This window comes from Haliotis cracherodii, unplaced genomic scaffold (genome assembly GCF_022045235.1).
Source record: "Haliotis cracherodii isolate W230 unplaced genomic scaffold, xgHalCrac1.p SCAF_2, whole genome shotgun sequence".
NCBI classification, from domain to species: domain Eukaryota; kingdom Metazoa; phylum Mollusca; class Gastropoda; order Lepetellida; family Haliotidae; genus Haliotis; species Haliotis cracherodii.
This window is the reverse complement of record NW_027266275.1, coordinates 53,823,412-53,895,500: the sequence shown is the minus strand read 5'-3', so window position 1 is coordinate 53,895,500 and position 72,089 is coordinate 53,823,412. Positions and strand designations below refer to the sequence as shown.

General features: G+C 41.3%; 2 protein-coding genes across 2 annotated transcripts in view; one reads left to right on the top strand and one right to left on the bottom strand.

Moving 5' to 3' along the window:
* Positions 1-32,826, top strand: part of LOC139468228 (polycystin family receptor for egg jelly-like) — a 39,220-nt gene extending 6,394 nt beyond the window's left edge. The window contains exons 8-29 of the mRNA XM_071250058.1: positions 1-89; positions 589-3,430; positions 4,080-4,426; positions 5,069-5,337; positions 7,430-7,594; positions 8,091-8,198; positions 10,800-10,925; positions 11,354-11,456; positions 11,790-11,938; positions 12,476-12,721; positions 14,557-15,046; positions 18,998-19,161; positions 20,332-20,565; positions 21,930-22,103; positions 22,648-22,808; positions 23,164-24,025; positions 25,465-25,600; positions 26,069-26,298; positions 27,639-27,813; positions 28,594-29,277; positions 30,241-30,792; positions 31,322-32,826. The exon at positions 1-89 is cut by the window's left edge and continues 52 nt beyond it. Coding sequence (XP_071106159.1) covers positions 1-89; positions 589-3,430; positions 4,080-4,426; positions 5,069-5,337; positions 7,430-7,594; positions 8,091-8,198; positions 10,800-10,925; positions 11,354-11,456; positions 11,790-11,938; positions 12,476-12,721; positions 14,557-15,046; positions 18,998-19,161; positions 20,332-20,565; positions 21,930-22,103; positions 22,648-22,808; positions 23,164-24,025; positions 25,465-25,600; positions 26,069-26,298; positions 27,639-27,813; positions 28,594-29,277; positions 30,241-30,792; positions 31,322-31,560 — 8,545 coding nt within the window. The 3' untranslated portion in view covers positions 31,561-32,826. The remainder of the gene's footprint in view (positions 90-588; positions 3,431-4,079; positions 4,427-5,068; positions 5,338-7,429; positions 7,595-8,090; positions 8,199-10,799; positions 10,926-11,353; positions 11,457-11,789; positions 11,939-12,475; positions 12,722-14,556; positions 15,047-18,997; positions 19,162-20,331; positions 20,566-21,929; positions 22,104-22,647; positions 22,809-23,163; positions 24,026-25,464; positions 25,601-26,068; positions 26,299-27,638; positions 27,814-28,593; positions 29,278-30,240; positions 30,793-31,321) is intronic.
* A 1,916-nt stretch (positions 32,827-34,742) lies between these two features.
* LOC139468229 (uncharacterized) lies at positions 34,743-71,328 on the bottom strand. The gene is made up of 23 exons (XM_071250059.1): positions 71,231-71,328; positions 68,412-69,008; positions 59,308-62,174; positions 58,396-58,431; positions 57,885-58,016; positions 57,355-57,445; positions 54,267-54,859; positions 53,108-53,279; positions 51,806-51,909; positions 51,017-51,161; positions 50,308-50,652; positions 49,809-49,927; positions 49,235-49,465; positions 48,170-48,340; positions 47,370-47,530; positions 46,143-46,843; positions 44,953-45,092; positions 44,368-44,509; positions 42,197-42,435; positions 39,684-39,861; positions 38,670-39,100; positions 36,945-37,203; positions 34,743-36,510 (listed from the first exon to the last, which is right to left on the bottom strand). Exons 1-23 carry the CDS (start codon positions 71,289-71,291, stop codon positions 35,990-35,992), a joined length of 8,436 nt encoding a protein of 2,811 aa, XP_071106160.1. The 5' UTR covers positions 71,292-71,328; the 3' UTR covers positions 34,743-35,989.
* Between the last annotated feature and the right edge of the window lie 761 nt (positions 71,329-72,089).

Genomic DNA, 72,089 nt, shown 5'->3' with positions numbered 1-72,089 from the left:
GTGCCTTAACGACATTGGAACCTACAACTGCACGTGTAAGCCTGAGTTCCTGGATTACTCCGTCGACAGGCCTGGGCGTAGCTGTCTCGGTACGACTTTACAGTGATGATTCTGTCGCTATATTTGTAGATATGGGTGTATGCATGCCAACGCCTCTTCATGCCACGGATTACCGTAAAGGTGAAAATTAACCCCCGTTGGGACTCTGGGTTAGACCTGGTCTCCGGCAACCCATGCTGGTCGTAAGAGACATTTTGAAGTGTTATATGACGAAAGTTGCTTTATCCAACGAATTCAACTTTTCTATTTGTACCTTACAAGGTGTTTCACCTTCCCCATATCCTGGGTCACAGTCCAGCTCCGTTAATGCGGACGGTACTGTTCCCTATGCAATCGTCTGTATTATCGATCATCTGGATTAACGAATCAGAAGTTAAATCTTTTGAATGTATAGTCCTAAACGTAATGGTCCTGAAAACTGGGTGTCTGGATTAGTTCAATGTGTATGATACAGATTTAATTAATCTTTAAAGAATGTAAAGAAACTTCCCACATATATTATATACAATTGTACGTTTCTACCAACAGCTATCGACGAGAGCAACCAGGATAAGATCCAGGGCGTAACCCTTGCGGCAGATAAACAATACTACCAGACTAGAGAAGCCGTTGTAGTCACTATCTGGCTTCAGAGGGGGTCGCATGTCACCTACACGCTAACATACGGTGATGGCGGATTCGAGAGCAAGAGTGACCCTCAGCTCCTAGCATTCTTAAACCCTTACAACTTCAGCCACTCCTACATCCTCGCCAACACGTACAACTGGACGGTGACGTCAGCCAACGACGTCAGTTCCATCAGCTCCACAGTTCAGATCATTGTTGAAGAAGATGTACGTCAACTCAAGATTGACATTCAAATTGGCGCTACAGAATTTGAAAGAGATTTCATTCTGTCGGTTGAAAATGACAGTTTGATATTGGAATATATTCTCTGCGTGATGGATTATGGAGATGGGACGATGAAGACAACCACAATCCAGATCCTTTCCAAAACGAAAACCTTCAAATATACCCACGCCTATCAACTTGGAGATTTCATAGTTTCGGTGAATTGCTCAAACCACGTGTCATCTTCAGTGACCTCAATTTCTTTCTTCGTTGAAGAAACGATAAGCGATGTAAATATAACGACCAACAAACATATTTTACTTCCTGGAGAGGCGTTCATTCTGTCCATAAGTGTAGGAAAGGGGTCAAATCTAACTCTTGTGCTTGATTTCGGGGACAACAGGGCCAAGACGCTCCAACTCGGAAACATTATGCCGGGGTCATCCAACCAATTCATTACCCAGTCATATCCGAAATCAGGGTTCTTCACGCCCAAGGTCACAGCGAGTAACAGAGCGTCGCAAATCGAACAATCACTAAACGAGTCCATCGCAGTCCAGAACAAGGTGAAGGATCTGAGTATTGAAACTCAGAGTCCTGTAGGAGTTCCTCCTGGCGAGATAGACATCATCATCAAATACCCATCAGATTCGTCACCTCCGTCCTTCGTCACTTGTATAACAGACTTTCTGAACGTCACAAATGAAGAATACTCTGTGGACTCTATCAATGTAAGTGCCCCCCTGTCCTTCACAGTGTTGTGGACGAGTCTCTATGATGTTGGACGTGTGCCATTCTCTGTGAATTGTTCCAACTTGTTGAGTTTTCAGGTCCTACAGTCTGAGGTGTTAGTTCAGCTTGCCCTCACTGGTGTTGCTGCCAGTACAAGCAGTCTCTTCATACCAATCGGTGGCACGGTGGAATTTATGCTGTACGTGGAATCGGGGAGTCATGTCAACTATGTATTCAATTTCGGTGGTGGTAACCCGGTGTCTGGTATATTCCAGGAATTGATTGTGTCTAAGAAATCTGTTAAAAGGTTAACAGCCTATAATTATGAAGGGTTTTATGATGCAAATGTAACGGTGTTTAACGATGTGTCAACAAACGTGACGGAATTCAGAATCGGTGTTCTGGAAGAAGTCAAAGGGTTACAAGTGACTGCATTTTATCGAAAACTGGACACATCTGATGTTCTTACTACGGGACATGGATCAAGCGTTGATGTCTTCCCTCTTGAAAGGCCAGTGATATTCAATACAACAGTGCGGTCTGGAAATGGCATCACATACATCTGGGACTTCGGGGATGGGATAATAGAGAGGACTGATTCTAGAATACATAGCCACACCTATACGACTCCTGGTACATATGTCATATGCGTGAATGCCACCAATGCCCTGTTCTACGACGCCGTCAAGCTGAGCGTCACCACACAACAGACCATCCTGTTCAACACATTAGTAAACGACGGCCCTTCTGACGCTTATAAAAATATCACATTCACAGTGAATCTCGCGAGGCCGGGAACAGAGTCATGCTTTGTATTCGATATGGGGGATTTCACCACTCCAGTCCTTTATGGCGAGAGTCCCTGTTCAACAAACCCTGCATATAACGGATACACATACTCCGACTGGGCACCTTCTACCACTCTACAACACACGCACGCGTACACCACTAATGAGACGTTCTACGTTACATTCAACGGGACGAACATTGTGTCCGAAGCTACAGTCTACACAACGGCTGTTATAAGTGGTGTGAGCTGCCACTACCCTATAGTACACATTGTAGGGGGAGGGCAGCAGATAGACGAGCCTGTCACCAGACTCCGTTCTGATTGGATGGTATTCGAGAGCAGAGTGGACCTCGACTGTGAGATAACTAACGAAGCTGAGTATAACTGGACTATCCTCAGAATAACAACTGGAGACAACTTCCTGGATTTCATCTTCGACCCGTATCCAGCCGAGTCAGTGTCTGCGGGGCTGTTCAAGATCTTATTTCGGCCAAGGGCTTTTGAACCTGGGGATTACAAAATAAGTTTGAATGTTTCAATGGCGGGGATTTCCGGTTTGTCCCATTCGGATTTCACATTTGTACGAATCCTCCAGACTGACATTGTGGCTCGTATAAAAGGTGGAGCAGGACGAGCAGTTGGTTATGACACAACCCTTGAACTGAACGCAATAGAAGAAAGCTATGACCCAGATGCGGATGATGATTCGTCCAAGGTTAACTTCACGTATGTCTGGTGGTGTAGGAAGGAGGGGGAGTCGTTGGAGGATGCTGTTGACGGTGTCATCAAGATTCCCCAGAATATATCTGGTATATTCCCGAACGTATCCATTGGGTGTTTTGGCACCGGCATCGGTAAGCTTCCGTTGACAGATGGGTACATCTCTTTCAACACACGACAGTTTGAGTTTGGCACCACGAACATTTTCCGAGTTGATATCACAGCAGGTGATAGAAATGCCAGTTTTGAACAGGCCATTACAATCGTTGAGGGCGACCCAAGAGAGTTTCCACTGACGTAAGTATTTATTTATTATCAATATTGACGCATTAATTTCAGTCATAGGCCGAGATATAGTATAGCGGTTAAAGCATTCGCCCGTCGTGCGGAAGGTCTGGGTTCAATTCCCCGAATGGGTACAATGAGTGAGGCCCATATCTGGTGCCCCCCTCCGTTATAGTGCCGGAGTATTGCTGGTGGTAACGTGAAACCATACTCACTCGCTCACTCTTTTTCAACCGTTATAATGAATTATTCTTAAGTATGGTTCGAATATATATGTCTTGTCGTTATTCACTAAATCTAAAGGCACATTCTGTGAAGTGAAAATATTCTCTGATAGAGGTCGTAGTGAAAGTAGTTTATCACCATCATTGTGGAGGTTGAGACGACTTGTCCATTACTGTACACTCAAGTGTCCTTAAAAGTTGTCAAGCATGGCAAGAGTATAGGCAATACCATACTAAAGAGGATGTCGTTGAAATACTTGCATTAACAGCTCACCATCATGCGGACACTCTCAGAGGCAGACCAAGCGTCTTGCTGCATCCCTTCACATGTTACACATACACTGTTGTATGGTGAAGATTATAATAATTGAATTGAAATCCATATGTCTTGTATCGCTGTACAAAAGATGTTAAACTTCATAATGATTACCTTGCAGTTGTGTTGTGAATTGCAAGTCCAAGGTCAACCCATCTGGCGAGTTCAGCTTGACCAGCCAGTGCTTGAAGTGTCACCCACTGGACACGATCTATAACAACTGGACGCTACTGCTATACAACGATACCCTCGGTGGCTACTTGGCTGTGGACGAACTAGACTCCATGGTCTCTACTGGGACGCACTCTTCCAGTGTCGAGTTCCTCGCTCGGAGTCTCATCGACGGCATGAAGTACCAACTCAGACTTGACGCCAACCTCCACGGCTACGCCCCCAGCTTTACAGAATACGACTTCATCACCAACGAGCCACCATACGGGGGAACATGTACGATCGTTTCCGGGGAGGGTAAGCACATTGATTTGATTGATTTAAGACCTGTTTTGCTTTGGCAGAGAATCTAGTTGTTTTAACGATAAAATTCAAACTGTGGATACATATTTCATCGGTATCAGTGGATGTTGTTTGGGGGCAGCAATCCGCCATGTACCAGCATTATACGGGTGACCTGTAAATAATCGAAACAGGGCTCGGTAACTCAGTGGTTGATAACATGAGCAAAGATTAATGGCGTTGGGATCCGATTACACACAATCTATAAGGTAACATATTGTGAAAACCCGATCCTCATTTTAGTCTGCTAAAAGGGTGTGAAGTGAGAATATTTTGTCCCGCAGGGGCATCGGTAGAACTTCCATACACAATGCAAGATTGAAACACATTTGGGATTTAACGAGAACGGGGTTAGACTGTGAGAAAGGGCAGGGGATGTTATGGCACCAAAGCTATGTCTGGCTGTCCTGTTGTGTGATAATATTTCTAACAGCATACAGCCGCAATTGATTTCATGGCTAAGTGGGTTTTTATTTTAGGTTCTAAATGTTAAGAACATTCTTGTTATTCAATCCACTGATGTCGCTTCAGGATTGTTACAATTAGCCGCCACATATCGGTACACTGGCATTGAACAAGCAACCTTCCTTATTTCAGCATACTCACTAGGGCTGAAGTTGATTATCCAGTGTCAAGGATGGATCAACCCAGGGGAGGAGGAAGCCATGGGGGCAGGGCTACTGTACCGCTTCCTGGTGTACGCCCGGGGGAGGGGCGACGTGCAGCTGCTGTACTACGGCACAGATCCCTACACCCCCGAGTCTCAGATCCCCATAGGAGAGGAGTCCCATGATTACATGTTTGACATCGTTGTCAGGGTGGCCAACCCCATCGGAGAGTTTGTGGAGTTCAAATTGGAGACACAGGTGCAGTGTTTAGTATTATTATTGTACTTGGTGCAACAGATGCAGTACTTAGTTTTATTATCGTACTTTGTGCAACAGATGCAGTACTAAGTATTATTATCGTATCTGTTGCAACAGATGCAGTACTAAGTATAATTATCGTATCTGGTGCAGCAGATGCAATACAAAGTTTTATTATCTTATCTGGTTCAACAGATCCAGTACTAAGTATTATTATCCTATCTGGTGCAACAGATGCAGTATTTAGTTTTATTATCGTATCTGTTGCAACAGATGCAGTACTAAGTATTATTATCGTATCAGGTACACCAGACGCAGTACTAAGTATTATTATCGTATCAGGTACACCAGAAGCAGTACTTAGTATTATTGTCTTATCTGGTCCAACAGATGCAATACAAAGTATTATTATCGTATCTGGTGCAACAGATGCAATACAAAGTATTATCATCGTATCTTGTGCAACAGATGCAGTACTTGGTTTTATTATCGTGTCTGGTGCAACAAATGCAGTACTAAGTATTATTATCGTATCTGGTGCACCAGACGCAGTACTGAGCATTATTATCGTACTTGATGCAATAGACGCAGTACTAAGTATTATTATCGTTTCTGGTGCAACAGACGCAGTACTTAGTATGATTATCATACTTTATGCATGTTCTGACGATACTAACGCTGCTACACTGTTGTGCGGCTTTGCACTACGAGACTTGGCTAACGGTTCAGTGGTACAGTCACACGTCATGCGATAGATAGGGTGAACATAGGGTGAATACCAGGCGTGTTATAAACAACGTAGATAATATATGTATATGCCCCAACTCGTCCTTTGTAGAAACTAGGTTATAGTGCTTTTATGTTCATACATATTGTCAATATTCGATTTGTATGAATGTATAACCATTGTTTGGTGAATATATTCCGAGATATTTAACAAAGCAAAATACTAGTTGATAGTAGTTGGCAGAGTGAATAAATGTACTGTCAAGACTGTTGGTTGTAATGTTGTACTGTTGTTTGTAATGATGTACTGTTGTTTGTAATGCTGTACTGTTGTTTGTAATACTGTACTGTTGGTTGTAATGCTGTACTGTTGGTTGTAATACTGTATTGTTGGTTGTAATACTGTACTGTTGTTTGTAATGCTGTACTGTTGTTTGTAATGCTGTACTGTTGTTTGTAATGCTGTACTGTTGTTTGTAATACTGTACTGTTGGTTGTAATGCTGTACTGTTGGTTGTAATACTGTACTGTTGTTTGTAATGCTGTACTGTTGTTTGTAATGCTGTACTGTTGTTTGTAATGCTGTACTGTTGTTTGTAATGCTGAACTGTTGTTTGTAATACTGTACTGTTGTTTGTAATACTGTGCTGTTGTTTGTAATACTGTACTGTTGTTTGTAATACTGTACTGTTGGTTGTAATAATGTGCTGTTGTTTGTAATACTGTACTGTTGGTTGTAATGCTGTACTGTTGTTTGTAATACTGTACTGTTGTTTGTAATACTGTACTGTTGGTTGTAATACTGTGCTGTTGTTTGTAATACTGTACTGTTGTTTGTAATACTGTACTGTTGGTTGTAATAATGTGCTGTTGTTTGTAATACTGTACTGTTGGTTGTAATGCTGTACTGTTGTTTGTAATACTGTACTGTTGTTTGTAATGCTGTACTGTTGTTTGTAATACTGTACTGTTGGTTGTAATACTGTACTGTTGTTTGTAATACTGTACTGTTGGTTGTAATACTGTGCTGTTGTTTGTAATACTGTACTGTTGGTTGTAATACTGTACTGTTGGTTGTAATACTGTGCTGTTGGTTGTAATACTATACTGTTGGTTGTAATACTGTACTGTTGGTTGTAATACTGTACTGTTGGTTGTGATACTAAGAATGTCACATTGATTTGAACAGATTACACAGCAGGTGCTTTGATAGAATGTTAGATTCAGTTCAAATTATCAATTAAAAGGGCTAATTACATGTCGAAAGCATGCGTCATGTCCTCGGGTGAAATCACAATTTGTTAGTTGCCTCCTAGTGATGTAACATTGTCCTGCACGCACATCCGCATCATCTCGCCTGTTCCAGGTAAAGCCCCCCGAGGTGAAGGAGAACGTGGAGACGTACCTGAACCTAACATCCGGGTCCTCCAGCACGCTGTCGTCACTGCTGTCCACAGGCCGCGAGCAGGAGGCCAAACAGTTGATTGTAGCAGTTGCCTCCCTTATCAACGAAGATAGCGCCAATGCAGAGGTAAGGCACTGCAAAGGGGTATACCATTTTGGGATGTTACTGATAACCTCAACGGTTGACTGTGGTTAATCGACTTTAAATGCTAAAAGTTTCAAGATAAAGGGAATTTTCTTGGAAGAGTGTTTTGTAAATCTCTATGGTTTTCATAGGAACATAGTTATCTGCCCTTGATTTGCACGCCCTAAGGGATTGAATTTTAGGCGAATTCTCAAATCAGATGTGAGATATGCATATGCAAGTACATAATCAAATGTGGGTTTATTATAAACTATCCTAACTAATCAACTGTATTAGGATACAATCAAATGCAAGGGTATCCCGAACTGTTAAAATCGTAGATATATCTTCAATTGGTAGTTTATCATCAATATGTCCTTAGTTGAAGAAACATCAACTATTTGAATATTAAATTTATCGACAGCTGTTTACTGCATCTCATTATTAGATGCGTATATTTGGTTGTGCAATATGCATAAGGATGACGTTTTTTCTTCAGGCGTCCATCTCGACAGGTGATACCACAACTGTGGTTCCGGGAGCGTCTCCAACGGAAACAACTGCAGTAGAGGATGAGCGAAGGGAACAAAAACAGAAGAGAGTTGAGGTGAAGGTCACGGAAACAATGACACGTAGAATTCAGACTTTCCAAATATCAGTTACTTAGCATAGCAAATTTACATTTTCCACGTTCCCAAACGCACGTGAACACGCTGAATCAGGTGAAAACCGACTTTCTTTCAATTCTGAAAAAGTATAAACTCATGTTTCGTAAGCCATAAAAACTGCGGGTTAATCCGTTTGCAATGGCATAAAAGCATCCCTATTAAAGTATGTGCTTTTTCTCTCCAACCCCCTGTAAATTACCCTCCTGCTTGAAAATAAATAATGTTTATTCATTTCTTAAATACCCACCGTTGTGTTATTATGAGACTGTAAAGAAAAACAATACCAATTTTCACAATAAGACATAATTTTGAAAAACAGGTCAGACAATTTCCACTCTCTAAAGAGTAACTTAACACTGCTATTCTTAAAAGGACAATGTCCTAAAGAACCATTAACCTGTGTAAGCATATAGAGCTCGGAAACAAATTTGAATTCTTATCTTTTATATATTTACACGAGAGGAGTACCTGTGCCAGTTTGGGTTGAGTAATCTTATAGATTCTGCCTCCGGGTACTAGTTTATTGATAACTATATCGATATTGAATTTATTATCTTCATAAATCAGTTAATCACTGTTATGATAGAAAATGGAGGAATATCTTTGCTCTCATGTATGCATATGTTGTTTCTGCTGTGTCAGACACTACAAATCATCTTCAAAAAAATATAAATGCACTTGATCACTTCTGTGAAGTCACAGGTATGAAAGTAAATTTAGATAAAACAACAATAATGGCTTTTAGGAATGGCGGGCCTCACCTTCAGTCTGAAAATTGTAATTTATTAAGGAAAAGAAATTGAAGTTGAAGAAGTAAGTTTTCACAGAAATTTAGGTGATATATTCACTCCAAAATTATCATGGATCGGAACTCAAAGTTGTTTAGCCAAACAATCAAATAAAGCTCTCGTGTCAAGAAACAGGTACCTGAAAAAAGTAGGTCAGATCTCATGTCGTGATATCTCATGGATATGTTTAAAATATTTGATACAATGGTTACCCCAAGATATGGGGGACTAAATAACGTAAGTTTATTGAAACAGCTCACTCTAAATTCTGTAAAAAAATATCTTAATCTCAGTAAAAACACAAATAACAGTATGTGGCAGTACACTTACTCGTGTAGAGCAATTAAATATTGGTGCAGGGCGTCATTTAGATACAGAGAGACTTCCACTTCAGTTATATGTGATGTTAAAATCCTTGCATGATGTGGAAGAATAACATGGGCATCAATATTTAAAATACTTTATTTGAGTATGGTTTTGGTACTGTTTGGATAACACACAATATTGGTGATTCAAATCTTTTCCTTTTTAAATTCAAACAAACTCAAAACCACTATTAATGAATCACCAAAATGAAAACATTGCAAAGAGTATAAATCCTTATTAACCCCTGAATTATATCTTTCAAATCCACTTAATAAAATTATTTACAAATTTCAGATGCAATAATTTTAGACTTACAGTTGAAATAGGTAGACATCTAAATATGTCCTATGAAAACAGACTCTGTATCTTCTGCAATTCCCTCGATAGATCCTTTATTGAAGATGAATATCATGTTGTCATTATATGCCCAAGATATCATACTGTCAGAAATCAATACCTAGCCCAATAATTAACACATTGCTCAAATTATTTAACATTCTTATCATTAATGTCAACAACAGATAAAATTATTATAATATCTTTGGAAAGTTTTTGCTGAAAGTTATAAGTATAAGAGAAGAACTTTTGGGTTTTTTAACCAAAGTATTTGACTGTTTTCATTTATAAAACATGACGTGTCATAATCATAGTCATACCTTGTCTTGATAACAACATTCTTTTCTGTAAATACGGACCATGTTTGATATAGGCACGGTTGACTTCGTTACTTTGTTGGAGTATGGGAATACCGAGGTTCTCAGCATCTTAATAGTATGCTTACTGTAAGAGTTGACCAGATGTAACGGAGTTGGTTGATTGCTCATAAAATCAATCATTTTGGATTGTCTTGTCCAGATTGGATTATACACAAGACGTCGTCAAATAGCGGAGTGAAGAAGTAAGCAACAAACACACACTGAGAACTTAGAAACAGCAACTGAACAGAAAGTTTACCTGAGGTGATTTCTCATGGAGGAGTCCTCAGATTTCCTATGATCGTAATAAGATTGTTGGATGGAACGTTTTGAATTTGAAAGTTACTCAATTTTATTTTACCTAAAGATAGTAAGAACTCAATTTAGTTACAAATCGATTCAATCAAGTCGGAATTAAAGGCTGCCGCCGAGCGCTCTGGGGTGAACGGCTGGGGTGAAGACTTTGAGAAAAATACAGTGCGCTACAATGTATACTCGCACAAAATAATACTAAATTGTACTAAGGACTTGTGCAGAAATGTTGACGTATTTAGACCACGTGTTATTTTAATTCCTCTAGCCTCTCGGTAGAACTCGATGACTATCTTCAACCAGATTTTACAACCTAGAATTTGAGATAATGAACTGTCAGAAGAGGAAACGTAAATTATGTCATGCTTTTTATGTCCAGCTGCGGACGGAGGTCGTGAAGTCCCTGGCGACCACAGACGCCTTGACCCTCGACTCTCTACAGCAGACGGCCATGGCATTTAGGGTGATAACCCATCAGACGACGGAGCTGTCGGAGGAAGCTCAGGTTAGTGGGCGGGGTGGGCAGGAGGCGTGGAAGAAGGGGAGGCGTGGCAGTTGGCGGGTCTGTTCCTGTTTCAAATATGAATAAGTTAATAATATTATACGAAATATTCCTCTTCATTGGTGTGTTGAGAACGTATTAAACACTCTGAACTGAAAGTTTTAATCCAATTTGTGTTTATGCTTTAACAAATCAGTGCGTGCGTTCGATAAGGTTATACACGAAGCAAACCTTGCTATACCGAACTAATCCCATCATGGGTGTTGAGAGAAGATATCCCAACATGAACAAATGCAAGGGAGCTTTGAAAGGGCCATTCATCTTCCCGTTGAGGTTTGTCTAATTTACTCGTCTCTATCCACAAGCAACATAGTTTAGATCACAATGAAAGGCACCTCGTATAGTACGAGACGTTTTGTCTTTTCATTCAGGACATGACTGTGGCGACGATGTCAACGATGGCGAACACATTCCAGGTGATGGTTGAGGAGGAGAGACCGCAGTCGGTGGAGCAGGAGCTAAAGGCTGCGGAAGGTATACCCTTGTCATCCTGGATTGAAAAAAAGTGAAAGAAAAAAACAAACAATATTTTGAAAATGAAGAGATATTTTGTGGGTAAAAACTTTATTTATAACAGTTTTATTGAGGTTTCCTTGAAACAAATCATGTCTCTAACAAAATGCCCCCGCCACCCAGGATATCAGAATATTAAATGGTCCCTAAGAAATAGTTTGTGAAGGAGACGCCATCTTGATATATTTTGCACTGGATAATCTGGGATGTCGTTAAGGACCAACAGCAGTATATGACCAACACTTTCAATATTGACAAGATGATGGTCTGCATTTTCATGTCATTTTTCAACAGACATTGTCGCTGCCCTTGGGAACATCATCTTGGCAGCCCGCACTGAAGCGACCGGAAGTGCCTCCAATGACACTTCACCAACAGATCCATCACCAACACAAGGGTCCTCGACAACAGCTTGGCAAGCTGATTCTGAGTCCCAGGCAAAGGTCAAACACGTGTTCATCTTTTGTAGACCGTTATGACTTGACACCAATCTATGTTAGAGGTTTTCCTAGTATATCGCTATCATGGTCCAGTGTTGTTTTTATTCTAATTTGATGAATTAACACAAAATGAACTTATTGTGCAATCTCTAAAGTCATTGTCTGCAAGGAGAGCAGAGCATTAATTCAGTCGACTTTCTTGGACCTTTACGATTACCTCTGGGGTAAGGATGTGTGTGTTCTTGCGAGTCAGTTTTGAACCGTATTTCATTGCTGTCATTGTCAGCTTAACGTGGGAGAAAGTCAAAAGGGACGATGGTCGTAGTTGTCACTTTGGTGAAACCAGAGAGTATGGGAATATGGGAATTGTGCTGATAAAGCAATGTAATATGGCGAAACGGGAACACAAACCCAATGTCAATGGTTCCTGGCACGGCTAAGGAACGCAACTCCGTACAGCAAGTTGCGGCACCTTAGACCGCAGTGCTATCTTTGTCCGATCAATTCCGAAGCATCCTCATCTTCATTCTGTTTTTACAGGCTCGGGAAATCACTAAACTGGCCCTGGAAGTAGCAGATTCAGTGGTGAAGACAATTCTGAAGAAACGCGTCCCCGGAGCGCCACCTGTTGTCATGAAGAATCAAATGTTTACTGTTGTTGCAGAGAGGAAGGAGACGTCGAAGTTAGGTAACTCTGTTTTGTCTGCAGACGAAGGGTCATTCAAGTTGCCATCTTCCAGGGATATAGTGACGGAGAATGTCACAAGCCACATCATAGACACCAAGGTGAGTCAAGAATGAGTGAGTGTTTTGTTTGTTATTTAACGCCGCACTCAGCAATATTCCAGCTATATGACGGCGGTCTGTAAATAATCGAGTCTGCTCCAGACAATCCATTGATTGATATCATGAGCATCAGTCCACGCAATTTGGATACGATGACATGTATCAACCAAGTCACCGAGCCTGACCACCCGATCCCGTTAGTCGCCTCTTACGACAAGCACATAGTCGCTATTTACGGCAAGCATGGGATGCTGAAGACCTATTATACCCCGGGTCTTCACGAATCAATGTGTGAGTGAGTATGGTTTTCAGCCGCTTTAAGCAATATTCCAGCAATATCACGGCGGGGGACGGAACCTAGGTACACCTTCTATACATGTATACGAACTAGACAATTATGTAGATTATGTATTTGTGGGACCATTGTGTGATACAATGTTTATGCATAACGCTATATTTGAGATATAAGGTCAAATAAAAGCCCTATTTATGATCAACACAATACCCTCAATGATCAAACGCTTAATTATATTTTTACCATGATAATTATGTGCCAAGTGACACATGTACGTTTGTAAATACAAGGTTCTATTTTTTATGAACAAAAACCTCAACTTTCGCAATAACGTCTTTGGTGCTGCAGATGTTAAAAGAATGAGATATCAACAAATAAATATATCAACGAACCAATATATTATACAAATAATACACTTAAAAACCGGAACACTTTATAATGTAGCAACGTAGTGCCACAGAGAGTATATCACTTCTTGAAGAGCCAAGTGGTTGTTCAGTTCTTGTGTGATGAATTACACCAATTATGCCTCTTTATTTAATTTGGTAGGGACCTAAAATACTGAGAAAATGGAAGGGGGCAGGGTTTGTTTTTGTTTTTTTTGCTTTTTTTGGAAGGGGGGTATTTCGGAATAGAAATATACATCTATGAATTCATCTATTCACAGACTAATATAATCTGCTTAAACAGAAAATGCCATATGTTATTTTAAATAAAGACCAACATCCTTTATAACAGTAACATTCTCTCAAATTTCTGTCGTAATGGATACCAATGAAGATAAATAGGAAATAAACTATCCCTGCTTTTCTTGTACTATAGGCAAATGATATTCATCTCCTAATTCTAATATATTAATATTATCACAATTAATTCAGGTTAATATATAAACTGTTTGCTAAAAGGAGAGTGGTTAAAGCGTTTGCTTGTCTTCTAGGTCATCTTCCCGAGGCAAGAGAGTTAACTGACTATAAAAGTCCAGTTTCCACCCTTGCCGAACTAGGCTGGTATTATGGAGTTACATTTTGGCTGGACTAACGAGTCTGTGCATTGTCCAATCAAAATCGTGCACCGAAATAGAAATCCGGTTCGTAAACTGTCGTGCAGATTTCGGTCGATTGCAGGATTTGCAAAGCATGTTCACCGCTAACTCGTTGTCAGCAGAAATTTTCCAAATCTTTTCATGTTTGTAATCACGATGTAAGACCCGTTATATCACAATATAGATCTTGATTATCGATCAGATCGTCCTGGCCGGGCGCCACCATTTTGTGTGAAGCCACTGGTGGCGCTACAATCGAGCCAAGTAATTCCAGCCTTGTTCGGCAAGGGTGGGAACTGGACTTTTAAAGTCAGTTAACTCTCTTGCCTCGGGAAGATGCTTCTAGGTTGGATTTCACCACTAAGGTACGACGTGTGGACCCGATTCTAGCTTCCCGCGCCATGACACAGCGGTAATATTCGAAAACCCTTATGTGTTATGTGTATAGCAAACCCAATGTTATGTGTATAACAACCTTTCCCGATATTCCCGTTCCAGTTCGTCACCTCCCAGTTAAATCCATACGTGTGGGATAACAGCGCCGACAGTGTCAACTCCCCCATCCTCACCATGAATCTTTACGACTCCGGCGGCGATGAAGTGAAAGTCAATAAGCTAGACGCTGACATAATAATCGACATAGGCGCGACAGGTAACGGCAGTAACAAAGTGGCCGTACATCCGGTCCTCACCGGAAACGAGTCCATGGTTTACCATACATGGAGTGTGTCCGGAAATGACAGCGAGACGCTCAGGATAACGGTGATCCCCGATATGGCCAACGTCACCCTTGAGTTGTACATTAGAAATGGAACATTCCCCACAGAGAGTGAGTTTGACCTCTACTACCAGCTCCCCCGTGACATCAACGCTTCCGGGTTTGACGACCCTGCCCTTGAAGAAGAGTTACGCTACACCATTTTAATCACTGGGGAAGAACAGGCAACCTTGGGTAATGGAACCTTTCACATTGGAATCAAAGAACAAGGTAAACATTACAGTTTTTTCATCAAGAAGAAAACAATGGACAAAACATGAATACATATTGATTATATTTTACATATTAAATTTGGATATTAATTTACATGTTACGGGTCTCAGTCAGAAAAAACAAATGATCATATAATGGGTAGTGTCGTGAATACTGTGAACCGATCCGATACACATGGTATAATCAATCAATCAATCTATCAATCAATCAGTATTCACACATACTGAAACACTGTATTCTGCACATATAAGGGCAAAGGTATTATTTACGCAAATGATCAAATCTGGACATATAAAGAAAAAACTGATATTGATTTTCAATTTCGTGTGTGTGGCAAAGTTTACATACCCTCAATTCTTTTGGCACTTTTGTGTATTTCCTTCTTCAATCTGAAGGCTATGAGAAGAATATCTTATTCGTGAAAAGGATTTTCGAAATTTAGGGAGAAGTTATTTCAAGACATACTCTTCAGTTTTAAACTGGGACTTAAACATTACAAGTTATCAGATTTTGGTGATAATAGAAGTATCTCGTTCCATTTCTGAATAAGCGTATCCATAAGTCTTTGAGTGAACATTTGAAAAAGTTGATAAGGATATTCTACGTTTGACTTTGACATGCACCCCCCCCCCCCCCCCCCCCCCCCCCCAAGCCTAGTTCTGGAACGATTTTCTTAATAAACGATACACAGTTTACATTTCCGCGACACTCATACATCACCATCATGTCATAATACTGTTTTAAATATCACGTTGGCACACATGGTATCACGTTTCTTTTATATGCAAATACGCGGGTCATCCAGCAGGAACTACTTCTAGTCAGCTCTATCCACCCATGCATTGGCTACCTGCAAAAGAAATAATACCACAATGACGTTATTAAAATCATTATATTATTATTCCTATGCGATTTCTAAAGTTTGATCCAGTTACATATTCACATATAACTCCTGGGCCAATAATGAACTCGACTAGTGTACATGGAAATATGAATATATAAACATACAAAAATATATGCAAGATACGATGATTAGGTATTGCTTTCAGTTCTAAGACATAAAACCTGTTTGAAATTTTTTGCACAATTAATAAGTACAAGCTTATCATTACTGTAAAATAGCTTTTCGTATTCATCAGTTACTGTAGATAAACCATTTGTTGGTAAGTATCTACCTCTGTATATAATATATGCACTACAGTCACGGGAAAATGCAATTCATCTTCGGCACTATTGCTGTTACACTTTCCACATAATCTGTTTATACTTTCACCATCTTTACATCTAACATAAAGGCAGCACATGCAACCTCAGCAGGCACACATTCTTTCTTTATTCTTTATCACTTACAGTCAATACATAAAATTCAATACCAATAACCATTATATGCATTACTGCTGAAACATTCGAGACGAATTTGTCCATGACAACCGTGTAGAGACGAGGACTCCTAGATAGTTGTAATAACTGGATGCTTTCATTTGTTTTCCATCCATGAACCATTTTTCATAACTCCGTAGAAAAGCGCCGTTCCGAAACACTAGTATCTCCGTTTTGTCCATGTCAACCTGCAATCCCCATGTTGTACAGTAGTTATGTACAACGTCTATTTTCCTCCGATCACAGAATAGTCAAATACACATGGGTCATCTGTATAGTATTACGATAATAATAGTAATTCTACAAAATCAGCTCCAACAAATACACCCTTCAAATCGGCGTTCCTGCAGCATAATTTGAAACTCAGAGATAAATATTATGAAAAAAGAGGGGCGTAGTACACATCATTGCTTGACTCCACTTAAGACACTTGAAGTAGTCCCCGATAGATGTGTTGATTGCTCTAACTGCAGACATCATCTTAGAGTACATATTCATCACATTAACTAATCGTCCATGAATATCACTTTTCATCAATGCATTTCAACATCCACAAAGAGGCAATAAAAGCGACCACCACTCTTTGTTAAGTAATTCTGCAGTTAGCACTGCACTGTGAATATACAGTCAGCTGAACAGTTTTACATCCTGCTTGAGCTACTGGGATCTTCTCATATATATTTGCAAAAAGATGAATACGTTCATTATTAATTGAACAGAATAATTTTCCAAAAATTACCCATAAGTGAAATACCTCTATGATTGTTAACACATGTTATATTGCCTTTCTCGTGAAGTGGCACAATTTGGCCCAGTCTGCTTGGAAATGTCCTGTTGACATGCTACTGTTAAACATGGAAGAGAGGTAGATATTAGTAAGTGACGCGGCAAGTTTCTTTATTATCCTTCAAGTCTTTAATGGCAGCTGCAAACTCCTGGTCCGAAATGTCTTTGTTTAGTAAATTATTAATGTCATCATCGGAACATTCATCACATAGTAATTAATCATAATTATTAATCGTATTGTGAGCCTGTTCAATAAGGCCATTATCCAGGGGAATATTCAAGGTTACTTTAACGTATTCCGTCCACATAGATAATCGACAGAAGTCGTGTAATGTGGCTAGTTAACTTGTTAATTTTCTTCCGAAATAATGTGCCATTCTTTCAATTATCATCCAGGTCTTTAACAGTTGATTCTTCATATTCTTTCTTCTTTTCTCTACACAAACATCTGTAATACTTCCTCAATAAACTATATTCAGACAGTAAAGCTTTATCTCCAAACAGTCTCAAGTTATTCAATACCTGGAGTTTGATAATTATTAAAGCTACTTACCTGACCGTATATGTATACAGATTGTATATGCTTGGTCAAGGTTATCACCGCATCAACGTTTGTCATCACCTCTCGACAAACTTCATCTAAAGTAATTTGCCTTAGCGATAAAGAAAACTACGTTCACTACGTTTATAACGAACAACGAACTGACGGATATAACGCACTATTTTTGGTCCCGTCCATTTGCGGTATATATGCTGTATATATGCTTCTAACGAACTACATTTAGCGGTCCCTTTGAGTTCGTTATAACCGTAGTTTTATGTATAGGAGTTCTAAAACATCCTTAATGTTACCCTTCCATGAAAATCTCAGTATTTTGTTTCCTTGAATGTCAGTCGCAACATCTTGTCTTGATTCAATATGTCCACGGCATATTAACGAAAGGGGGAACGGTCCGTTCGCATCGAGTAAACTCATTCAAATCTGAGATATTATCAACAAGAAGTATAAAACATAAAATATAGTCAACTCAACTGGCACGTTCTCCTTAAAGTAAGTAAATCAGCCTTCCTCCCCGCAGAATCTTCCGTTCAGGATATGAATTCCAAAAGTACAGCACGAATCTATAAGTTGTTTACCATCATGAATCATTAAGTATAGTCTCCACATCCTCAAGGCTTGGTATACACATTTTCCCAATATCAGTTGGTTGGTTGGTTGGTTTGTTGTTTAACGCCGCACTTAGCAATATTCTAGCTATATGACGGCGGTCTGTAAATAATCGAGTCTGATCCAGACACGTAGTGATTGACACTATGATCATCTATCTACGCAATTGGGATGATGTAGACCAATTCCAACCCGGAATCTTCACGGGACCTGACTTAGGCAAGTCGTGAACAATCACACTGCATCGTTTGCTATGATTTTCCAAGTACTCAACTGTACCGTCTAACTTGCAGATATATAATCTTTGGGTTTCGAATTTTCTTTAACAATGATTCACAACGTTCTTCTTCAGCATGCAACTGGGTGCTCATTCCATATATCAATAATGAATAAACTAGGTATTAAGCTCGTCAAAGGCATAATGCACTTTTTAAATCCTAAGATATAAGTATTTAAGACACTCGGCTAATTACTGTTATGTTATTTCTTCATCATGTTGGTTATATAACTAAATGTGGCTTAATACAGATTGTAGACTCAGAAGTATAAAAGGTCACGGTCTGTGATGTGGGAAATAGGTTGACTATCTATTGCACGGTAACGTTCTGTTACAGTAAACATTTCAACCATCGAACCCGACTACAGCGACTACTACGACTACGGCAACGACGAGGACGAGGACGTCATAGTTATGACCAACTACACCATCAGCTTCAGTACAGCGGTCTGTCGCTTCTGGAGCGAGAGGGACGACAAGTGGGTCACTGACGGATGCCAGGTAGACGCGGTGTTGCAATTGTACTCATTACGACTCCCCCTTACCCCTCCCCCCACCCCTCCTCCAACCCTGCCTCCTCCATCCCACCCCTCCCCCCGTATAGATTCTTCGTTTGACGTCAGTTTGTGTGTGTGTCACCCTGGGCAACAGATCTACCAATGTACGATGTAGGATCTACAATGCCTTACAATGCCAATGCCTAAAATATTCTTAAACCTTCACATCAATCTATTCCTTAATTATAAATGCATACTTTATTTCATAGAAAATGAACTTTGAATCGAAAACAAAAAACCAGTACGGGTTTTGTAAAACAAGATGTCGGCCACCAGATTTGTTTTCGATTTGAAATCCGTTTTTAGGATTTATGATAACCCATCGGAGGTGTACATGTGCGCTGTTTATCCCACAGCAGACTCGAGAACGATGAACATATGAAGTGATAAGGTAACCGCAGCTACTGTACGCGGTGAGCAGAGCTTCCCCAGTGTTTCTGTGGTATTTCAGTGTATCAAATGCCTAAATCTTATCAGTGTATCCGTTGTTGTGTGGTAATGATAGTGTTTGTTTGTTGTTGTATAACGCCGCACTCCGCAATATTCCAGCTATATGACGGCGTGTCTGTAAATAATCGAGTCTGGACCGGATAATCATGACATCATGAGCATCTATCCACGCAACTGGGATACAATGACATGCATCAACCAGTCAGCGAGCCTGATTAACGGGATCGGGTGGTCAGGCTCGCTGACTTGGTTGATACATGTCATCGTACCCCAATAAAGTGGATCGATGCTCATGACATCAATCACTGGATTGTCTGGTCCAGACTTGATTATTTACAGACCGCCGTCATATAGCTGGAATATTGCTGAGTGCGGCGTTAAACAACAAACAAACAAACAAAGCCCGTCCGCTGGGGAATCCTGGTTTGAACAAGCCGAAAGAGACGACTGCACATACGGAGGGCAAGGCTCGGTGTCATCGTACCCCGACGGCCTGGGACATATATCACAATGCTCATATTATCAATATGGTATCTGGTCCAGACTATATTATCATCAGGCTGCCGCCATGTTGCTTGAGTATCTGAGTGTTGCGTTAAACAACAAACAATTAAACAACGTAATAAAATCACATAAAAACAAAGTCAACACTGTCTCACCCTAGGTCAGCGAACTTTCTAACTCCCGCTTCACGAGGTGTCTGTGCAACCATCTCACGGCCTTCGCCAGTGGCGTCTTCACTCCCCCTAACTCCATCAACTTCAACACCGTCTTCAACAACCTCGGCGCCAAGTTACTGGACAACAACGCCGTCCTCATCACCCTGTGCGTCATCTTCTTCCTCTACATCGTCTGCGCCATCTGGGCCAGGCGGAAGGACAAGCGGGATGTGGAACGGGTGCGTTGTATAAGTTGTAGGAAGCTAGTTTGGAGGTGTTGAACGAAGAATGGCGCCCTAATGGTCAGTCAAAATTATGCTACTCAAAGAAAGTTAAAGAACACCAGATTCTTTCATATTACTATTGTGAAATGAAAGAATCTGGTGTCCTTTAACTTATTGAGAAGTAAATTTAAGAAATGGTTTCTAAGACAAACATTGGGTTAGGACAAATTAACCGTTATCGTTTAATAGAACTCTTCTGTCTGACCTCACCTATCCAGAAGGGTCAAATGAATAGTTTTATCCTGACAAATCGTCGTTTTCAAGCTTTTCCACTTCTTCTCCTACAACCTAAGTAAAGCTTAATTTAAGTTATAGTTTTAAACATTTAACGAATTCAAATTCACCCTTTCAAAGTTTATTGTGGTAAAATGTTATTTTCGTTTCTCTTTATAGAAAATAGATACCCTATTTAATTAATACTGTATATACGTTTTGCAAGTGGTTGTGTACACTGTAAAAAGGATGGTGAAACTTCAAAGCCATAACCATATTATCATACGTTTAGAATTATTCATTTATCAATACATTAATCATCACAGTTACTTTTGCTTTAGAGCATTTAATGCCCGGGTTGATTATAGACTGGTTATTATCCCCCGTCACTAAGTGGAAGGGGGATATAGGAATGGGTGCCGTCCGTCCGTCCTTCAGTCCGTTTCATTTCCGGAGCAGATCTTGAAAACCGTACCATATTTCTTCACCAAACTTGGCACATAGATAGATCTAGTGGTGAACTGGTGCCTTTTGATAGTTTGGGATTTTTTAAAAAGTTATTTTTTGAGTTTCCATGGCAACGACTTTGATTTAGACTGAAAATGGCGGTAGTCCTCGTTTCCAGAGCAGATCTTGAAAACCGTACCATATTTCTTCACCAAACTTGGCACATAGATAGATCTAGTGGTGAACTGGTGCCTTTTGATAGTTTGAGATTTTTTAAAAAGTTATTTTTCGAGTTTCCATGTCACCGACGTTGATTTAGACTGAAAATGGAAGTAGTCCTCGTTTCCGGAGCATATCTTGAAAAACGTACTATATTTCTTTACAAAAAGGCCCAGTGAACATAGTTCACAGGAGCTAATGCATTGCACACACCCGACATGTCATATTGGCGGGGGATGTGAGTATTTCATGCTTGTTATATCATGTAAAACTGTTGACTAAAATAAATATAACAAATGTTATATTTGGGATAACACTTTCTTAATAAAGTACAGATTCTCGTACTTTTTGGGTTGAAATAAATATGTTTTCCTCATACTTGTTACGGTCATTCGTTTGAAGAAAAGGAAAATATTTATGATATGATTTATATCCTTCAGTGGGGCGTGGCTCCTCTAGCTGACAACGTGATAGCCGACAAGTATTTCTACCAGATCACTGTCTTCACGGGCATGCGCTCTGGGGCGGGTACAAGATCACGTGTCAGTTTTGTCCTGTCTGGGGACGATGCTGACACAGGCGTCAGGGATATGGCAGACGAGAAAGGAGTAAAGGTAAACACCTATACAACATTTGACATAAACCAAACTATAAGCCTTGAAATGAGGGAATATAGCACAAATACCTGAAAAAGAAAATATTCAAACAGATTGATGTTTTCAAACCTCCCATACTACAAAATATATGCAATACATCAAGTTCTCGAATTAGTTCACAACCCCATATATCATTGATCTTTAGAAGTTTCATGCGTCCCTCATGCTTGCCAGTAAGCTATGATCGTGGGTTCCAATCTCAGTGTCGGCCTGAGTAACTTTCTAGGTTTATTGGTACCACACCCGTGTTTTTCCTAAAGTGGTCAATGTTTTGAAACCCGCACTTCCAACATCAGGTTGACACGCCGTGATATACCTGAAATACTGTTCAAAGTGACGTTTGGCTTACTCATAATTGACTTAATCTGTCTACATTCTATGTTAAAAGCGGCGTTAATTAAAATCTAACTTGGAAATAACCCGTAAACGTATTGAATACAGGTTGTACAATGACCCACATTAATTGAGCGACATGTTGAGACAGACTTCATAATGTTCAAAGGTATTCAACCGCAGTAGTGTCAACCAGTTCGTGATGGGCGTGAGCGAGTGCCTCGGCCCTCTGTCCTACCTCCGAATGTGGCACGACAACTCCGGCAAGGGCAAACAACAAGGCTGGTATCTTAGTAAAGTCGTCGTATCCGATCTGCAGACGGGGGAGAGGTATGAGACACATGTAGCCCCAGTGAGGTGACACCTGCAGGGTGAGGGACACACGCAAATATCCCCGTGTTCTTGGAGATGTTAATCGTGCATGCGATACGAGAACGTGTTTTATCATATATATTGTCAGATGTATGTGTGTTATGGAGTATTCAATCGCAATGTGAGGATAAATTAAAATTTGAAATTTACGGCATACGTCGTTGGTTCAAAATAATTCTCGTGCATCAAAATACACAATAACACCCACAAATCTAAAAGTCTCTCATCCCTGTCACGCTTGTGTGTTCGTATTTATCTTAGGCTAGATTAACGGTAATGGTTCATCGCATCACGTCGTTTTCTGTGTTTCCAGTTTCTTCTTCCTGTGCAACCGATGGCTGGCGGTTGAGGAGGATGACGGCATGGTTGACAGGGTGATGCCTGTGGCCGGCACCGGGGATGTCCTCACGTTCAACCACCTCTTCTTCTCGAACACCAAGAAGAGCCTCACTGACTCGCATCTCTGGATCTCGGTTTTTGCCCGACCCCAGAGAAGCAACTTTACCCGAGTACAGCGAGTCTCCTGCATACTGTCTCTCCTAGCAACAACCATGCTGGCTGACGCCATGTTCTACAAAACCGAGGGCAAACACGACGCGGCCTACTCATTTACTTTGGGACCTCTCAAATTCTCCCTTAATGAACTCTACGTCAGTTTCGTCAGCAGCATCGTCGTACTACCTGTGAACATCCTCATTGATCAGATATTTAGACGATGCAAGACCAAGACCAACAGCAAGGTCGACAACGGATTCCTCAAGAAAAACCTCAAGATCAGCACCCCCCGTCCATCAACCTCTGCCTCTACGTGTCCTGACCCAATCAGAACAGTCTACGATGGCACTCTGTCCCCCGACCCTACAACACCCAGCCCCACCCCGGGAAAGTCACCCAACCCTCTGAGCACGTCTTACACCCATAGCTCAGGGGATATAACACTAAAGACCAAAAGGAAGATCAAGAAGCTGAAGACCAAGCCTCAACGTAATAAGAAGAAATACTTCCCATGGTGGACAAAGTATATAGCGTGGCTGCTCGTGTTCATAAGTACGACAGTGTCTGCCTTCTTTACGTTCTTGTATAGCATGGAGTGGGGAAAGGTGAAGTCTAACGCTTGGCTGTCATCTATGTTGCTGTCGGTGGGGCAGTCAGTGCTGTTGCTCCAACCAATAAAGGTTAGACATTACCATCATCACAGGGTTCGAAATTCCTTGAATTACGGTGTCAATGCAACAGGTATATTCATAAAGGCGCTGTTACAAAAAGACCAAGGTGCCTCATGAGCATACTTAGAAATTACAGTTTGTTTTAAATTAGAGTGAGTGAGTGAGTATGGTTTTACGCCGCTTTTAGCAATATTCCAGCAATATCACGGCGGGGGACACCAGAAATGGGCTTCACATATTGTACCAATGTCGGGAATCGAACCCGGGTCTTCGGCGTGACGAGCGAACGCTTTAACCACTAGGCTACCCGACCTGTAAATTAGAAAAAAAATATTTTGGTGATCTTGTAAACGCAAGTTTAGTGTAAACTTAGAGGAATAAACCGTGAGATCGACTTAAACATTTGCCTCAAATTTGTATTTTGAATAATGAACAAACATTGCTTAATACGATATGTGTATGGTTTTATTTGAAATGTTCTAAATTATTTAAATAGCTACAAAGCCCCAAATACTCAAGATGGTATCAGTGACCTATAAGTAGGAGTACCAGCTTTTGAAGGAAATATCGCATTTACAGACAACATTACTATCTCATAAGGGTCACGGGCGCCCCATTCATCTAATACCCCGATCACATGCGCCTCTATACATATGTGTGTATATGTGCATACGTGTGTAGAAATACATACGTGAGTATTCTTGTCATGTGAACGTGTTTACTCCAGGAGCAAATTTGCATCATGCCTGGAGCAGGTGCAAATTAATGTAAATTTGCACTGTGTGTATATGTTGCAATGTGAACGTTTATGTTAACGTAAGTGGAAGATCTGATAAATATCTGCTCTTTTGCCAACACGAAACAAATTGTCAACAGTTGCCAACTTTTATGCGTTTATGCAGAGTTGAGCGGACGGTGATTTCTTTAGGTTTTAAGGTGTCAAACCTTTGCGTACAAACGAAATCAAACACATTTTGCCTCACGCGAAAATTTTCGGTGCAGTAACTCTCTTCTCATTCAACTTTGATTGGAAAACAACCTGTTTTGTATTGAAAGTCTGACGAAACAGACTGACGAATATGTGTGCCTTACACAATTTACATACTTTATTTACACACATAAGTTGATTTTCATGTGAACGTATAGTATACTTACATATACACACGTATGTATAGTTACACATGTGCAAAATTACTTACGTCAGTAGATGTCGTGCATGTGAACGGGGTATTAGGTGCGATTCGCTACGTAATTTGCTCCCATGGGTGTGCCAGACTTATGATCCTGTTTGAGTCCCAGATTAGTCCTGATCATGTCTCAGCAACATGCCAGTGTTCGTGGGTTTCACCAAAGTGTATCGTTTTGGACTTTCATCCCACATGATGCTATCATGTATATAAGAGGTGATGTTCAAAGCGGTGGTAAACCGAACTCACTCACTATTTCAGATCATTGTGGTGGCGGTGATAGTCGCATGGGTTGTCAAGAAGCCCGAGTTGGACGACCTTCCAGAAGATGAAGACCCGAGAGCTATCCAGCCTCAGCCTGACGAGGAGGTCACTCACAACATGCCACCCGAGTCGGGTAAAACACCTTCTACATAGAGGCGCTGGGTTAGCCTGGTGGTTAGAGCGTGGGTTCTATACTTCTAAAACCACGGCCCCCACTTAAGTACGACTTGCAGGGTCATACCTTCAAACTCAATCAATAGCTCACTTTCTAAAGTTCGCTGTGTAATGTTATGCATGATATGGGTAGATATGAATGTGTATTGAGGGAATAATTTGTCTAACATTGTATTGTCACATCAAGACTGCCAACATGAGTTTGATGAGAAGTAATGTGTTTTTTAAAATTGCGGCATATTTAGTAAGGAAATTGTTGAAATAGTACTCGAATTCAGCCACTGGACATGACCTCGACTTATGACATGACCTTGACATCATGACATGACCTTGACGTGCAGTGCTGCCACCTTCAGGGTTACTCCTGAAGGCCACTGTCTGTGTACCCTTGCACCCCAACCCATACTCACTCCTTTCTGAACGCCAGTGACCCGGCCGAAGATGCCAGTTCCTCAGCTGGACCAAAACGCTCTCCAGGCCGCTCGCACGAAGCGGTTAAGGGAGGTCGAGATGATGTCTGTCATCAAGGAGGTGGTCGCCTACGTCCTCTACCTCATCATCCTCTTCATGGTGTCCGTCCACAACAGGGACCCCAACTCCTTCCTCATCAAAGACAACCTCCTCAACATGATAGCTGGGACGTCCGCATTCACCAAGGTATGTATTGTGAACTGAACATTTATGAAAATTGAGTTGTCAATGGAGGCGAAGTGATAAATCAGCAAGGGCATTTGGGTAAATAATTGATTTTAAATGGATTTAGAAATGCGTCTGGCTGTTGGCCAGAAAACTGAATGATATATTAGTTAACTACTTATTAACTCATTGGTAGTTTCCAATTCGTTAATAAAAATAGGCGTCAGGTTGATCAGCAAAGAGGACCGGGCTTATACATAAGGTAAGGCGGTAAGTTAATAGATGCAATAGATTCAATAAATTGGACTGTTATTCATACACAAGACTAGGCTATTCAATAATTGCGATTGGGTTATTCACTGTCTCAGACAGCTTTACTTTATACATGCGACTGGGTTATTCACTGTCTAAGACAGCTTTACTTTATACATGCGACTGGGTTATTCACTGTCTAAGACAGCTTTACTTTATACATGCGACTGGGTTATTCACTGTCTAAGACAGCTTTACTTTATACATGCGACTGGGTTATTCACTGTCTAAGACAGCTTTACTTTATACATGCGACTGGGTTATTCACTGTCTAAGACAGCTTTACTTTATACATGCGACTGGGTTATTCACTGTCTATGACAGCTTTACTTTATACATGCGACTGGGTTATTCAATGTCTAAGACAGCTTTACTTTATACATGCGACTGGGTTATTTGATAAACGCAGATGGGTCATTCAACAAATGAGACTGGTTTATTCAATACATGCGACTTGCTAAATCAATAAATTGGACCTGTTTAATCAGCTAGACCAACCTCAAAGCAGGGACATTAAAGGGCCAGAAAAGGAAAAAATGATTTGGATTTTGTTGCGAATAGTCCCGAGAAAAATATCTCAATATTCTTTGAAAGTATCTAAACGTCCAAGTGAAAGTGCTAAAATCACACGCTCCGTAATCGGATTCCAAAACGCAGTTGCCACATTGGAATACTATTTCATGCCTACAATTCCTTTTATAGCCCAAATCGTACAAAATAATTCATATGTTCACTCACTATTTGATATATATTTTAAGCGTTTTTACTCAGTACGGTGTATGTGAATATAGTTCACCATTTAGTTGTGTCATATGTTAGATGCCCTTCTGCAGGGTTGCCATGTTGACTTTACTTGCCCTTTACTAGAAATGTGGTGATCAATTAGATAGACTAGGTTAATAAGAAAAAACACAACGGGGCTAATCCAAAGGGTATCCGGATTATTCAATGAATGCGACTTTTATACCTGAACAGCAAGTTAAGCAATATATGCGACGATGTTGATCAGCAAAGGTTATCCGATACTGAGCAAAGGTTATGACCTGCAGGTGAGCACCGGAAATGACTTCTGGAACTGGACCCGCTATCACCTACTACCTAACCTGTACGCCAACAAACACTTTGATGGGTCCCCTCTCGAGGAGAGAGGGCTGCGGTTTGTGTCCAACATGGTGGCCTACAGGGTTGGACCAGTCAGGTTCAGGCAGCAAAGAGTCGTTACAGGTAATAGTATTTTGTCCGGGGATGTAACACGTATTATAATATGTGAATAGGGTAAAATCAGCTAATGCAACCAGGAAACTGAACGAAGTGTTTGACTGTAGCTCTGAGATTCAGAGAGTGGCTCTGTATGACTTACTGAGTGTTCCTTTTTCATCTGTTCTGAGATCAATTACTATGCCATTAAATAACCTTTCGTTCTTTAATAACAATATGTTACCTTACTACAGTCATGTTTACGGACACAATGGTAGGAACGCTTAATTATCGCGTATGCATATGCATTGAAATGTTAACACTGCCCGTGCCTTGGAATATGTCAGTGTTCTTGCGCAACCGGATTTGCAACCGGTTTCGGTTTGGTCTGTTAACCAACGAAAATTTCATTTAATACATAACTGACAGCGGGTAATAATACATGCGACGCACATTTTCGGTAGATTCCATTTTTACGAAACTCGTGAACTGATTATGGCGTCTGACCTCGCTTTCGCTCGGTCACGTACCATAGAAAGTTGTTTCTTAAAAATAGTACGGAGACGAGATTCTCTATATCTTGCTATAGGAAAGCACCAGTTTAATAGCAATAGTACAAGAATATGTCGTAAAGAGACCAGTCAGAACTTGCAAGAGATTACTGGGATTCGTTATATAAAGTGTAGTCCGACCGTGTGCTGAGAAACATGTTCAAAATAACGCGTTCAATAACTCTGCTACAGTTGTGACGCTAAGATCACTTTATAATTTTGTTGCCATAGAAATAACCACTTATGATATTCTCAGGCCAGTGCCACAAACCTGCAGACATTCCGAAGAACTTCGCCAAATGTAGCCATGGCTGGTCTTGGGAGAACCAGGACACCACGCTCTACCTTGAAGGATGGCAGAGGGTGTTGTCTAACGTCACGCCCACCACCCCGCTCAACTACCCGTGGGGCTACAAGACCTTCACCAAGACTAACGGTATTCCCCACGTCGGCAAGGTGGGAGTCTACCCGGCTGGAGGCTACGTCGCGGATCTGATCGGGAGTGAGACGCGTGCTAGGAAGATGGTTGACACCCTGAAGGAGAAAGAGTGGATTGACAAATACACACGGGTGGTGTTCGCGGAGTTCACGGTGTATAATCCTAACGTGAACATGTTCGCTATGATCATGGCGACGATGGAGATCATGCCCGCCGGGTCGACTGCGGTGGAGGTGATAGTGAGGCCGTTCAGACTCTTCTCCTATTTGGGGGGCTACGGTGTAGTCGTGGCGGTATGTGATGCGCTGACGTTGGTCTTCATCGTGTACTTCTTCATCAGAGAGTGTAAGATACTGAAAAAGCAGAAGTGGGGATATTTCCGACAGTTCTGGAATTTTCTGGAATTGTCCATCCTGCTACTATCTTTGACTACAGTAGCGATGTACGTTGGAAGACACCTCATGACGACGTATGCCGTATCGAAAGTGACAAAACTAAGAGGTAACATTTATGTATCTTGGATGGGTGAGTGAGTAAATTGACTTATTAACAATTTTCCAGCTCAGCAGGAGTCACCAAAAATGGGTTTCACGTGTTAACGAGACCCGTATAGATCCGGGTTAGTTTTGGTTTTCAACAAGCTATGCTTGTCGTATGAGCCGACTAAGCTTGTCGTAAGAGGCGACTAACGGGATCGGATGGTCACTCTCGCTGATTTGTTTGATGCATGTCTTCGTATCCCAATTGCGTAGATTGATGCTCATGATGTAAATCACTTGATTGTATGGTCCAGACTCGATTATTTACAGACCGACGTCATATAGCTGGAATATTGCTAAGTTCGGCGTTAAACAACAAACTGGATATTGAGCCCGATCTTTAACTACACGCTTAAAGAGGAATTATATAAACAGCCTCGAGCCCGTTTGAGGTGTAGTTCTGGAAAACGTAATTAGTCATATGCATCAAGCTGAATCTTTGTCTTTGTATAATACGGGTCATCATGACCTTAGACAAATCGTGTCAAGTGACTTTGTATATGAATCATGCCTTGTTTCAACTGCTTCAAACTTGATATGACTACCAATAGTCACGTGTCAAGCCTCCTTTGAAGCACTGTTCGTCTCTTGTTGGAGTGAGGGAGAGCTAGGTTTCACGCCGTTAGGAACAGTGTTTCAGTTATATCATTGCACCTCCGCTTGAAGGAGAAGGATGGTCAACACTGAGACCCACGACTACAGGTATGGAGGTGACAAGCAAAAAACCAATACCGGGACGACTCGAGGATTCGAACCTAATCTTTTCTGCTGACTTGCTTAGACCCCTTGCCTATCAATACAGTCATTTTAAGTTATTAAGTATATCAGTAATTGAAGCAAACCCCTTGACCATACCTCGCTCCACATCCACGAAATTGCTGCTACATCAACCTGAATCTTAGTCCCATTCTTTCTCTCGTTCCAGACCGCTTCTACAACTTCCAGCGTCTGGCAATGTGGGACGAACTGTTCACGTTTCTGTTAGCCTGGGTCATATTCGGCTCCATCCTCAAAGTCATCCACATGCTCCGCTTCAACAAGAAGATGTCCATGTTGGCTGGGACGCTGAAGAAGGCGGCCCAGGAGCTGTCAGCGTTCTCCGTCGTCTTTGTCTGCTTCATCATCGCCTTCATGTCCCTTGGGTTCCTCACGTTCGGTGCCAACGTTCAAGGCTACAGCAGTGTGTTGGTATCCCTGGAGACTCTGTTGTCCTTCGCTCTGGGACACTACCAGTTCGAGGAGCTCTCCATGGCCAACAGGACACTTGGGCCAGTCTTCTTCTTCGCCTACATCATGTTTGTGGTTCTGTTGATGCTGAACATGTTCGTCACTATATTGAACGATTCCTTTAGTGTAGTGAGAAGCAAGGTCAATAGTGAGAAGAATGAGTATGAAATCGTGGCCTTCATGTGGGGGTACTTCCGGTCGTGGATTAACCTCACTGGCCTTGTCCCGAAAGCAAAGGGAAAGTACTCTGGTGGGTATTATACTTGTCTATTCACATGTAAACCTTTTCTTTTAAACCATGTTGTCGGTTTCCATTTTTGGCACTCTCTGCCTCATATTGATTGAGTACTCACAAAAACTTGCGGTTTTTAATCATATACTTGAAGCTGATTGGTTATCATGTCTTGATCATAAATAACTGTAACTTGTGTAAATCAGTATATATCGATCTGTGATACATATGTATTTTTTCATGATGCATCATGTGTAATAGTAATTAATACATCGTCACATTTGAGAAAAGACACCGAATTCTTTACCCCAATGAAGTTCTTTCGAGCGGTGGTGAAGCAAAGTAAAAGTGTTCGCTCGTTACGCTGAAGTCCCGAGTTCGAATATCCACGTGGGTACCATGTGTGGAGCCCTTTTCTGTCCCATTCAATGACATTGCTGGACTATTGCTAAAACATTCGTTAAAACACCCACACTGTTAACCTTTCATGATAGGAATAAAACACAAACCGATTTAACAGTAGCAATATTGTTATGAAATATTCCAGACAATGAAGACTCGCAGGACGATGAGCGAATGCAGGATAACAAACCCAAGACACTACAGACAGCTATGACGTCAGTTCACCAGAAACTGGACAACTTAGAGCGACGGCTGGACGAAATGTCGGGGCGCCAACCCCCGAGAAAGCTGCAGTTCATGACCACCCGACAGGACATCGACTATCTGGATATGGACCTGGATGAGTTCGCCAGAGTGTTCCCCCAACTAACAAGGCTAAAATAACCCTGTGTCTAAAACCTCCAGGATGCTTCCTCTGCAACACAAGACAGACAATGATGTGATTTTGGACTATTTGTTTCTTCATATTCAGTCTATTGTTGTCAAGTCATTGCATGGCAATTAATGTGCAGGATGTGTATTACCAACGGAGAGGTCAAAGTATACATCTCTTTATTGGTGAAAGGAAGAGACATACCGCATTCTTTGTACATGTATGTATGAAGTTAACAGTGGTGTATTCATTTACTTTTGTTTCCTATGAGGAACGTTATGATTCCGTACAATTAAAAGCGGCATGAAACTATACTCACTACTATTAACCTCAAAGGAAGGAATGTCTTGATTGATTTTGGTTATCAAACAGAATTAGTATTCTGTTTTAAAAAGCGAGTGCTTGTCTTGCAAAAACTGTAATTGATGATAGTCATTGATAATCACATAATAACACGTATTTTAAACCAACCAACAAGCCTATTCAATAACTCCCACGTCAAATCATTGTATTTCTAATAGACCTTTTACTGTGTAAAAATAGTTTACATCAGTTACACGCCTGTAGCAATACATTGTTGATATTATATAGTCTCTATGTGAATTAATGTTTTCATGTTAAATATATACATAATGCATGTATTCTTCACAATGTGTGGTGATTTGTGAAGTAATTGTTCCAAGTTCGATCGCTAGTGCCAGAATGCCCACAGTAAATCCGTCCAATTGTAGTTTGTTGTGGTTAGGCTGGGTTAATAGTATTTTTGCACCGGCTCTCTTGTATAAACGACTATCTGTTGTTTAACAGTGTGTGGTAATGAGAAAATTGACAAAACATACTACGTTTTACTGTTTACTATAATTCATAATGTTATAACATTGGTATATTCAAACAATGTGATGTGTATTTACAAAGTTATGATAATATTGTTAAACCTGTTACATAGTGTACAGATTACATGAAAACCAACAATTGTACAGATTACAGTTAAACCCATTGCTGCACAAATTACAATTAAACCTATGATTTGACATATTACAATAAAACCTGCAATTGTACAGATTACAAGAAAACATACAATTGTACAGATTACAATAAACCCTACAGCTGTACAGATTGCAGTTTAACCCATTGCTGAAGAAATTACAATAAAACCTATGATCTGACATATTACAATAAAACCTGCAATTGTACAGAATACAAGAAAACCTATGGTTTTACATCTTACAATACATACTGTAACTGTATAGATTACAATAAAAACTATAGATACACCAAACGACCACCCCTCTGTTTTGGGGTTCTATAGCAAACTGATTGCTGGTGTCGTGTTGTTACTTCTTGTGTGCTCACCGGCCCAAAGGGCAAATGTCATATCCTGTTCGTCCGTCGACCGTCGTGCGGCGCGTGCCGTCTGCCTCTCCGAAACAACTGCATCAACTAAGCTGAAACTCCACACACACGATCCCATCATTGATGACGCACATGACCGGGAATTTTTTTCCGATATTGAAAAGTTTCTCCATGGCCATTACCCAGCAATGGAGTATACATGTATACGTAGTTGGTGGTGGAGTTCAGCATATATGTTCATTATTTCGAGATATTTTCAATTGGTCTACACTTAATTCTCTCCTTAGAGGATGGAAGGTCGGTAGTTCCATCCCCATGGTTGCGTCATGCGAAAAGACGTAAAAAGATGGTTGGTTGATTGACATCATGAGCATCCATTTACGCAATTCACATGCATCGATCAAATCAGCGAGCCTGACCAGACGATCCCGTTAGTCGCCTCTTACAAGCAAAGTCGCCTTTTACGGCAAGCATGGATTGCTAAAGACCTACTCTCTACCCGGATCTTCACGGGTCCCTCAATTTGTTCAAGAGGTTCGAGTCTTCTTGTCAATATGGATTTTCTGGTCCTTACCGCCGTCATATAACTGGAATATTGTGCAGCGTCAAACAACAAACAAAAAACATTTGAATTCAAACTGACACCGAATACTACATGCCTGACGCGCTATGGATCGATGACGTCAGAGACAAGTTATAGCGCGACATATTGAAGAACCTGTTGCTCGTGACAACTCACTAGCGAATTGAACCTTCTTCAGTTAATAGGCTTTAGGCCTTTTCACTTTGCAACGGTGTGTGCTGTACTACATCAAGGCAAAGTAGAGTCAGTATGTAGTATGTAGTGTCCCTTAGTTATATCAGGATCCGATGTCCATGGGATCGAATACTGATTATGATCTTTGGCCAGCCCCTGTCAACCTCTTTCACCTGCATCACTTCGGGCTTTCCTTCTCCATTAGCGACAGACCGTTTGAAATATCGTCTTTTCAGGTTTCCCCCAGATAAAGCCTTCGATCGCTGCACATGCTGAATGTCCTGAAGACAGGTGCTTGTTTTAAAGTTTTCGAAACACATCCTGTCTCTGACAAATATTATACGCTTTGGACAATGTTTCAGTTATAACACACAATGTCAGCTTGAGGTAGCAAAACCTCAAGTGATGCAGGTAAGACGTTTTTGTGAAACCCACGAGCATGGTGCTGATCAAACCGGGGTACTGAATCAGGGGACCCGTGAACATCCGGGGTAGAATAAGTCTTCAGCAACCCATTCTTGCCGTAAAAGGCGACTATGCTTGTAAGAGGCGAGTAACGGGATTGGGTGGTCAAGTTCGCTAACTTGGTTGATGCATGTCCTCGTGTCCCAATTGTGTGGATTGATGCTCATGATGGATCGTCTGGTCCAAACTCGATTATGTACAGACCGCCGTCATATAGCTGGAATATTGCTGTGTGCGGCGTAAAAAAACAAACAAACAAAACTTAATCAGGGTGTCCCTTCTACAAAATGCTCATATATGATGTCGCTGAACTAATGTTAAGGTGCCGTTAAATCCAACTCACTCACTGTGTGTGCCGATTGCTGCATTCATCACGGTGTTGTGCGGGAGGGAGATAGCGGTGTTGTTTTCTTGATTACATACTGGCAAAGGTAGTCTCGATTCCAACCACAACTGAACGTCACATAATGTAAATGAAAGATTGATGCGTGTCCGGTCTTTCAGTACTAAGCTATTTGAAATTATAAGTTCCACGGACTGTGATTCTAAGTTTTTTATTTCAACAAGTGAATAAAATATATTAATGGAATAAACAAGAAAAGCGTGGTATAGCACATTTATTATATAACAATTCTCTATAATAGATATAAATTAGTTGAGTATTTGTTTTTACATGAAAACGATTTATATACATTTCAACACATCTCTGACTCCAAATGGTTTGTCAAAAGATTCTTTCAAAGACTACCTGGTCAGGTAGCTGTACATCTTGGACGGAATATGATAAGAAGTGTTTTTTCACAGACAATATTTGTCACAATTATAACATCAATACTTCAGAGTAATGCTTTCATGTAAAACACCGTTTGGTCACCGTTGTAACACAACTGACATTGTGTGTATCGAATCCAGTTTGATGGAAAGCGCATGATATTAGGCTTGTCTGATAATCTGGCTAGATTGGTTCATTTTACAAGCCAGATTGATTCTTGAAGCTTTTTCTGGATTCGGGACAGCAAACCACACTAACAGCACATACATTTATCACAGTCTATACGCTATCACAATTCCCGTAGGGTATACAGGTCGTCCTAAAGAGCGATGAATGTGCATTACAACACAGGGATGCTAACAAAATCGTAAGTTTTAGTATTAAAAACACATTTAACGAAAACCGTACTTTCTGTATAAAAAGACTTTGTAAAGAAACATTTTAACAGTTGATACATCTATTTCAAAATAATTTTCGATTGGCCGTTGGAAGATAAAAATAACAAAGACAATTTACATGAGAGAAAATGCTCTGTCAGTTTAGATACCTCATTTTAAGTGTATTATTTCAATAAAGTTTATATCAACTGTCTTTAAAAGCTCCTGTACATGAAATATATATTAACATGTCATTTTTTGAATTATCAAAGTAAATTTGTAATATCAGTAAAAAATAATTGGAACAACAGAGTGTATCAACCTCAATAATAATTATATGACTTTCAACTTTAAAGGGTCAGTCTATTGGTAATCAGATCACAATGTCCATTTCGGCGATATATGATTGTTCTCTACAAATAACCGCGCACATAGAAAGACTTGTAGTCTACGACACACAACTACGTGGTGTGTTACAACCAGATTCGAACTCCTGGGTCGTAGTTGTTTACAAGAGGCTCGGAGGGAGATGCAGGACTCACTGTTTCCAGAAAATGCAAACTGATTAGTCTTTAATATGGCTTTAAGTGCAAGCGCATCTATTGTTTAAATGTACAATTTCATGATACCAAGTTTATGAAATATTCAGTGGTATTGCTTTTGATAAAAAATATGGATCATGTTTTGCATTGAGCCCCTTGATAGGTGCAAGAGGACTAAGTAAACCCAAGCAGGCCTTTGAGTCTCTTCCACATGAAGTCTACGATCTCGTGTTCGTTGGACTGTAGGGCTACGTTCGCCTTGACTTGAGTAAAAGCGTCGCCGATGATGGTGAGGAAGATGCTCATGAGGCCGATGTAGATGACGCCGATGAAGCTGAAGAAGAAGATTGGCCCAAGGAACTTCTGAGCATCTGACATCGCTTCAAAGTCAAAGCTGCCGAGTGCGAACGCGAACATAGACTCCGCCGCCCCGATGATGCTATTGTAGGTCACCATTGCCTGGCCGAACAGCAGGTAGGCTGTAGCCGTGAAGGCGAAGAAGTACAGGAGGAAAGCGACGGAGAACACCTTGAGGTCTTTCGTGGCCAGTTTGACTGTGTCCCCTAGCATGCTCATGCGCTGGTTGAACTGCAGCAGCTTCATGAACTGGATGGTGGCCATGAACACAACGACGGCCATGACGTAGCCGTACGTCTCATCGTACAACGACACCGACTGGAAGTTCACGAAGCCGTCTAGGAAGAAAACAGATTATAAAACAATGTTTTTCTTATTTTAATAACATTGAACAGATGAAGAAAGATGACTTTGCTTATTAGTAACAATTTAGATGAAGGCTAGAACAGATCACATCAGAGCATAGCAGGAATAATGCTCCTCTTATACAGGGAAAATGTTAGCCATTTGGGCATTCGAACAAGGCCGACAAGAGTACGTACCAAATTCTTTGAGGGCATTGGGAATGTTCCGTAGTAATTTTTTATAACAAAATACCACTATTCTAAAATGTATTCTGAATGTTCTTCATTAAATAGAAGAACTGAAGAACAAGGTCGAAAGCGTACTTATAATTATAGATAATTTGAAAACAGTTCTGTTATACACAGTTTTGACATATAAAAAACGTTCGCTGTACGCATATTTTGTGGCGATTGAGAAATAATCTTACCCGACTCTCTGTCATGTAGCGAGTGCATTGCGATCTCTGTGAGGATGTGCTTGAAGGCATACATGACGATGCAAGCGACGGCGAAGCACAGCAGGACGAACTCAAGGATCATCCAGAAGTTCTTGAAGTATTTGAGTCTCTGCTTCTTTACTTGACTGACACAGCGGATGAAGAAAAACAACGTGAAGCAACCATAGATTATTTCAAACAGGAGCACCACCAGTCCCCAGCCACCGACATAGCTCAACAGGCGGAATATCTGGAGAAGAAGAGGAAGAGACATAGCTCAACAGGTGCAATATCTGGAGAAGAAGAGGAAGAGACATAGCTCAACAGGCGGAATATCTGGAGAAGAAGAGGAAGAGACATAGCTCAACAGGTGCAATATCTGGAGAAGAAGAGGAAGAGACATAGCTCAACAGGCGGAATATCTGGAGAAGAAGAAGGTACTTGCAATTGTGAGCATCCTCACCTGCTCCCAGCCACCGACATACCTCAACAAGTGGGGAATACAAAGACAAAGAGTAATTGGAGAGTCAGAGAGAAAGAAAAAATAGGAAGCCAAAGAAAGTGGCATGATGAGTTAAAAATAACGAAAGAGGTCAAAGTAATATAAAAAAGATAGTTGATATAGTGTAATACTGCATGATTATAAGAGTGAGTGGGTCGGGTTTGAATCCTAGCATTGTGGCCAATAGTATGAGCATGGCTACTCGGCATGGGTACGTTGAGAGACAATATCGACCATTTCTGTGATAAACCATTGCGTTTCCATTTCAGTCGCCCTTGTCAACAATAATGTTTGTTTGTTTGTCGTTCAACGGCGCACACAGCAATATTCCAGCTATATGACGGCGATCTGTAAGATCAGATTTCATGCGAACAGGTACAGTCTTTCATATATGTTCCATGTAAATTGAATCTTTTGGGTATGAGTTTGTTTGGGTGGATAATTATTCTCAGAATCCAACATTATGGCTGTGAGCGATACAAACTAAGTGTATTGTGAGAGTGAGTGAACCACTGAGTTTTGGTTTTGGTTTTGGTCTTTGACAAATCTTTGACTTATCGCGACAACATGGTCATCCGCGCCCCTTCTTATACGATGAACTGTTTGTTTGTAGCTTACCGCCGCACTCTTCAATATTCCAGCTATATGACGTCGGTCTGTAAATAATCGAGTCTAGACCAGATAATCCAGTGATTGACATCATGAGCATCGATCCACGCAATTGGGACACGATGACATGCATCAAGCAAGTCAGCGAGCTTGACCACCTGATCGCTTTAGTTGCCTCTTACGACAAGTATAGTCGCCTGTTACGGCAATCAAGGGTTGCTGAAGACCTATTCTACCCCGGATGTTCACGGGTCCCAACAAGAATGAATTATGTGGAATGGGTCAATGACACAACTACTATGTACACTTGCAATGTCAGATGATACATCAGTTTGATGCTTGTGAATGTTACACTGCAGTTCTCGTCATTGACTTAATTACCTCGTTTTCACTTCTTTTTATGATTTTATATTATAATAAGAATAAAAATAAGAATTATAATAATTATAATCCATTTGTATTGCGCTTTTGAGGAGTTGACAAGATTAACGGTCATATCACCATGTTCTCCTACCGGGTACCCATGCACTGCCGTGTGAACAGAGGCATATTTCCAACAAAGTCACCTCTACCTCCTGTTACCATGACATCAGTTGTACACCCACCTTCACTTCAACTCTCGGCACGGCAGAACCAGTCGCCATATACTCGATCACAAAGACAGCGGATGCGAACAGGTTCACGTTAGGATTGTACAGGGTGAACTCCATGAACACAGCACGAGTCCTCAGATCCAGCCAATCGTTGTCCTGCAGGTTTGCAACAATCTGCTTCGTCCTGCAGGCCTGTCGCGCCAACAGGGCCACATAACCACCTCCCTTGTACGTGGCAATCGTGGCCACGTAAGGGGCATTGGCAAGTTTGACAGAGCTCTGGTAAACCCAGGGCGTCTTCCACTTCTTGCTGTCTGTTTTGTTCTCTTCCGGAATAATGTCCCATTCTGGAAGATACGGCTTGGTGTCATCGTCCGTCCAGCCATATTCGTCTCGACAGTGGTCAATGATGGTCTGCATTCGGGGCTGCACTGTACAAGTATCTGAGGACGACAAACGATGCAAGGTTAGCGAGTGATGCGCAGCAGATTTAGGCCTCTCTTGTTTGTGATTTTCTAATTAAGAAAAAGTAAAAAGTTTTTCACATGTCATAGGGTTACTAAGTGTTCTCTTCATAAACTTACCTACTTTAAAGATAATAATAAAATGAAATTGCTTTTCTTTCAATCCAGTGATTGACATCATGAGCATCGATCCACACCATTGGGATATGATGACATGCATCAACCAAGTCAGCGAGCCTGACCCCCGATCCTGTTAGTCGCCTCTTACGACAAGCATAGTCGCCTCTAACGACAAGCATTGTTTACTGGCGACCTTTTCTAACCCGGATCTTCACGAGTAACGTAATTAAAGAAAACGCATACTGTGGTAGTGACATGTAGTTTAAAAAAAAAACAGGATCCAATGAATACCGACTATATTAGGAGAATCTTCCTTAAACATATTTGGCTGTAAAATAACCGATGTCAAATCTCAAAATATCCTCACAAAAATAATTAAATACGTCTCAACCTGGAGATATGTCAGTTTGCAACTGCATGCCAAACAATTGTCTCCCCTTACCTTCCTTGACCCTCATCTGCCTGAGCCTGGCCACGCCAACTCTGCGTGTCTGATGGTCATTTATACACGCCCTGTCATGCCAGTCAGTGATCTCAGAGTCGTTGGCGTAGTGGGTGGCGTACATCGCGGGGATGAAGGTTTGGTTCAACCAGTTCCAGTAGTCGGGTATTGTGGAGATCTGAAACACATGGGACGTTACCGAGACTGGTATCTACACCTTGATGTTACTAAACAAAGCAGGCTGTCCTGAGTGCAGTGGATTATGGGTTTCGTCCCCAGTTACAACTTGTCTGGTTTAGGTAGTCGGGTGGACTCGCATTGATGATGCGTTGAGGAATAAAGCCTTAACTGTGTGCAAGTGAGCACTGTGTTATCCAGGATATCGGAAAGCAGCACACATGCAGACATGCAGCCAACATATGCTAGGGGAACGAACTGTCTATCTGCATTATCATATATAGTGTATAGTGCGTGCTTCCATCGGCCGTGCAAACATTAGGCCGCTTTGTGGTGTAGTCCCTTTGTCTAACCAACGAATCAAAAAAACGTCAAGTTCGAGCGAGGGGAAAACCAACGAATGCTCTGACCAATGAGCACTCAGATTACATCGGCAACAGTTCCCGCGCAACATGTGTCTTGCGGCCTCTACTCTAAACCTTCCTTCAATGTAAAACCACGATAGGGTTCGCCCAAAATTAATGCACGGAGTAGGGGTCATGTGACTTCTGTGAGTAATATAACGCCCCATTCCATTACTATTGATTGTGTCAATACTACACCCTCACGTGGCAATACATATGCACGGTTTATGGAGGAATGTTTTGCATACAAACCCGTGAAGTACTGACCATGCATGAGTTTACTAAGGGCATGTACCCTTGGTCCACTGGCAGTACATTTAAACGATTATAAGGTGTGGATATACAGCTGAAGTCTGCAAATGATGTGGCAGTTGCAGTACAATTTTAAAAACGTCAACACCAATCGATTATTCTCCGAAACAGATTCCAATGGGCGCAAAAAGCAAACATGCGGTGAATATAATATAAATAATATCACTGAAAATCGGTGATGAAACTAGGCATTCGAGGAAAAGGGTAAGCATGTCCTGCTCTACCGGTAGCACCCGCCACTAACACAAGCTGCACACAGAGGTAAGGGTTTGTTTGTTGTCTGGCGCCGCACAGCTGTTTTCCTGGTCATGGACCAGACAATCCTTTTTGATTTTGTTGATACGTTAATTTAAATAACGTCTGCTGTGTACATGCAATGTTCTCAATGTCTGATCACGATCATGATTAGAACCGGACAGGGGACTGATATACTGCCTCACGAAACCATAGTGGCATGTAGGCTTGACTGACAGATGTAATGTGAGGACCAATGGTACAGACATATAGATACACATCTTCCCGAGGCAAGGGAGTCAACTAAACATAAAAGTCCAATTTCCACCCTTGCCGAGCTAGGCTGGAATTATGGAGTTATACTTTGGCTGGACTAACGCGTCTTTGCATGGTCCAATCAAAATCGCGTAATAAAATCAACATCCGGTTCGTAAACCGCCGTGCAGATTTCGGTCGATTGCAGGATTTGAAAACCATGTGTAACGTCAACTTAGCGTCAACAGATATTTTCCAAATCTTTTCTTGTATTTAATCTAGGTGCTCAAGTGATTCAATGTACTTCGGGAAGTGAGACCCGTTTTATTACAATATAGATCTTGATTATCGATCAGATCGTCTTGACTGGGCGCCGCCATTTTGTTTGAAGCAAATGCAAGTGATATGAGTGGTGGAATCTGATTGGTCGATAGGAGGGACATAGAAGGGACACGACCCATCATAGCCACTTGTGGTGCTACGATCGAACACAGGAATTCCGACCGGAACTGGACTTTTACAGTCAGCTAACTCCCTTGCCTCGGGAAGATGATAGATACGAGGAAGATATATTGATCAAAACAATACCATTCCTTGTGAAGTGTCTTGTGTAATTATATATACTTAGACTATTCCAGAAAGCGGGGTTTTCGTACTAAAGGGGTTTTCAACATAATACCGGTCCAGTGCTAGAAGTTGTGTTGGCTCAGTGCGTACTAGGTCTAGGACGTACCTACATGTATAACCAGTTGGATGACCATCATGCTATTTCGTCATCATGTTTAACTATTTTAGATTTGTTTATGGTCTCGAAATATGCCAAATACGAGTATAACGCTAAATGCAAACACGCTCTTATATCTTAAGGTCCCAGTTATACAAAATTTGCCTCTCAATGTATTTCGTTCCCTGAAGAGCATGTAACGAATATTGGATTTGCAGTCAAAATGACTGATTATTGACAGGCCTACGCTGATTCACGGTATCAGAAACATCTTCTGGGGATCTATTCTCATTTTTTTAAGTAGGCCAATTGCCCTGTTGGGATTGAATAATGTTTAGCATGGTAAAAGAAACCTTTGGGATTTGTTTCTGATATATAAGGCACTTCAGTAAATGATTGATACATACTTTTTCAAACTTGCCCACGAATCTGTTCTTGATGTTTTGACCGAAGCCGAAGCTGTCCGAGTCCCTCTGTTGGTAGGAGAGGAAGAAGATGACGAGGACGAAGAAGGTGTAGATGATGATCTCCTTCAGGACAGCTTCCATCTTGATCTCCTTCAGTCTCAGATCTCTGACCTCATCGAGGTCCTTGGTGTCGGGTGGGGCATATTCGCTGTTGGCCATTTTCCGTTGAAGGAGGATGGCTGTAGAAAAGGTTTCCGATTTAGAAATACAGTGATAGATTGTTGAGCCGAAGCTCCTAGGACCATTCATTCCATGTTGCGTTCCTGCAGTTCGAGATAACCACAGTGATGATATTCTGCCAAGAAGTTACATCGACTCCAAGGATAAAACAAGTGAGTTTGGCGAAACCGCATTATCAGTGGTTCATATTGGGAAAGGGAAGTCACTCTAATTTCAAACGGGAGCTATCTCCGTTGTTTTCGTATTTGCGAGTAATGGCGTTACCCACGCTGTACGTTGTTGGTCCAGCTATTAAATGCCCAGCTTATCCCTAAGGTAAAACGTATTCTTAATCAAATGCTTGAATGCATTATATATTTATGTTTCCATCCGTACATCTTCTAAGATTGGTTCAGTGCTGATAACCATTTTCTAAAATGTGGGCCCACATCTTTCCCGTCATCTATTGTGATCAAAACAAGTGGGCCCACATTTGTATTTCGTCTAGCTTCGTTAGGTTGTTTCGTTAGTTCTGATAATCAATCCCTAAATGTGGGCAGACGTTCTTTCGTCATATTGATTGCAACAGGAGGGACCACATTTGTTAATCGCTAAATTCTACTTAAATATTGATAATCATTTTCTCAAATGTGGGCCCACATTGTTCCCGTCATATATGGTGATCGAAACAAGTAGGCCCACATTTGTATATCGCCTAGTGGGTAGACGTCCTTCCGTCATAGTGATTGCAACAGGGGGGACCACATTAAAAAATCGATAAGCTTCATTAGCTTGGCTTACTTATAACCATTTTCTTAAATGTGGGCCCACATTGTTCCCGTCTTATAGTGATCGAAACAGGTGGGCCAACATTTTTAAATCGCTTGGTTTCATCAGGTTGACGAAGACATTTAGGCTAGTGGGCTCACGTTTGTCATTACTTTGCATGGGTATGTGACATTATATGTTATTCATATTTTGTAAAATGGATGGGAAATATCTTTATAAATCATTTCGTGTGACGTTAATTCCACGAAAGGCACAAAAGTCTTTGTAGTTTGAATAACGACGTAATAGCTGACCACACTAGTTTTACAAAAATATCTACAAAGCAAGAAATTTAAATCTACTTCAAATTAAATTTACAGAGGCAATACCACTCATTCTACTTTTTCCAATATAACACATCAATCTTTTCATAAGTGTTGGTGGCGATATAAGCCTGAAAATATGTCTACACTTGAATTGATCTCGGACACGATACAAGCCTCAAACGTTTCCGAGAACTTGTTCCATAAAAGGAATAACTCATGAATATTAATGACCCCACGGCCTAGTTTGGCGATGTTCGTAGAAGTGAGTCCTGCTGTATTGGCATCTTATTTGTACATCTTAATCCAATTATAAGTCATAATACTTATTTTAAATAGACAAATTAGGAGTTCGTTATGCGGGTTTGTTTACGTAGCACATATTCTCAACAACAAGTGCGTTTAGTTTCGAATGTGGGCCCACCTCGAACTTTCGATTAGGCAAACGGAGTTAGCTCCCTTCTCGAACCACCGATAATGCGGTTTCGCCGTGAGTTTTTTTTGGCTTCTCGCTGCTTTGGATGGTACTTTAGTACTGTAAGCGTGATGTTGGAGGAAATATCCAAAGTCATGCAAGGACTTGACGAAACCCACAAGCACGGGTGTGGTGCTACCACATCTAGAAACACAATCACTTCGGTTCTGGGATTCGAACCCACGATCACATGTTTCAGGTACAACTGAGTGACGTTTCACTGCACAGTGAACTGATGGGCCATAGATTGTAATGAACAGTACTTTAGTCCATTTAATGGAGTAACAGGCTTTTGAAAACAAACTTCCACTTTATGAATAAGAAAACAAGGAAACAATCAACGAAAGTTAAATCACATGTCATAGAATATTACATGAAACACAAACCAGACACTGTGGCAGGGTCCTGCTTCTTGGACAAGAGCTCCTCGTCTGGAGCAAGGACGTTGTCGATGTTCTCGTTGAGGTCCTCCTCGTCTAACTCCGGCTTCTTGAGGATACACGCGATGAAGGCCACGATGAGCAGCACCTGGTAGAACACACACGGTCATCAAGATCTGGCACACGGTGATCTGGGAACATTGCTGGTCGTATAGTTTTAGTCCAATGAAAAGTTTCATTGCCCACATGGGAACAATGTGTGAAGCCCATTTCTGGAGTCCCTTCATATTTAGTCTAATTGCTGGAATTACTAAACGTGGGGGAAAACCATACTCACTCACATTCTTGAACTGTATGTCAATTGCTGAAATGATGTTAGACTCTGAGAGAAACATAGACAAATCATTTCCACACATTTCCAGCGCTTGAAGACATGCAACCTCTCACTCCACCCCTCTTCTCGGAATAGCATATGTTCTGCGTTAATGTCAGATATCCGGAGTGTAAGGTCTGATCCAAGACTACCATTGTCAACCACTATTAGCACCATTAACTGAAGGGACTGCGGATCTCACAACTGTCTGATCTTACCTTCACTGGCTGCACGATAATGACTGACTGGAAGAAGGAGAGGACGAAGGCAATGAGCCACTCGTTGGATTTCTCCTTGCCCCACTCCATACTGTACAGGATGGTGAAGAATGCCGAACCTACGACGCTCAGGAAACAAACTGGAAATAAGAAATACTATATTTGAACAAACAAACACCGAATGTTATCAACCTGGAGACTATATGTAACCCAATCTTGGAAATACATTTTAAACCAAAAACACACACACGGATAGACACATTTATTTGAATTATGAGTGAGTTAGGGAGTTGGGGTTTCAAGCCGCTTTTAATAATATCCAGTAATCAGCTTAATTAGGGAGGAAATCACTTTGGTGAAACCCACGAGCACGGGTATGGTGCGACAAACCTAGAAACATATCGGGGTGTACCGGGATTCGAACCCACAATCATAGGGTTCTGACCTCAGCACAGCACTTTGTGACGCTTTAGACGAGTGGGCCACCCGTGCCCCGAATTGTTTTATGACAATGATCAGGGAAAAGGCACATTGTTTGGAAAACTTTTACGAACTGCGTCACTTTAGGCTTTCCTACATCAAACTGACACGCTGTGAAATATTGAAAAACTTTCAAAGTGGCGGTAAACTCACTCACTGGCATCTTCCCGAGGCAAGGGGAATTTACTGACTATAAAAGTCCAGTTTTCACCCTTGCCAAACTAGGCTGGTATTATGGAGTTACATTTTGGCTGGACCAACGAGTCTGTGCATAGTCCAATCAAAATCGTGCACCGAAATCGAAATCCGGTTCGTAAACTGTCGTGCAGATTTCGGTCGATTGCAGGATTTGCAAAGCATTTGCACCGCCATTTCGTTGTCAACATATATTTCACGTTTTTAATCAAGGTGCTCGCGTGATTTGACGCACTAGGTAAGACTCGTGATATCACAATATAGATCTTGATTATTGATCAGATCGTCTTGACTTTTTGTGTGAAACAAATGCAAGATATACGAGAGGTGGAATCTGATTGGTCCACATGAGAGGCTTATAAGGGACATAACTCGTAATAACTACTGGTGGTGCTACGATCGAGCCCAGGAATTCCAGCCAAGTTCGGCAAGGGTGGAAACTGGACTTTTACAGTCAGTTAACTCCCTTGCCTTGACTCACTGGGGACTTGGACATAGAATCGTGACCTACTCACCAACCCATGCGATATAGGTACACCAGTGAGGGAGACTCCACGGCTTCTTCTTCCTCTTCGTCTTCTTCTCCAACCTGATTTCTTCATGCCCTACTCCATCCTCATCCATATCATACTTGTTCTTTTGATGGAAACTCAGGATGCCGGCCATACTTTCTTTGAACTTCTGCATCTTGGTTTTCTGAGTCTTGGATCCAAACATTCCAGCGGAATTGTGAATGTTCTTCCAGCGATACTTCTGGCCTCGTTTTGGTTCTTGTTGGTTCTTCTGCATGATGGCGTTCTTCTTGGGCCTGCATCTTCTGAAGAATGTCACCATGATGAAACTGGCGGGGAACACGATGAAGGTGCTGATGATACTGACAAAAATAGATTGTAGCGTTATTGAGATGGGTCCAATCTGGATAGCGGTAACGTTTTCTTGCTTCCCTTCGGTCTTGAAGAACATGCAGTTTGATATCATGGTGAGGAAGAGCAGTGACACGCAGCACGAGATTCTCTGGACGCGGGTAAAGTTACTTCTCGTTGGGCGGGAGAACACCGACACCCACAGGTGTTCATTGGTCAGCTTCTTCCGAGCGGATGACGAGAAGAGGTGCTTGAAGGCCACCAGATCGTTGAGCCCAGCCACGGGAAGGATTCTGTCAACCATCCCGTCGTCCTCTTCTACAGCCAGCCATCGATCACACAAGAAAAACGATCTGTAAAGAGATAAAATTTAACATTAACTACTTGAATACATTAACCGTTAAACTAATGTAAATGGTATTTTGTCTTTTGTGTTTAATATTGTCTTTTGAACATTTCAGTATATGCAGCCAATTGAATTTCAGTTGAGTTATATTTCAATATATAAGAGAGCTACGCGACAAACCGCAAAGAACAATGTGGTTTATTCCACGATAAAGCATTGTTCTCATGACGTCATTCATGAAGATTTGAACATACGCGCGCAACTTGATGATGCGGGAAATACCAAATTTACTCCCACTTAGGGCTTGGCCCCTCATGGTTTATTCTCTCTGCAGTGTTTTATTGTAAGATAAACAGCTCCCTTATATCACTCCAACGTATATGTTGGGATAATCACTGTATGGAAATAGTATTTGCATTTTCTTAAGTAACTCGACGTCAGGCATCAATCTTGTTAGAAGTTTCAGAACCAATTTCAATTTGAGAGAAATAACATACCAAATAAGTAACAATATTTGTGTATGTAGTACTGACTTTTCACCAGTCTGCAGGTCCGTGATTTGCACCTGGTCCAGGTACCAGCTCTGCTGCTTGCCCTTCCCGCTGTTGTCATGCCAGATCCTCATGAAGGCCAAGGACCCCAGGGAGCTCTCCACACTCATCACATAGTTCATGATGGATCCGCGGCCCATGTGCTGAAGATGCAGCAAACCAACGTCATCCTCGCATATCGGGGTCATATCTTCAGAATCGTATTTGATCGTATGTGTGTAATGATGTATGGTATAATGTTCGCACTGGCTGTGTGTATATGGTTTTGCATATGCGTCTGAGGCCTTCATGCAAATCATCTTCTAACTTCTAACTAATTGATTGTAATTCCTCAGACAAAAGTATGTTCGATATCAGCCAGAAGATTCCAGCTGTTTTTCTTGATATTATTTTTATTACGCAGTGACAATTCGTGTCGTTGTATGTAAGTTTAATGGCAGGTAACCAACAATGTGCAGTGTGAGCGATGTTCAATGCCAGTCACCAATGAAAACACATGGTTGACGGTAATAGCAATGAAGGATATGTACAGTGAACAGGGCACCCATTGTGATCAACCGATTTCACGTTTTAGTTAGCTGTTACGACAGGCATAGGTTATAATCACATGGGACCACAGAGAGTTTAGACATGTTGGTACTTTTTAGTTGTTTTGAAACCAGAATCAATTTCTTTTCCAATATGGTCGGTCATAAAACAGGCTATAGTCACAAGTACAGAGAAATGGCACATTGGGGAGACTATCAAATATCAAATTTATTAGTTTATGAATGAATCCCCACCTTCCGCTTGCCGTCGTCCAGTCGTCTTACGCCGGTGTCACTGTCGTCGCCCGAGAGGATGATGCTTATCTTGGAGTCGGTGCCGGCGTTCTTCCTCATGCCGGTCTGTATCGACACTTGGTAGTGATAGTTGTCGGATGGGAGGTTGTCAACCAATGGCGTCGCCCCCCACTGAAAGCAATTATATGGTGTTATTCGAGGGTGTTTTGTTCTTGACGTTGTTGGAGTGAATGAGTGAGTTTGGTTAAACGCCATTTTGAGCAGAATTTCAGTTCGCGGCATGTCAGCTATGTTTCGTAAAAAGTGACAAAGGTCCTACAAGAATTGCCACAATGAAGATGTGGACGGAACATGGATCCTAATCAGCGTGAATCTGGAATTCGAAGCAACGACCCTGGCACTAAGGGCGGCAACACTTCACTGCGAATTGCGCCGCCCTAGACCCCTGCGCTTCCCTTGCCCTTCGCCGAATTGGAAGACCAGAGGGAGTGACAGAAGACAAAAACTTAGTTTATAATAATATACATCTATGATATAATAACGCGTGTCATATTTCAGAAGCAACTACGTTGACCACCATATCAGAAGATAAATCTGCAGAACCGTTGGTAACTCCATTTAATTTTAAGAGGGTTTTGACATTCTTCAGAGCCAAACAACGGCCAATTGAACTTCATCTGCCGATCTGAGTTTTAAATAGAAAATAAAAAGAAACATTTGTGTTTGATGGTATCTTGTTGGATGAAGTGAATGAGTGAATTGAGTTTAACGCCACATTGAATAGTATTTCATTTATATGAGGGTGTGTTAGTTTTATGTGGCAGGAATTCTCTGTGCAGATGTGCGTCCTCTAGGCGTACAAGAAGCCTATTACCGTGGGATCGAAACCCTGATTGGTCCTGATTATAGGTTTGTCAGCACCAAACCCTTGTTACGGGTTTCACAAAGGATGTGAACGCCATGCATCACTTCGGGCTTTCCGTACACATCAAAATGGCATTGCTGTGCATAACTGTTCAAAGCGGCATTAGTCGAAACTCACTCACTTTAACTCATCTTGGTTACCTTCATGATGTCTTTCTTGTCCATGTACCGGGCCCAGATGAGGCCGATGACGTAAATGCCCAGGATGGAGATGACGGTGGAGAAGACGGCGGCGTTCTCGTTGAGGTTGGCAAACTTAGCCCACACATTGGTGAAGTCGATTGTGTTAGGGGCGACAACGAAGTCGGAGCCGAAAGACGTCAAATGTGTGCAGAGGCATTGAGTACGGTACTTGGTCGTGAGTGGGCCAACCTGGGATCACATCAACAAGAAACAACGAGTTAAATGTACATTGTAATAAACGTAAATCGAACTTACATGTATTGAAACATCATTAAAATATGCTACATATATACATGTTACAGTCAATGTGTAAAATGACTGAAATGTTCAGTTTGACAATTTACAAAACGCCAAAATATTTCATTCATTTTACACACAAAAATCTGTCAGATTGACTAAAAGTTATTAAGAAGTTCAAAAGTGCTTAAAAACATCACAATAACTAATTATGATACGATTAGTAGCCCAGAATTAATAGATAGGTAGAGTTTCGGAAAGCGAGTGTTTGATATGGAGAGTATGAGGTAAGTACCGTGCAACCCTCTGAAGACCATGCTTCTTCTTCAGTGTCCCAGAAGCGACACCCGGACACCAGGTTCATCATCTTGTACGTGTTATTGGTGGTGTCCTCCGAGATAGACACCGTCCCACCTGGGGAAAAACAAGTGCGGAACGAAATATTTAAATATTATAATGTGAGTGAGTTGGGTCATAGTAATCAGAAACGTATTTTCTTGTCAGCATTACGTCTGTTTTAAGAGTATTTCAGTCATACCACAGTGTGCCAGCGTAATGTGAAAGGAAACCCCAAAATGATGCAGATTATAGACATTTTGCCACAGTATGGTGCTTACAGACTAAGGACCATAATCATGTCAAACCCACGACCATCGGATCGTGGTACGGCAATGGGACGCAACTCTTTTCATCTGATCATAGTGTTCCGGACCACATGGCCATCATAGTCCATTTATTCATTGACGATCCACGTAATAAATGTAATAAATATATGTAATAAAATGATATATTACGTTTCAGTTTAACGCCGATCCAGTAAGACCCGTTCATTGACGTCAACGTCGTGGGCACAGTGACGGTGTACTTCAACTCGTCGAGTTCTTTCTCTGTGACGTTATCGAACTTTGACAAGTCGTCCTTGGGAACATAGTCTTTGAAGTCGTAGTGTGTCTCGTTGGGGTGGCTGTCGTACATGACAAAGACGTCGTAAGCTTCATTGGCGTTTCCAGGACGTAGGACAACCTGGATAGAGCTGTTCTTGTCGGTGAGGTTGAGGGGGTGGTAGTTGATTGATGGAGTGTCGCTGTTCCATTTAGTGATCAAGACGAACAAACTCGAGGAATAGGCGTTAGGGTCACCTGTTTGGTTTTAGAGAAGAAGATATTACAAAGTCTGCTGATTGAAATTGTGGTTATATAATGAACTCTTGTTGGGTCATTGCACACAGCATCTGGATCTCTGAACACAATATATACATGGCATCGATGGTTAAATGCTTAAAGGGTTGGGTTTTGATAGTACAGAAAATATACTACTCAGTTAAAGAACACCGATTCTCTCATATCACTAAAGTTAATCTGTCGTGGCATTACAGTTTTCCATTTTAATCTGAGGCCAAGTTATTTATGTTTTGGAGCATTTGCTGGAACAATTTCGTTTTTAAAAAGTCCCAGGCGCCCGACAGAATACTAAAAGATTGACATGGCTGCACTGTGTACTCACGGCTCATCCACATCTCGATGGGCTCAGCAGTGTTCTTGACCGCCAGCTTGCTACCCCCACATGAGTAGCCCAGGCTCAGCACGCCCTTACCCACGCTGGACTTCTCCTTGGAGAAACTGAACGGGTTGTCATTGTCTCCCAGGAACTGGAACAGTTTACTCACGTATATACAGTAAACTACGTTTATAACGAACACGCTTATAACGAACTGACCTATATAACGAACTTAATTTTTAGTCCAGGCCTCCGAAGGTCAGAGTGTGTCACATGGCTACCCCGAATCGATTATGTTTTCAATTTAGAGGTTTCATATGTAGATTTGATACCTGTAAACAAATTTCGCTACTAAATGAGTTAGCGTACGATTCGAGTGAGTGAGTGAGTGAGTGAGTATGATTTTACGCCGCTTTTAGCAATATTCCAGCAATATCACGGCGGGGGACACCAGAAATGGGCTTCACACATTATACCCATGTCGGGAATCGAACCCGGGTCTTCGGCATGACGAGCGAATGCTTTAACCACTAGGCTACCCGACCGCCCCCGTAGGATTCGAGTTACAATAAAATGAAGGTCAAAGTGTTTCACAAGGCTACCACGGATATAGTGGAGGGCACGTACTTGTGAAGACTTCATTTTTACCTACTTGGCCTATGAATTTACCATTTGTAAATATAAGATCGAGAAAGATGGTAAAATGATTCCTTTTTAAACATTTTAAAATCTTAAGATCACATAACAATCAACTCTGCGCCTATCACATATCACATCAATGCCATATTCACGTACCATAGTGTTGACCCCTGGGCAGTCGGACGCGCTGGGCAGGGCGTCCAGGGGCATGTTGAACGACCCCACAGGCATCGACATGGTCTGGGTCTTCGGTTTGGAGTCTTCAGATCAAACAGTTAACGTGATACAGACATCGAAGAAATATTACATGCACGATTTCATTATTATAGTGTGTGCCCACAATCAGTTCAAAAATATCATATTTAGCATGTTATAATAACTCATAAACAACGCGTGTGAAGACTTACGCTGCTTTTAACAATACTAAAAGCAATATGGCCCCCGAGGACGTTATGAACCGGTCCCAATCATCCATTATGGGAACCGAACGAGAGAACGCTTTAGTAACTGAAAGCTTCACAACCTGAATTAAAAGACAAGGAAAATAAGTACTAACAATACCCATTCCGATATGACGCTTTTTATAGGAAATGATAGTTTATGATTTTGAACTGTTTCCGCATTATTTTATCTTGTACATGGCTTTATATAAATAAGTAACAAATTTTCTTAAGTTTAGTGTCCTCTTGGTGCATATTTCTGATGCTCTATTTTTATTTACTCTTTTCAGCTTTACTTTCTGTTTCTGTCATGACATTATGTTTTGTTTGTTTGTTGTTTAACGCCGCACTCAGCAATGTTCCAGCTGTATGGACCCGTGAAGATCCGGGGTAGAATAGGTCTTCAGCAGCCCATGCTTTCCGTAAAAGGCGACCGGGACCGGGTGGTTAGGCTCGCTGACTTAGTTGATGCATGTGATCGTACCCCAATTGCGTGGATCGATGCCCATGATGTCAGTGAATGGATTGTCTGGTCCAGACTCGATTATTTACAGACCGCCGTAATATAGCTGGAAAATTGCTGTGTGCGGTGTTAAACAACAAACATCATAATCATCATCCAGCTATTTGACGGCGGTCTGTAAATAATCGACTCTGGACCAGACAAACCAGTGATTGATATCATGAACATCGATCCATGATACGATGACATGCATCAACTAAGTCAGCGAGCCTGACCACCGGACACCGTAAATCGCCTCTTACGACAAGCATATTTGCCTCTTACGACAAGCATATTCGCCTCTTACGACAAACAGTGTCGCCTCTAACAACAAGCATGGGTTGGTGAAGACCTATTCTAACCCGGACTGTCACGGGTAGACATGATAATGCGTTGAAACAAGTATGTATAATGAAGACGACCGTGGAAATTTCACATCTTGCTCCTGAACCACTTCTCTTCTGACAATAAAATATATTTAAACACATCTTAATGGAATCAATCTGTGTGCTTCACCTGTGGAGTTCTTTGTCCCGTTGTTCTTGTTGACGCTGAGTTTCTGCACCTTAAGTCCGAGTCTGTTGGAGTTGAAGGTCCGCTCCTTGTCGTCGTCTTCTGGGGCCTTGTTGTTCACAGTATCGGCCACTGTTGATAGAGCGTTGGAGCCGGACTTGGCCACCACGGCGTCCTTAACAACGGACATCACCATCAAACAGCATCACAATATTTGTTAAGAAAAGACATCATCACCTGCATTATATTGATGACATTTGTCAACATTAAGCAACAGTTGCAGCCAACTGGAAGGTATTACCATGTCTTCACTGTCGCCACAACTGTTTATGTGTTTGTTGTTTAACGCCACACAGCAATAGTCCAGCTATATGGCGGCTGTCTGTAAATAATCGAGTCTGGACCAGACAGATCAATGATTATGAGCAACGATCAGCTGGGGACGGACCATCCTCCCGAGGCAAGGGAGTTAACTGACTGTAAGAGTCCAGTTTCAATCTTTGCCGAACTAGTTTGGAATTCCCGAGTTACATTTGGCTGGACTAACGAGTCTATGCATATCTTGTCCGTAAACAACAAGGATTCCAACGTGCAGATTTCGATCGACTGCAGGATTTGCAACCAGGAAACTGGACTTTTGTATTCAGTTAACACCCTTGCCTAGGGAAGATGATCCGTCTGATCCATACAGTCGCCTCTTACGACCAGCAGAAGTTACCGGGGACCTATTCTCACCCAGAATGTCCACATTCCATTGTCATAAAACATAATACCTGAAATTAAGACCAATATCATGGTACAAGTTCGTGGCCATTTCTATAATCCGCATTTGGCTCGGTATACTAATATTTTGTGGAACTTATATATTGTATTTAAATATATTAAAAGCAATTAATATAAAAACATATAGACGTGTTATAGTTTTTTGACGTATTTCAAAGACATTCTCAATAACGCGTTCTGGTAACAGCCCTCATTTTACGATTAAACCGACTTTGAACGTTTTCCGATGCGAATAATATGTGTGTTACAAATAAAGTTTTCATCAGCTGTATTTGTATAATAGCCCAATCCACCTATCACCATCAGGAACCTACACCGTTAAAACGATGGGTCCTTGAAAGAATATTGAAAAAAATAGACCTAAAATGGCAGAAATTACCGTAAGTCTCTTCTTCTCGTCGCGTATTGCCTTGGCGTCGTCGAGGGGGATGAGGTAGTAGTCGTAGATGTCGTCAGGGTGTTCCAGGTACGTCATCGTGGCGAATATCTTCTCTTGATTTGTCCACGTCCCGGCGCACATCATCTCATCGATGTGTTTGGGGCTGACGCAAGGACAGGTGTACTGAACCCTCGCTGTCTTCATCACCTTCCTGAACAGGTAGCAATCGTCGAAGATGTAGTAAAATAACTCATCATACGTCAGCTTCTCTGGGAGCTTGTTGAGCAGGTTCTCAGCGACGTCGATGCTGCTGTCTCCCTCCGCGACGTAGTTGATGACGAGGCCGCTAGCAGATGTTGTACTGGCTATGGTTGTTGTTGTTGTAGCCATCGTTGTCGTTGTTGGTGGGAGCGTCGTTGTCTCTTCCGTCGTTGAGGATACTGTGGACATTGGGGTCGTCATCTCGCCGGTGTATGGTAGCACGGTTGAGACGTCGTTGGTGTTGGCGTCAGACGTGTCCTTCCGTCGGCCTCTTTTGGGTTTGGTGGCGTCCTCATTTGAAGGGAATATGTTGTCAAACCCGCCTAGACACTCTAGCAAACAAATCCAAATGTGTAAAAGAAATGCACAAAGTATTTTCAACATCATTTCATATCGTTTCATAAACGATTTCTACAAACGCGTACACAGACGTTTGAGCAAATCCTGTTTTCTAGTGGTAGTAGGTTATTTCGAACAGGAATATACTTTCAAAGCGATAACTGGTTTAAACCAAAAATGTGCTACACAGCATGCGTCCGCAGTAGCGTTGCCATGGTATTGCATGTTAAAACGAATCCATGTGCACTGGTCTCTTGAATAACGAGGGACAAACACCTTTAACAGCTATATGTAGTGAGTCATTTGGGTGGTACACAGCATTAAACATTATCCAAGTCTTAAATATCCGTTTTTGTGGAAAACGCATGTACCACTCAAGTCTGTTTACAACATTTCCATTTAATTTACAATGTGAACTCTACAACAACAGGGGTGGTCGGGTAGCCTAGTGGTTAAAGCGTTCGCTCGTCACGCCGAAGACCCGGGTCCGATTCCCGACGTGGGTACAATGTGTGAAGCCAATTTCTGGTGTACCCCGCCGGGATATTGCTGGAATATTGCTAAAAGCGGGGTAAAACCACACTCACTCACTCACTCACTCACTCACTCACTCACTCACTCTACAACAACAAACACTACTGACTACGTGCACACAACGACTCTTCTTCATAGACATGAAGCATGTGCGCGTTGCGACAAAAGCATTTCCAGCTAAAGCAGAACCTATTGGCAGCTGTATTCGAACCGAATATTCATGAGATGGAGGCAAGAGTTGGCTCTCATAGTCATATTGTTAGCGGGTATTTGTCTGTCTCACAGTCCCTGAACCATATTATTTTTCCTTAATCCCATCCCTTTCTGTAAATCGATCAAGTCTAGATTTTCCACAGGTTCCCACATCTCACTGGGGCTCCTATTCCATTTAAATTGAATTGTTTGTTTCCATCAAAATTATGTATTTTCAGAGACTAAGGGTTAGTATGTGTGTTTATGTGTGGTGGTGTGAACACCAGGGCCCACTTGCACGAAGCGATCTTAGCGCTACAACTATTGTAAGCCTATGTTAAAGTATGGGAGTTACGATCATCTTAGCGCTGAGATCGCTTTGTGCAAGTGGGCCCAGGTATTATTGCATAGGTTTTCTATTGCTTTCGTTGTTCAATGCAATAACTCTTTTGATCTTCACGGCCTTTAGGGACTATTTTTCAATAGCAATCATCAGTTATCAGCACGAAATGTTTATACAGAAACGAATTTCGATAATCCATTATAAAGCGTTCAGGTGGAGTATCTATTCCTTCTTTACATTTGTTTGTTTTTGTTTCTTGTTGTTTTAGTTAATCTGTGTTCTTTAGTTAATCCACGGCGTGTCAGTTTAATGTGGCGATGCATGTCGCTAAACGGTTACTTCTTGGTGAAATCAACGAGTGGGTATGGTGCTGACAGACCATGGATGATATATTATGAGCGAATCTGAGGTTGACCAGCAGATCTTGCCACTACTAAGGGAGACAACTAGACACGATGATGTCACTGGCTGTAGCGGTAAGCGTTGCTACGAATAATACTCATTATGCCGCTATTACGTCATCACAAGTGCCTATTCACCAACACTCTGTTAATAGGTTCATTTGCAAAGATACATGACAATCCGCTGGTTTTACTGAGAAGGATACATGTATTAGCGGCATGCGACAGTGTGCATGTTCAAACACACACGTGTAGCTTCACTGTGCATCGTCGCTCAAAACCCAACACAGGAGAAGGAATAACATTTCATCTGCTGAGATGAAAATCTTATTCCCGAGATCACATATTCCTGACAATTACTTTGGAAACACCATTTAGAACATATCTACAAAGGGACATCCCATAAATATAAATATGGATTACTTTCTTCGACTAACGGTATCATTCAGACTTACGGGATTTCATTGTATTTAACCTGACATGCATATTCCTCCTCCTCCCCCATCATACTCCTGCCGCTCAAACCAAACAGGAGAAGGAATGACATTTCATCTGCTGAGATGATAATCTTATTCCCGAGATCACATATTCCTGACAATTACTTTGGAAACACCATTTAGAACATATCTACAAAGGGACATCCCATAAATATAAATATGGATTACTTTCTTCGACTAACGGTATCATTCAGACTTACGGGATTTCATTGTATTTAACCTGACATGCATATTCTTCCTCCTCCCCCATTCCCCCCCCCCCCGCACCCATCTCCCACTACGACCACCAATATTCTGTAATCGTCTCACTGTTACTTGTCCGGGAGTTTCAGTTGTACGAAATATAATTTACCTTTGAAGCCAAACTGATGTCCAAATCTGATCATATCTTCCAATGGGAAAACCACCCCATCTCGCATCAGTATCTCCCCACAAATCCCACCCTGTCCCTCCAACTCAGGTCTACCGGTGTCGAGTGAGCGGCGTTACACAGAAAAACCGATGAGTCTGAAAATAGTTACCTCCAGCAAAGTTCTCTGCATCATCTACTGTCGCATCTTCCATGTTAGAGGTACCATTTGCCAGATTCACGAACGCGTCAGCGGCGGACGACTAATAGAACAGCATCAGTATCAATGGCTAGTTTCGTTTATCAACACTGAACATTTTCGTACTTACAATTTTGTGTTATCAGTTGACAAATATCTGTCGTTCTTGTTATACAATGAAAAACAATGCACTGTGAATTTCAAGTATCACATTCTAATACAAACTATATGAATAATATAAAAATATATAGCATGTACACACACAAAAATCCTGTACTTATAACAATGCAGTTCAGGGTATTGCGTTCAAGACCACTCGCCTACCATATACATCGATACTTATTAATGTATGAAATACTTGGTATAGCAGTACAAACAGTAATGGCAACAGTGTTTACTTAGAAACAACGTGTTTTCATGTATGTATACAAATCATATATGATATGTACGAAAGCCCGTAGAAATATTACATCGGGGTCATACGGCAACCTTTGATCTCTTACCCTTGACCCTTCTGATACGATGTCTTTGTTACTGGTCATGACCTTTATTGCGCCTGCGCACTTGGATGCCTGGTTGGCATTGTCCACTCTCTTGGCAACTGACCCCAGAGTATCCACCACCGCCTCTGTTGACTGAAACACGGACAGGACGATTACTCCCGATATCTCGAATAAGCTTGACTAGGAGCTGACGCATGAATTTGCCCATTTCATGATATCAAATGTCATAGAGTGTACAAGAATGGACCTAACATATACACGCCATTCCCATAACCTCATTGTTTTATATGAAGCCACATGAACAGAAATGTTCGGTAGAGTCGATCCATTTTTCATGTTTATTTCAAGACGTAGCATTTTATAATAAAATCAAAATGAAAATTTGTAATAAAATCCACAAAGGCATCATTATTCTTTTACAAAGGTGTGAGGTGGGCCATCAGTGTGATTGGGATGAAGATGAGATATAACAGCATCATGCATGTGGTGGTCCAGAAACAAACAGTCTTACCTCTGCCAGTTTTTCCTGTTCTTCCACTGACGATGCCTGCAAGGAAATGACAATACCAATCGGTTACAAAAACGTAAAAAACTCTCATATTTTTTTAATGATAGAATTGCGAGTTTGTAAAGCGATCGTTATGATTTCTACAATGTTTGGTGTTTGGTATGTTTATATTGGTCTAACCATGTTACTTTATATTTTTTTAATATATTTGGCTGTTATGGCTTTTCAGTGCAAAAATGGTTTATCTCTGCTGACGGTGTAGCGTGACGGAAGCAATGACGTGATTGAATGGCGCTGTGAAAACAAAACGTTGATACCTGAACACAAACGTTTTCAGTAGAATATTAAAGATACAGTAAGGGTATATCGTATGTTCGACAACTACTCTGACATAACGTAATAAATGGGTAAATCTGTTGGTTATGGTGATGACAATCTATACTACTCAAAAGAAGTTAAGGACCTCCCGATTATTTCATAGCAGATTATCTATCTTAACTTCTTTTGAGTAGTATAAATGCCAGTATTGGGAAGAGATGCCAGACAGCCTAATAGTCACACGTCAACTTACTTAAAACATCACTTACAGGGTTGATCCCATGATGAAAATACAATGATAAATATCATTACTTGCATAACAAACAATTATACGCAAGTGCTACCAACTATTAACATCCGCGTATCTTCCTGCATTTCAGATTTAATCAGTGACTGAATTCGTTTAAGGATACAATGCAGTGAAATCTCGAAGTCTTCGGGGCCATTGAAAGATCAGTGAATTGTTCGTAATTCGAGACAAGCGGAGTGACAATGCCAGATCAAAATGCCGATAAGGATAATGCTTGGAAATGTATTTAGTTCATCTTAAGCGATGTATCGAGTTAAACGAGTTCTATAACAGATTTGTTCACTGACCTCTTGGTTGAGAATGGCTGCAGCTGCACCATCGCAGAGTCTGATGGCGGTGTCGGGGTCGGCGTTTCGAGCCATGTCGAGGAGGGATGAGAGGTCGTCGAGACTCTGGTTGGTCTTCCTGATGTCAATGATCTGAGAAGTCACTGACATCAAGTTGCTTCGGGTTATGTATAAGATGATCCCGAACGAGAAATAGTCCGTGACAAAGTAACTTGCAGGGAAGGAAATTTTGGCGTTGTATCTGGTGAGTGCATCGGGGAGGCTCGCACTGTCATTGAAAACACGTCCTTTTTCGTATATACCTAAAGGATTTTTGGTTTGTCCTTTATATAAAGTATCTGTGTGGCGTAAGGTTGATTGAGATTTTAATTGCGCCAATGACAAAACTTTAGCAGCGTCTAGGTCAGTACTTGGGAGAAAGAACATGTCGTAGATTAGACCATTTCTAACGTTACTCGTTAAATCCGGATCGCGAGACGCCGAAACGTCTAAGATGGCGTTTGCGTAGATGAGGAAGGTTTGGACGTCCCCGCCGAGGATTTTAGCAACTGGCTCAGACATGATGATACGGAGGTACAGGTCATGTGATGCACTGATCAGATCATGCCCAACAGGAGCCACAGTTACTGTGATTTTGTACAGCCCGTACGAGAGCCCTAGAGGGGGGATAGTCAGGGTGTTGTTGGTCTCCTGAAACTTGCAAATCTCATGGACTTGGGTCTCCGTCTGCGTGCCCTGGTCAATGGTGACCTTCATTGCCTTCCAGGAGAAATTGGCCGTTGAGTTCTGTCTGCAGTTGAGGTCAGTATCTACTGTAACCACCATCTCCTCTGACCGTTTGTGCTCGGCTGGACTGGTCTGGCTTGTAGGATCAATGTTCCTGAAGGATACAGTTGGGATAGAACAGATCGGAGGTCCGGTTGTTGTAATCTCATCTACAATAACAGTAGGACACAAAGGCGCCGTTGCCTTACTGAAATCGTTGGTGGCTGACACACTTATATTGAAGTAGCCAGTGTCCATATACGTATGCGTGATGTTGACAACACTCTCAGATATAACCGTCCCGATGGTCTGTGCATCAGACTTCATTCCGCCTGTAATGAGCTCTGGCAAAGAAAAGTTGGTTTCGTCACCGAAATCAATGTCATACGTGACGTCAGATCCGGTGGGGCATGTGACAGTAAAGGTGACTTGATCGTTGATGGGGATTCTATCAATGTTCGACACAATGTCAATCGTTGTGATGTTCTGTCCAACCTGAACCAATACCTCTTCAGTCATAGAGCTAATATTGTTGGAAGCTGTAACCATGATTCGGTAGATGCCCCAGTCGCTGTAGATGTAGTCGGTGCTGAAGGGGAGGAAACCGACGGGGTCGGTGTTGTCATATTCATGCATCTTTGCCCCCGTTCCATCTCGGTAGTCAATGGTGAAGACCACTTTGGGGGGACCCTTGTTTCCCATGTTAATATCAACTGTAAGTCCGACCGGAGTTGACAACGACGTCACATTGGCTGTCGCAACACTGATGTCGAACACGGGAACTTCCACAGACATTTCTTCCCCAACCATTTCAGAAGTGATGTCATTAGCAACCCTCGCAAAGAGTCCATACCCACCCAGGCTAGTGTATTCCGCCTCTCCTGGAATGAACAGAGTCTCTGTGGAATCGTGGACGTAGTACACCTCACTCGGTTGACCGTTGCCGTAGTTGAAGGTCACCGCTAGGAAGTCTCCCGGTGGGACTTCTATAGTAAAGTTCACGGTCATATTCCATGGTCCAGCCAGCTTACTAGAAATGATTTTGGGTTTCGGGGTTCTCCTTTCAGCCCGGATGTACTTTCTCTGTAAAAGCTGGTCGTTCCATTTGAGGTCTACTTTATGGTCCGACCCTGTCGTAAAGGCGCTGCCTTGAACCTGTACTTGTGTAGCCGCCGTCTTTACATGAGTTACCACGGTGCCGCTAACCTCCGTTACAAGATCGTCAAGAAAGGCTGCCGAACCCACAACATCAAACCTTACCGTCAAACCGATTTGAATATATTGAAACTTTTCATAAAATTGTTTGGATAGAAAATTGAAATTGTCAACCGTGGACCCATATTGGTTAGAACAGACGGCTGTGGTATTATACTGACCAATACCAGTGTAATCATGAGTCCTGTCTTGTGATGACATAAAATCTGTATACATCAGGAAGGAAGAAGCACCGTCGCCATACGTCAGAGTACAGTTGGTGTTGGCAGGATCGTTCACAGTCAGCTGCATTTCAGATTTTTGAGACGTATCCCTCGAGTGGATGCCAGAGAGTTCAACAAGATGGGGGCTTTGGCCTTCATCAACATCTTCTATCTTGATCAAGATTTTCTTCGTCAGGTGGATCAACCCGATCGTTGTCGACACAGTCACGTTGTAATCGCCTTCAGTCGTCCACGAATGACTAACCGGCGGGGACCCACTAGAAACACTGCTCCCATCCATGAAATTGAAGCTGAAACTGACTTCAACATTGACGTTAATGGACGCCGAGATGAGGACATCTTCACCTGGCTTGGTGTAGCCCCTGGGGCTGATTTGTTGGCTCGACAGGGTCAGGACGATGTCTGTGTGTTTGGTCTTGACGTGGGACACCACGTACACTTTCCAGTCCCCCGCAACACACCCTGAGGGAGTGGTGACCTGGGGGTCACCGTTGAAGCATTTGCACTGCGCGTTGTCCAGGAGGAAAGCATAGGACATGTTGTTGTCCTTGCAGTACTGACGACATTCGTGGATGGGGTGGTCAAGGGTGGACACATTCGTGGTCAGATTCAGTGGAACGTCTGGTGACTGATTACAACCTAGGAACAGGGAGTCGTTTTCACCTGGAAATAGAAAGAATGATTTCATTTGTCTTTGATTCAGTTTTAATATTTTCAGTTGTATTTTGTCTGTATTGGTGTTTATTTGAAGCCCAAACTGTTATTTGTAATTCATATTTTAATTTTGTTCGAAATGCATATGGTATAATATGTCACAGACTGAGGGATTCGGTATTATTGAATAAAACGATCATTACACAGAAAATAATGTCATCTAACGTGTTATCAGAAAATATACAGACAACTTCTAATGAGTTATATCAACATATGTTATAACATCATGTTCTTTCTTAATACTTATAATTGTAATTCAATGAAACAGTCGGTTAGAAACAATGCAGAACATTTGACGTAGAATATTACCATACTGCATTTATACCACAACTTCTGAAATGTGTTACACATGCTGAGTTAGTTACACTAACCCGTTCATATGCACAACATTTACTAACGGAAGTAAATTTACACATGTGTAACGTGCGTATATGTAAATTTACTTTGCGTTCACATGAAAAGCATCCGAGGTGTGTAAATAAAGTATATAAATTGTGTAAGGGACACATATTCGACAGTCTGTTCATAAAACAGGTTGTTTTCCAATCAACGTTGAATGAGAAGAGAGTTACTGTACCGAAAATTTTCGCGTGAAGCGAAATGTGTTTGATTTAATTTGTACACAAAGTTTTGACTCCTTGAAACCAAAATAAAACACCGTCCGCTCAACTTTGTATAAACGCATAATAGTTGGCAACTGTTGACAATTTGTTTCGTGTTGGCAAAAGAACAGATATTAATTAGACCATCCTCTTACGTTACCATAATTTTTCACAATGCAAACATATACACACAGTGCAAAGTTACATTTACATTTGCACCTGCTCCATACATGATGCAAATTTGCTCCTGGTGTAAATATACACACACGAGTGAACGCGTTCGCATGACAAGTATATTCACCTTTGTATTTCTACACACGTATGCACACATACACACATATGTATAGAGGCGCATAGTATAAGGGGTATAAGTGCGTGGTATGCCATAAACTAGATATATAATCCTGGGGTCCTTGTACACAACAAAAGAAAGTCAATGTTAATGTATGTGAGTTACGAACACCTTAGCGCTAAGCTCGCTTTGTACAACGGCACCCAGGACGCCATGCTGACATCATGGTATTTCTCTCAGATCAAAATCAAAACACATTATATATCTTCCCTAACTAAAAAAATGAATAATGTTTACGGTGAACGACAATTTTGTGGTTTTGCATTTTACGATACGCAGGGTTCGATTTAGCTGTATAAAACATGCACCAGTGCAACCTATTATTAAAATATGCAACTTAATATTTATGTCTACATGAATCAGGTGCATGTAAAAGAATTCAAACTTGTGTCTGAGTAACCAATACTTGTCCACACAACAACGATGTTTGAACCAACTCAATTCCTCTAAGTTTTATTATTTGTAGAATAGTTTATGCATCACTGTTTCAACTTTGATAAATTTATGGGACCAAGGTGCAACCTGGTTTTGTCTGGTGCAACTCGATTTTCATGTCAACATGCACCTGTTGCAAATTAAGTCAAATTCCTTAAATCGAGCCTTGGATATGTGTTGTTGGAAAATAGTTCTACAGTTATTCAATTATTATTAGGATGCCACTTGCTCACGTTTTCTTGTTTTGCAGATAGCTCAATGTAGATGAGTGCTTGGTAATAGAAGATGATGTGTGAGTGAGTGGGTTTAACGCCACTTTTAGTTATATTCCAATTATATCACGGTGAGTCATCTAAATATTGGCGGAAAGCCAAACGTAGTGCAGGTCTTAGGTGTTACCATTTTGACGAGAACCCACGAGCACGGGTGTGGCGCCGACAAACCTAGAGACATAGGGTGAATCGGGAATTCGAATCCACGATCATTTGGTTCTGGCACGCCTAAGGGACGCAACTCTGCAGAGCCAATTGCTGCGCCCAAGGCGACTGGGCCACCCGCGCGCCCTGCCCCTTCTTTATATGAGACATTGGACTAACGCGCGTGTTGAATGATTGAAAAGTGTGCATGTTCTCTGTCACAACAAACACTCCCACTGGACGCGATGAACGACAACGAAATAAATACCATTACACAATAGGCTATAATATAGTGTACTTCTTTCGATCAAACAGGCTCATGAAGAACTCTCTTGGGTAATCGACAAAGGAATTTTATCCCCGAGCAGAAACTATATGTACTTTCTTCAAAAGTAACAATTCATTTAAGTACAAAAAAAACAATTACATTTAACGGTCTACACATAAACAATACATCAAGTGCGTAACGGGACTTTAATTGGCGAATCGTGTGACGCCCGTGCAATCCCCCCACACATGCATCGCCTACGTCGCAAATGAACACAGCCAATCCTGGAGCGGCCAAATTTCCTGGCGATAAGAATTAATTAATCTCCGTCGTTAACGTCGCCTTGTCACGCGAGGGGTAAACAACGTTGACGTCATGCACGACATCTACACCGGAACAGGATTGAGGGTGCGTCCATTATTGATTCGAGAGATCGATACCCATTTAATCGATAAAGATCTAGTGGGTTTCGTGCACTTGGCGGCTTTTGCACGCAAGATTGCAATAGAAGATTTTTAATTTTCGATGCTAGTTTCGTCTTTTATACTGAAGTTGATGGCCACCATTTAAGATTATACGCAGCATGTATTTACAGTTTCTAAGCGACGCGGCTTAGGTGAGAGTTTTATTACTCAGCAAAAGCTTGAAATGTTCTCTGCCTCACGTGTGACTTTGTCCACCGTTTAGGCATGAATTTCATACAGTTATGCAATATATTCTAAACCCGTTTATACTGCGTGAATCTTTCAACAGTATGTAGTGTAGAGACATGTATCACATACTAGTTTCAATAAATCCTTAATTATCAAATATGTCCTTCATACAAAAAAAATCAAGACTGAAATTCCAAGTGAAATATAAAAATTAATTAACTTTAAAATAAATAAGTTATATAAATAAAAATCTTGTTAATTTCATGACAACATGCACCTGGTGCAAGTTAAGTCAAGTTCCTTAAATCGAGCCCTGGATATGTGTTGTTGGAAAATAGTTCTACATTATTCAGTTATTGTTAGAATGCCACTTGCTCAAGTTTTCTCCAAGTGCTCCAAGTGAAATATAAAAATTAATGAACTTTAAAATAAATAAGTTATATAAATATTAATTGAACTAAAGCTAATGGAGAGTGTTCTGTCCCTTTTGGGTATTATTTTCGGGTTATTCGGTGGTCCCGGCAAGTTTTATTCCTATCATTTACGGTGGGGGTGGTGAAGCCTATATAAAGTTGCTCGCCTAAGGGACGCAACTCTGCACATGTAGCCTGGGCACGTGACTGTTGCGGGTGGCCCCCTTTTAATCCAAGTAGTAAACTTGTTACCCAGGGATGTAGATCAATGCCTCATCCATCATCTACGATGAGTTCATCCGACTTCGTGAATGATTCAGAGCGCAATGCCTGAGGCTGGACTGAGTTCCATCAATGGTTATATTATCAGAGGCATACTGTCCATGATAATTAATTTCTACTGTTGATTTCAAATGTGTGTTGACATTAATGAATAAAGCAACTAACATAGGCAAACAGTGGTATTTCCCAGGGCATGTTCTGCGCCTCGTTTGTGTTGGTATATGATACATATTTAAATCTGATTAAAACAGTAAGCGTTAATAGACGAGTGGACGCCCTCCAGCGACCTGGATAAGCTAGCCTAGCCTTACAGCTGTTGTAAGTCTATGTCGAAGTATATGGGAGTTGGTTTGTTGTTTAACGCCGCACTCAGCAATATTCCAGGTATATGACGGAGTCTGTAAATAATCGAGTCTGGACCAGACAATCCAGTGATTGATATCATGAGCATCGATCCACACAATTGGAATACGATGACATGCATCAACCAAGTCAGCGACCCTTACCACCCGATCCCGTTAGTCTCCTCTTACGACAAGTATAGTCGCTTTTTACGGCAAGCATGGGTTGCTGAAGACGTATATGGGAGTAACGATCGCCTAAGTGTTGAGGTCGCTTTACGGAACGGTACCAACCGATAGATACTAGTATGTAACGGGCCAAAATTATACATATTTTTATGTATTGCATATAATGTCCTTCACATATATAAAACGGTAGTTATAGCAAGTAAAGATATTATATCTTTTCTTTATAAATTATGTTTTGATGAGTATTCTGTCGACTAAACCACAGGTTCACAAAGTGAATTAATGGTTCGATCGGGTTACCGAAAACAGATGTATATTTAGGGTCTGTTTGCGCCCATTGAAATCAGTGTGTCGAACTACAGGTGGGTCACCTTCAGTGTCCATAGATGCTTATCTTAAATACGTTATCCTTTTAGTCATATTTGCTTTTCTATATTTTCTTGAAATTTCTAGAGACTAAGTTTCAATTTCAAGATACAAAAGTTAAAATTCCAAGAAAATGAGCTGACATTTTGTCACCATTACTACATGTTCACAACTTGCCATCACCAGTGCACTATGAGCTAACAGAACATGCACACTATGTATTCGTATCATCTTGAAATTTCAAGATAATAAGTTTAAATTTCAAGTTAATATCTTGAAATTTCAACTCATTATCTAGAAATTTCAAGATCTGTCTCTTGAAATTTCAACTTATGTATCGTGAAATTACATAATGATTTTAAGTATCTTGAAATTTAAAAGAAAATAGGCTTCCGTACTTAAATTAAGGATCCGCTGGTCATGTGTTCGACGTCCAGACTTTACTCGGATTATGATTGTTGGACTGTCAGCTTATGAGTTTCCCCAATGTGTTTAACGTTAACGACGTGCATTGTTTGACATTCCCCACCACGCTGACACGCTGCGATATCAAGGATATAGCTCGGCGACTCGGTGCTATTTAGTTCAGATGATCCCGGTTCGAACACACACGAAGGATGATTCTTGGCACCGTGGTGACATTACCACTGATTCCACGAGCAATTGCTAGTTTTTCAGTACCAACTTAAGATTTATTTCACCAACACACCAATCGCATATTGCATATTCAACACAACAATTCGTTTTCGTCATACATCTCATATTCCTGACATATTGAAATAATTGTACAGTGTTTGAGGGCGATGACATATTTTTCTATGGTGGTACAGATTCACCAAATCACCGCCATGCATTTTACTCGGATACCTGTGCAACAAATTGACGCTATGTGCCATACGTTTTTTCTCGGATACTCGTACTTTTATGTATACGTTATGTATAGAAACAAATCCATAGCTGTATGTAACGGAGCGGCGGGGTAGCCCAGTGGTTAAAGCGTTCGCTCGCAACGCCAAAGGACCGGGTTCGATTCCTCACATGGGTACAATGTGTGCATTTCTGGGGAACACATTAGATCGCTTAAAACATGAGTTCTAAAACCAAGTACATATGTGTGTGCGTGCGTCTGCGTCTGCACGTGTAAGTCGTGTACCATCATTTCATTATAAACTACCTCCTTACGTCATGCAAATTGTATCTTTACAAATCTCGCTAATGTATTTAACATGCAGCGCTTTGGATCGCCAATTGCATTATTATTTCCAGGGCCCCTGAATCAATTATGATCATTGCTGAACAACTGATCCAAGGCATTTATCTTTTCCCCATATAATCTGAGATAAACACTCTATCATCATCATCATCATCATCATCATAGTTTGTTATAGTTAGTGGATACAATATTTGACATAAACTCTTAATAAGCATCGGGATAATTGAATAACCTATAATTTCATGATCAAGGCGATTAAAATATGGTACAATTAATTATTATCACTATGGTGGAACTGCACGTATGTACATATGTGCTTTGTGTACGGTTCCTGTCGCTAAAGCTGTCCAGGTCAATATTGTTAAATATTGAGAATCGTATAAGAAGAGTATATCGGATTGTATTATATTTAACCAAGATATAAATTGTTTAAGTGTTTTTATATGTATATGTAATTATATACGTATACATGGATTTCTTTCCAATGTAGTGGCATGCAGCTATCTTTGTGAGGTTAAGTCTAGAATTAGCCATTTATAGCTTGGCCTGCGCTGTTTCTTAAACATGATTATAGGCTAAGCAAAGCTGAGATTTTAACACCGTTCGGGAAACAGGTTCTCTTGTAAAATGATCCGTTGTTGATGTGTAGAACTCACCCACAAGCTTGACGAGGTTACTTGCCACGTTGATGTTGTTGTAGACATCGACGCTTGACATGAGAAACCTCGACACTGACGTCAACGGAAGTCCGTACTCATCAAGTCCCACAACAATGCCATATTCTCCCACATAGTCGGACGTTGCAACATCGCGTACGTCAATGCTTGTCTCTGTATTCTCCACCAAGCCGTCCACGTATACTGTTAAGCCAAGGCTAGACGACCAGCTCAAAGCAAGATGGACCCACTCATCGGACGTCAAACTGAACTTGACCTTCCACACATTGCCGTCATATTTGACACCAGCCTCGTATTGGTTCCCATACACCTGTGTGACGTAATATCCGTCTCCGTCTGCTGCATGGCCGCCGTTTGATATTATGACCACTTTTTTTGCCTCTGCATTTGCGGCGAATGGTTTAACCCAGACTGCCAGAGTGAAGCCATCGTTGCAATCACTGATGTTGCCAGAACACCAGTGAGGGAAGGCCCCGAGGTCAGCGAATGACCCGAGGAGGCTCTTGTTCACGATGAAAAGAGTTGTTTCATTTTCGTAATACTTCAGCGTTGGGTCATTCTGACCATCGACATTTCCTGTTAGAAACAATAATAAGATATATTAGGCAAGAAAAACAATGGTATGATGAGCTTCTTGATTTTATTTGTGTGGAGGGAGGCGTGATGGTTTTTGCAGTTTTTACATTGACGTATCAGTTTGTGACCGGTTACGACCGAATGAATCTTACCGACTGTACAAGGTTACGACCGACTGTACAAGGTTACGACCGAATGTACAAGGTTACGACCGACTGTACAAGGTTATGACCGACTGTACAAGGTTACGACCAACTGTACAAGGTAACGACCAACTGTACAAGGTTACGACCGACTGTACATGGTTACGACCAACTGTACAAGGTAACGACCAACTGTACAAGGTTACGACCGACTGTACAAGGTTACGACCGACTGTACAAGGTTACGACCGACTGTACAAGGTTACGACCGACTGTACAAGGTTACGACCGACTGTACAAGGTTACCACCGACTGTACAAGGTTACGACTGACTGTACAAGGTAATGACCGACTGAACAACGTTACGACCGGCTGTACAAGGTAATGACAATGACGCATTAAGATGCTTGTTGTATAATCATATAAATAGATACGTTTTAATACATGATGCAGCAACAACAGCAAAAAACTTATTTATAAACTAGAAACTGTACATTCCTGGCACACATTTACAACAAGACAACGATTTGAGCTAGTCAGTTAAAGTTGTTGCACTACCCACTTGTCTACATGCCTACTAATTTCTAATTGTTTGTTGCTCTAGACCAGTCAGCAGTTTCCAACTCTATCACGGCGGCCATTCAAAAACTGACTGAGACCCAGACAATATGGGGATTGATGTTTTGACCCAACGGCGATCACACCCAAATCATCGCGTGTTACCATCCGATCCACTTAGTCTCCTCTTACGACAAACACAGGATGCTGGGACCCCATCTAACCCAGGATCCCCAGGGAGATACAAATACACCTGCACAGCGGCACTATGGCTAATTACACCTGGCTATGTCGGACGTACACAAATGTCATCTCAAAATACGGAACCTCATTTTTCTTGAATATACACAATTTATTAACCGTTACAGTATCTTGATCGATTGTAGGAACACTATTGAGATAATAGTTTTGTTTTCTGAAACATAAAAGTTGACATGATTTCGCTGTATGTTTTACAAGTTGTCTGAACATGTGTGATACATTTTAAATAGTTTAATCACGTCTTTACAATCTGCCGTTTCGATTTGGACAAAAAGAGGTTCAATCATACCCTGTCCTTTCATTCTAAAAGTATATCAATATTATTTTTTCAATAAAATTTCTGAAATATATAACAATTGCTTTTGCAGCCTCAAAAATGTTATTTTCTCAACACCAGTATAATGGTTCTTTAGCATTAATGCGATGACATAGGGTTTAAAGAAACTATTCAAGGGTTTACTATGACGCGTCCGCTGTACTTCGCTTCGCTATCAATTCCCTTTAGATAATATTGTTAGACTTTCTGTGTCAATATTACATCACGGTCAATTTAAACAGTTAAGGCATTTTCACAAATCAACTAAACATAAGGAGGGGTATGTTAAGGCCCTTTTTTACACAAGTCTGCACAGTTTAAGAATTGGGCAAAGCATTTAGACAGGAGTGTTTATTTGGGTTTAAAATGAACATTGTTCTCTTCAACACTTGTATATTTTATACTTAATAAACATCCAATATCGAGCTGAGGCTAAAGGTGCGAGGGGCGGATTAGGGAGCGTTTCCCCTCCAACTATTTGAACATAAGCATTTCTTAGACCTAAGCTGACTTTCTCACGAGATGATGGTTAAGTGAGTGAGTTGGGGTTAACGTCGCTTTTAACAGGAGTCCAGTTATATCACCGTGTGTCAGCTTAATGTGGGAGGAAAGCCCGAAGTGATGCAGGTCTAAGACGTTAGCCACTTCGGTGAAACCCACGAGCACGGGTATGATGATGGTTAAGACAAATCAATCATATGGTGAAACATTCTCCGTTGGTCATAGTTAGAATTTATGTCACGCTAGCCATACTTAGTTACCTGATCAAATGTCAAGTTGTCAGTTATTTGAAGAAGTATAATAACTTTAAAAAAAGAATTTTCACTAATTCCGTAACGTTAACATTTGCTATTTCGACTGTGCCATTCGTTGCCCTTTCATTTTTAAATAATCGAGAAAAAACACCTGTAAACATTTGATGTTTTCAATGCAAATATACCTACCTATACAAACTCCCCAAACTGCTAGTACCAGTGCTAGTAAGCGGTAACCAGCCATATGCATGGCCAGAACTGGGGACACCGAACACCTCTCCAATAGTTTTGTCCGTAGCGTCCCAACTGCACAAGGGGAAGGAAAATTCGGCAACTAAAGAAACTTTAGCGACCAGCCTTCCCATATCCCTCACAGATACAGTAATGAGACTTCTATCAAAGATTAATTCAAGCACAATCAAGGCAGAATATTTAAGCTTAATTAAGTTATTTGGGACCCGTGTTCGCGTCCCTTGGGATTTGGCGCTCTGGAGAACTGCTGTGTGATTGTTGACTCTCAAGAAAGGACTCGATTAATTATTAAATTCCAATCACGCGGTTTCCGTGCATCCACCTGCATCACGCCAGGAAGGAGTCTTCCAGTTATTGGCACTTCTTGATCTGAAGAAGGAGACCCCCCATGAAGTCATCCAGTGGTTAACGCGGCGTGGGGTTGCTTCACGCTGCGCAACGTGTGAAATCTGTCAGGCTGCCATTCCATGGCGTTAAGTAGGTTATTGTGGTCAATTAAATTAGCCAGATTATCCAAGGTGTTGTTGAGTTACAAATGCATTGCTGAGAGAAAACTGCGCAATATGGGAGGAATGTGATATAATATAATGCCCACATACACTGACGGGAAAAAGAAGTATACACTTGAAAATTGGATTTGACCAAAAAAAATTCAAACGTTATCCAAAACATTACTGTGCTTAAAACAGCTGCCGAAACACTGCAAACTTAAGGTCCAAAACCCAGCTATGATACCCTTTCTTCCAAATGCACTGGGTCTGCAGTGACTTGCCTGGTTGCATATCAACATATCCCA

Coding starts and splice junctions, on each gene's coding strand:
- LOC139468229 (XM_071250059.1), bottom strand. CDS start 71,291: ATGCATATGGCTGGTTACCGCTTACTAGCACTGGTACTAGCAGTTTGG. Junction 51,162..51,805: donor GCCCAGGGGTCAACACTATG/GTACGTGAATAT, acceptor AAACTGTTCCAG/TTCCTGGGAGACAATGACAA. Junction 44,510..44,952: donor TTATCGTGCAGCCAGTGAAG/GTAAGATCAGAC, acceptor GTGTTCTACCAG/GTGCTGCTCATCGTGGCCTT.